This window comes from Chelon labrosus (genome assembly GCF_963514085.1).
Source record: "Chelon labrosus genome assembly, chromosome: 18".
NCBI lineage: Eukaryota > Metazoa > Chordata > Actinopteri > Mugiliformes > Mugilidae > Chelon > Chelon labrosus.
The window spans coordinates 11,451,616-11,523,704 of NC_140351.1; the positions used below are offsets into that span (position 1 = coordinate 11,451,616).

At 42.8% G+C, this 72,089-nt stretch overlaps 1 protein-coding gene across 1 annotated transcript; it reads right to left on the bottom strand.

Moving 5' to 3' along the window:
* Positions 1-22,218: 22,218 nt before the first annotated feature.
* On the bottom strand, positions 22,219-50,667 carry LOC311503337 (cadherin-20-like). Its single transcript, XM_084565993.1, has 12 exons — positions 50,579-50,667; positions 44,359-44,663; positions 40,439-40,733; positions 40,138-40,257; positions 36,916-37,083; positions 35,322-35,509; positions 34,645-34,898; positions 30,544-30,680; positions 28,351-28,472; positions 27,096-27,213; positions 26,530-26,781; positions 22,219-25,025 (listed from the first exon to the last, which is right to left on the bottom strand). The coding sequence occupies exons 2-12, from the start codon at positions 44,566-44,568 to the stop codon at positions 24,505-24,507; spliced, it is 2,385 nt and encodes a 794-aa protein (XP_084422119.1). The 5' UTR covers positions 44,569-44,663; positions 50,579-50,667; the 3' UTR covers positions 22,219-24,504.
* Between the last annotated feature and the right edge of the window lie 21,422 nt (positions 50,668-72,089).

Consider the following 72,089-nt stretch of genomic DNA (forward strand, 5'->3'; position numbering starts at 1 on the left):
TTTGCATTTTGACAGCATGCACATTGCAGGGGACCCTTAACAATCAGTCCCTGCTCATGAAATCCATCTTTCTCGCTTGTTGAAGGCTTGATTGAGGACTCTTAATGCGGCAGTTTAAATTTCTGAACGCTTACCTCTGAATGTCTTTGAATTTAATCATTTTTATTTTAAAAGAAAGCTTTGGAGAGGCAGACCCCGAGGTCAATTCATTTTGCTGATTTTAACTCTCACCATCAGACTAGGGTTTAGTTATAGAAGAAATTATGTGAAAGTATCCTTCCAAATTGAATTCAAAAAACGACACCCACTCTCAGGGACATGATTGAACGCCAACCCAAAATGTTTTACTTTGATGCCAGCAAACTAGTGAGTCAGCTTAGGAATTTTGCTTGAATAATTTCCTCCGTGATTTTAATGTTTTATGTTCTAACCCGTGACACTGAGACTTTTTAAAATTCACGCTGGCTCTGAAGCTCACTGCGTTTTGAAACAAATTACTTAAATTCCTGATTATTCCTTGTGAACCATGTGACACTGAATGATGAGTTCTGTTGAGAGGAGCTCAAAGAAACATTTCAGTTTTTTTGCTTTTAGCACAAAACAATACCATCACCATCATCAGGGTTTTTATTCTTTCAGAGAGACAACACATTAGGTCTGCGTCAACGTTTTCCAGGCCAAGGACCCTGAAACTGATGGAGAGATGGAGCAGGGACCTCCTACTTATGTATATCTGTGTTTAATGACATTTAAATTTGTGGAAAAAAATGTGGGGGAATATAAAAAAAAAAGTCTAATCAACCAAAACTTTTGCAACCCCCCTACAGTACCTCTGCATTAGGTTGTTGAATGAGAATTTGTCTGCACCTTTACATGTCTCCACTCTCTGTTGGGATTAAGTGAACCATCCCGTTTGTCCACATATTTTTGGTGTCCTGGGTAGTCCAGTCACAAGTGGACAAACTAACGTGCAGGTGTGAACACACTCAAGATGTTTTGAGGATGCATTTGAAATCCAATTGCCATATTTGAACATGGTCTGAGCCTCTTGTGACCACATTTTTTCAGCAGCTTAAACACACAATGTGTCCTGGCCACATTGACTGACCACCTACTCAACTGATATACATTGTCTAAGACCTGGCTGATCCGATCACGTGTGGCCAGCCTTATGTACAGGTGTAGACACACCCAACAGATATTGAAGACACATTTTAGATCCAGTCGCCACACTTCCACGTGATCTGAGCCTCTTATGACCACATCTCTTCAGTCGTAGGAACACATGTGTCCCGGCCACATTGACTGACCACCTATTCAACTGATATTCTCTGCGTAAGTGCCTAATTAATTAAAATACTGAATATAAGGAGGTTATGTGTAGTCTTAAACGCTATAAACGGCGACCGTGTAGCAAAGTAGTTCAATTGCCGTATTAAATTACTGTATTTCCTCCATAGTGGAGCGGATGCTTTTATCTACCTTTATTACCTTAAAATGATATAATGATGTCCCAGTTGATGAGTATTTTATTAGTTAATACCAGGTCTGAACAGGGCTGTGGTGTCCCAATGCTGATAAAGTACAAAATACATAGACTATAATACTTTGTGACAGTCAAAACCCAAATTATTTGCACTTAATTACACAGTGCACGATAGTCAAAACAACCTTGGTAATTATCCGGCTTAATTCAGCTTCCTGCACAGGAATCATTTTCCCTGACGGCTCGTCCATCGTTGCACGACAAGCTGCAGTCAACAGAGGACCTTTTGCTCAGACATACTCTCCCAGTGACCTTTGCCACAATCTGGGCAGATGGCCAAACAGATCCTGAACCATTTCCAATTTACCCCTCCGAGAGAGACGGGCTACTCTCGACATCTCTGCACATCTGGCGTGAAAAACAAGTTGAGATGTTGTTTGCGGCTCCTGGTAACTTCACCGCAGAATTCACAAGTATGCGGGGAAGTTTGAGAGGTAACCAAGAGCTCATTGGGGGATGATAAGAGAAGAAAAATAGGGCTTTTAATTTGAATGGATATACCGGCTCCTGTGTGTTTGTCTCACTTTCTTCACAGAGGATGCCCACGAGGTAACGGTGGGGTATAAACAACAGATGGTATGCTTTATCAGCGCCAAGCACTCGGCTTTTCCACTCAGCCCTTGTGCTATTCTTTGTATTGTTCACTTCAAGTGGCGCTCAAACTGGTTTCCTTCCTCCCCGAGCTCCATTCCCTTCCCATCCTGCTCCTGGAAATCCCTCTCTGATGCTGAAAATACCCAGACTCCCTCGTGCAATTACACTTCAAGGACTTAATAACACTGGTTGACACTCACTTTGCTGCAGGATTCTCCTTGATTTTACCTCTTCAATTGACTTCCCAGGCTCTGACTTAATTACTGATTTAATAGACATGGTTTTTCATTTTCCCTCCTCCTCCTCTGTCTCTCTGTACACATCAGTGTCTTCTTATCATTGAGGAGGGGTGTTGAGGATCTCAGGGATGCCCGTTAAGAGAAAGCTTAATTAGGAGTTTAGACAGCTGAGAGCGTAGCTTGTCTAAGAAGTGACGCTTTTGTTGGAGAGTTCTGTCAGTCATGGTAGGATGAAAAAGAGGAAGGAACAAGATGAGTTTGTTTGAGTTTTAAGTCTTCCATTAACCATTTTTCACTACTGGGCCTGCCTACGTCTCACTCAACACCCCCATATTACGACGAGACATATGGGATCAGAAGTAAAGTTGCGCAGAAAATTATGCAACAGCACTTTTAATAATCAAATTAATCTTTTTGAACTGCTAACTGAATGAAAAATGTTTGGCATCTTCTGATGTGAGGATTTGCAAATTTTCTGTATCTAGTATCTTCAAAGTCGTTTCGGGGTCTTTGAAGACAGGGGAAATGACAGACGACACAAATTAATTCAAAAATCTCTTCAGATCAATTGATATTGATTTGTGCTGCAGTAAGACAACGCCATAACAAGACGAGGAGTCATTCTGCATTACCGTGAGGCTGACGGAGCGGTTTTCTGAGTTAAATGCTAATGTTAGCAACATTTGCTACTTGCCATGAAAGAGCTTAGATCAGTGGGAATATTAAACAAACAGGAAGCTGTGTATATTTCCATGGTGGACTCTTGTTTCTCTGACGTGACTTTCCAAATAAGGCTGATAATGTTTAATTATCGTGCAAAATATTAGAGTCCTATTCATGGAAATTTCTGGAAGATTGAATGCACACTGTTATTCCTGAGGAGTTTTCTTCTGTGAACTCTTTTGCTTCTTGCTCAGCCAAGTTAAACTGAATATGAACATTCATATTTATAATTTTGTTACCAGACTCAACTTTAAATTCAGCCGGTGTTTCAGCCGGCACAGAGAAAAATAGGAAAGTCTTCCAACCGATCAGAGCAATGTGATGTTAAACACTGTTAATTGTTTGTCTTTTAAAGTTATATCGCTGTCGATATATTTTCCAACAGACGTAATAGCGGACTCTAAACATCTCATTTTGCCATATTGTTGTAAACAAATTCAACTCCACAGCGTAGCACAAAAATCTGATTACTCCGGCAGATATTTGGATCCTGGCCATCCTCAGCACCTACCTTTTGGGGGTTTACCAGGAATGGCCAGCTGGGAGGAGACCCTGAGGTAGAACCAGAATTCACTGGAGGGACTTTATATCCCATCTGGTCTCCGAACACTTTTGGATCCCCAGGAAGAGCCTGAATGTGTTGCTGGGGGAGATAGACGTCTGCAATTCTTTCCTTAAAGTGCTGCCACCACCACCCAAACTCAGATAAGCAGAAGAAAAGACAAGGATGGATCAGATCATCATTAAATGTAAATTTAACGATGGAAAACCTCCAGCATTGTCGTTTAAACACCTTTTCTTGGCTCGACCTCTTGACAAGCTTGTTTTTTGGCTGAATATATGGAGCCGCTGCCGGAGCGCCTTTATTTCTCCCCCTGACTGTTTTCCCTCCTCCTCATCTCATCAAATAGCAGGTAACCTCCCCTGACACCCGGCATCCCAGCCAGCTTTTTGTCCACTTCGAACGGCAAACTCATTTCCCACAGCGCCTTTAATGGCTCGAATTGCTGCTCTTCCACTCTGACCTGAAAGGACCTCAGACACTCTACTTGTCTTCTTCAGTCTCTTCAACCAGACTCTGCGGTGAACTTTAGCCACCTGCCTAAAGTCTATGCTGGTCATCTGGCACCAGAAAAACACAACACTCAGGCATTCAGGCATTCATGAAGACGGTATTGATCTTCAGCTGTCCCATGTGGGTGATTTTCTGTCTACCTGTGATACAACTCATCCACAATTAAATTATTTCTTAATTAGATCTGTGGCGCAGATTATTTACAGACACTGGGAACGAGCTGTGAATCGAGCCGGCAGGATCGATTCAGCCGAGAGGCAAACTTTGCTGCAGGTGGTGGAAATGCACATTAGCATAGTTTACCATCAGGAATGTGGTTCTGGATTTAGTTTGCGCTTTTCTCTCCCACCCACCCACACAGCTCTTAAAAGCCTCGCGTGTTTAGACAGTTCAAAGAGGCGTAAACTGAAATTAATTCTGCCGGTGCCAGCGGAGGAGCAAAGCTCTTTCTCTTCTCTCCGTTTCACTGACATTTTTGCCATTTGGCGATGTCTTTCCTCGACTGTCCCGCCGCCGGTTTAATTTATTTATGCGCTTATTGATTCAGATAGTTCCCAGCGATGCATGGCCCTGTGCAAATTATTGGACTACACTGGAGTATTGACTGTAGAAACCTTTATTGTGCCATCATCACATAGGCCTGCAAGCTAACTTCTGCAAGCGGTGCATTTTTTATGCTCACAATCATAAAAGCAGACAAGCAAAATTATACAAACACACACACACAGATACACACACACATGCGCGTTCTCAGGCAAACAACACCTGCATCTCTCCGCCCTCACATCAAATACACACCACACTTGTTTCTTTCATTCCCAGTTGAAATGAAGCATGGAGGGAACCTTGCTCAGTGAGAGACGGGACGCCTTTTCCCTTCACAGGCCTGCTCTGGCTTGTCTAATCCATCAGTTGTGAAGAAAACGCTGGGCCAGCCATTTTTACTAAATCCCCCTCGCTGTCAAAGTCATCAACCTGCCCCGGCTGTCCTTCTGCCTGCCTCCACCTCAGGTCTCTGGAAAGATTTTTAACACCACTCTGGACTTGTTATTGTCACTCGTGAGGGCATTGTTTTGACTTGTTCCAGACTTTCAAGGGTTAGTTCACCCAATTACCTCTAAATCACTCACCCCCAGCGGCATGTAACCCAGACAGCTGCTATGTGTAAGATTTCTTTGGCCTTCCACATCTGTCTACACCTGCTGATTTTGTGCAGAGCTGCAGGAGGCCTCAACTGGCATAGGGTCTGTGAGCATCACCAGGTCATGAGTTTGGACTAGAGCTGTCCCAATCATTTTTTTTTTTTGTCCCTTGAACCAAGATGTTTATTGCTAAGATACACTGATCAGCCACAGCATTATGACCACTGACAGGAGAAGTAAATAACATTGACCATCTTGTGACAATACAATGATCTGCTGGGAAACTTTTGGACCTGGCATTGATGTGGATGTTACATAGACATGTAGCACCCACCTAGACCAGACCAGGCACCCCCACCCCATAGCAATGATACTCCTTGATGGCAGCAGCCATCCCAAGCAGGATGCAGCCTGACACAGACACACACACAAAAATGCTTTAGGAACAACTAAAAAAACATGAAAAACAGCACAAGGTGTTGACCTGGCCTCCAGATTCACTAGATCCCAACTGATCAAGTATCTGTGGCATGATCCTCAGAGGCCCCTCCCCTCAACACGCATAGGACCCCCACTGACAACATAATGTTGCCAGACACCACAGGACACCCTCAGAAGGCCCATGTCCATTCTCTGAATTGACTACTGTTACGTGCCAGACAGAGGCATTGTATTTCTCTCTCTCTCTCTCTCTCTCTCTACCTCCCCTGTTTGTTTTGTAAGTCTTGATTGCCCGATAGGTTTCCCTCTGTGAAGTCTGGTAGTGCATCTAATAGGATGATTCAACCCCAGACTGAACAATCATTGCCCAGGGCCCCCATGAAAAGGGTTCCAGCCAGAGGATCCACACTGTGCTGACTAGACCTCATGATGTTTGGATTAGTGTGCTCTGTTAAGCTTGTTACATACTCTGCAATAACTGAGAAATTTCTTTTTGTTCTGGCCAAAGTTCGCTTTGGCCAGGTAATTTATACTTTACGGGAAACTCAAGTGCCGAACTCTGGGGAAGTTCTCATAGAGCCCACCCACTGCAGCATACATCGCACGCGCAAGAGCACTGTGGGAGATGTGGGAGATAAACGACAAGAGATACTTTTATTATTGTTTTCGGATATTGGCCAGTCGTTTTGACGGCCGTGACACCGGATCACGCCGTTCATTCAGCATGCACCCACAGACAGTATGCCGATCTCTACCCAGGAGAGATTAGCGCATTAACCACATCCAATTTCAGACCAATCACAGAATAGTTGCCGGACACCACACGAGAAAATGTTCTGCCTGGTCGAAACAAGCTGCGAGAACTCCCAAATGAGGAGCGAGAACATATTTTCCGCCTCTCGTAGAGTATGTAACAGCCTTTAGTGTTAATAGACTATAGGTGAGCTTGGGCTACCCTCTACTCCTTTCACACACAGGTAACTTTTGTTAGATTCTCTAGGATTATTGGTTTGAGCCTAGTTATGACAGTCAGGCTTTTTGTTTTTAACTTAAGGAAGTTCATTAGTCAGGCCTTGTTTCGTCATATTGCTTTCATTTATTTGGCACAACCAAATGGTCCAATCCTTCCCTACAGCGTATGTGCAAAGCATTTTCATTAAATCTGTTTTCCTTCTACCCTGACTCTCCGCTTCCTTGGTTGTCGTGTGTTTATCCCTAACTTACCCTCGTGCCACAAAGGGACATAACCACTACTCAAAGAATAATGGATAAATTAATTGAAAAAAATAATCGACTGCAATCTTTTTCACAGCAATTGTAAAACAACGGTTTTTGAATTCAGGTCTATTTCTACTATGATTCAGCTGCCCAACAGGAACCGCCATTGATGTCCTAGTTGACAAGATTTGTGACATGCGTTCACTCCCTTCTCCTCATATATCCTGCCTCCCTTGAAGGACTGTCAAATAACAGAATAACACCTATAAAACGCCGCTAAGGTAAATCTCGTGGGGACCAGAAGGCAAGTCCCCACAGTGTTACAGTGTCCTCACACGTTCATCCATTTTTATGAGAAACACGGTGATATACCCATATATTTTTAAAGACACACACCTGCTCCCACAGTCAGTCAGGCCTGTCAGCTCTGATCTAATCAGGCTCGACTGCCTGACAATGGGCCGCTGTGACATTTGCACCACCTGACCACGATGGTACCAACTGTCAGTCTCGGTGTGTGATGAAATCCAGGAAGAGCATGTCTTTAAATTTTGCCATTTGGTGAAAGCTTTATTTTTTTTTTAAAAAAAAAGCTTCCTGTCAAATGTGCATGTATTTTCATCATAAGTAGGTGCAGTGGGAATCGAATACATTGACTCCGACATCCTTAAACCAGAGAGTGAAAATAGCTTCCTACCTTCACTTGTGTTTCATATATGGAGTCACATACTCCTTTAAATTCATTAGCATTATAAAGGCAGTATTAATTAACCTGTTTCTGCAGCATCTACAGGTGTATGAACAGCTATTAAGTATTTGTATGCATGTTGTTAAAGAACATGTACAATTATATTGCAGCAAGAATGGCCTATTAAGGAGGTACAGAGGGGTTTTAAGTCTGGGTTTTGGTCTCCCTCTTGACTAGGAGGGACAAAATACGAGCCGTTGTTTCCACTGGAATGCAGGAAATGTGCATTTACGAGCTTCCTCCCTTTAAAAAACACGAATACTACTTTGAGACTGCCAAACAAGCCTGCAATTATCCTTTGATCTGATGGCACAGCAGGAGAAAACACACATCTAATAGTCTGTGTGCATTCCTTTATAGATAAAGGCAGAGAATTATCCCTGCAAATAACTAGCTCAACAAATGAAAGCTTTAGTTCTGGTTTTCTGCCACCCAAACACAATTGATGTACATATAGAAATGACTGTTATTTTATATCATATACTGTATATATGAAAGTTTTTTTTTTCTCGTTTAATATTCCCTCTTCTTCTAACTCTGGCTGGGAAACATACGTGTTACTTTCTTGAGCAACCTCTAGATTTATTTGGCTTTATGCTGAGGCTTAACAGTGTTGTCCAGATGTCGATCAGAAAACACTGGTCTAGAGGAAGCTTGTGGATCAGGCAGGAGTGTTTTATGTTAAGGTTTTCTGTTTAGCGTTCCTATTTTTCATATGCCTCTGATATGCCCAAATCACCTGCTGACATGCCATATTAGCATGCTAACATTTGCCTTTAACATAGAGATAGGACATGACCAGAAAGAAAGTTCCCTTTCAGAGGGAATCTCAGGAAGAAGCTAGGATCTCATCAGAAACAAACTAGGACATGACCTGAGAGAAAGAAGATATGACCTGACCAGAAAGAAACTAGGACCTGACTAGAAAGAAGCTCAGACAGAAGCTTGCACTTCAACAGAAAGAAGCTAGGACGCAACAAGACAAAAGTTCTGGCCCGACGGAAAAAAAGCTAGCACCCAACTAGAAAAAGGCCTGAGCAGAAAGAAGCCTGCCCAGACAGAAGCTAGGACCTGACCAGAAAGAAGCTAGCACCTGGCCAGAAGAAAGCTAGGACTCGAACCAGAAAGAAGCTAGCACCTGGCCAGAAGAAAGCTAGCACCCAACCAGAAAGAAGCTAGCACCTGACATGAAAAAAGAAAGGTCCGGACCAGAAAGGGGCTCAGATTGGAGCTAGCACCTCAACAGAAAGAAACTAGGACCCAACTAGAAAAAGCATCTGACCCGACTGAAATAAGCTAGCACCCGACCAGACACCAGATAGATGCCTTGTCGGAAATAAGACCTGACCAGAAAGATGGACATACCATTGCAAAATTCTTGTGATTATTTCACTTACAAAAAGTTATGGGAGACAGGATGGGCAGAATTTGAGTAGGAATGGCTGAAGTGTCCTAATGTTAAGACTATTATAGATATTTTACAATTGCAACAGACACTTCATATGATAGTCCTCCCATCTTGTTGCTGTATGTCTTTTACTTAATAATATGCTCAAATTTAATTATTCATGTTAATTATTCCTATTTGTGCTACAGCTAATTTACTGTAATTCATTTCCAGTATTTCTGACATCTGGCTCATTCTTGTGGTTTTAGTGTCTTTACGTGTAAGTAACGGCTGCATTTGACCCTGTTTGAAGCTCGGTTTCCACCTGTTCTGAAGCCATCGATCTGTTTACGCCTCTCAGCCTTAATGAATGCACCAGGGAGGCTGGAGAGATGGGATGACGGATTAAAGGAGGTCATCCTCAACTCAAAACAAATGTGTGTAATCCTGGGAATATGCATCATGCAGGTCTGTGTACGCAGCGCCCTGACAAGATGCTTCCTCACGTTGCAGATTTCTGTCCGCCCAAATCCACCTTCATCCTGACATCCGCCTGACAGGTACCGGATAGAGACATGCTTCGGACTGGACTTTCAAGGTTATCAAAGCGTGTAAACTGCTGCGGTGCCCTTGAGCAAGATCCTTATTGGCTAAAGAGTCTGCGTTGTGATATTGTGATTTTTTCAAAAATAGAGACACTTAACTAGTATTTGCAGAGGAGTCTATACCGACTCCTCCGTGTTCCCATTTGTCTCTGGAGCCTCAACATGGCAGCTCCCTCGCCGCTTCTGCTGGTCGGATAGATGTGGAGTCAGAGGTGAAGAGAGATGCTTCGCTTCACTTCTCTCACTGGGAGAAAGGAGTCAAGGAAGGTCAATATGATGTCGAGAGTCTGCCTCTAGGACTGTAGATACACTGTGAGACAGAAAAGAAAGACAGCAAACCTGGCAAACCTTACAAACAGGAAACGGGAGATGTAAGAAAAAGAATATTTGACAACTTGGGCTGCATTTGTAGGTCTGTGAAGATAAATAATGATGATGTCGGCAAACATCAAATGGGCTGACTGGTTGGACAACCACTCTGTTTAAGCCTGATGGGCAACTTTGTCTTCTCCTAGAAAGGTAATTTCTTCCTATAAAAATACACTTCCAATTTATTTTGGGCACATCCAAAGGCCAAAAATTAGCTTTCTAAACTGCCTACAGAATAGTTTTATTGTGATTATTAAATTTGCTTTTCTCTCCTGAATCTTTCACTTTCATGTAACGCAAATATTTTCTGTTTTCATTGAGTTTATAACGATCATAATCCCTGACCCACCTCTAAGCAAACCACACAATCCTAAAAAGGTCTATTACAGTGCAGTAACACTTCAACACAGCACTGATGCCTCACAGGAAGAAGGTTCTGGGTTTGAATCCATTGGTCGGCTGAGGCCATTCTATGTGGAGTATACATGTTCTCCCTGTGTCTGCGTGGGTTCTCTCCGGGTACTCCGGCTTCCTCCCACTTCTGCCAATTCTAAATTGGTCGTAAGTGTGAGTGGTTGTCTGTCTCTCTATATTAGCCCTGTGATAGACTGGGGACCTGTCCAGGGCGTACCCCGAATCTCGCCTGATGACAGCTGGGATAGGCTCCAGCCCCCTTGTGACCCTTCACAGGACAGCGGTTACAGAAGATGAATGAATAAATGAATGAATGGACACTTCAACGCTGAAAATGAAACTAGTCTGGTTGTTTTAATCTTCCTGTTGGATCAGTTTTGACCCAGGAGGACCACAGTTGCATGGTCGAGTTAAAAGACAGGCTAGCTATTCTTGATTCCCATGGCATATGTAATGTTTCCTGTAAGCCCGTGCGTTGCAGCACCTTTTGCTATGTACAGTTCATCTTGAAACAAATTAATTATACTCAGACTTTTCTGTTCATGCCACCATGCCAGGAAAACGAGGCTGCGACCTCTCTGCGGTATCATGCTTACTGGGATGTGCACAAGTCTGTTAATGAATTATTTTTTATTATTATTGCCAGCTGCAATAAGAAGAGAAAATCTGCAATAAAACTATAGTTTTAAAATTAGACTTAGAGCTAATCAGACATCATTCAGTAGATAAACTCGCCGGCAGATGCAGCTGCTCTTCGCTCATATGGCTGCGTCTCCATGAAGTATGTCGGTGAGTGATGTACGCTGGCAGCTCCCGTGACGTATCGAGTAATCCTGGACTGATGATGACAGCCCTCGCTCTCCACCCGTCTCTCAGATGATGTAGCCTGAGGCGCGCTCTTCGCTGCTTGCCCTTCAGCGCTCCACTTCAGGATGTGGATGCCGGGGCTTGTCATGACTGACCTCCAAGTCTCTGCTTCAAGGGGAAATGGTTTCTCCGCTTCTTTTCCTCAAGGCCTCTTGGGTGTCTAGCCTGTGGACTAGTCTCAGAAATAAATAAATAAAATTATGGAGATATATGTGTATGTATGGAAAACAGCTTTTGGACACTTCCTGTTGAGACTCACATTGATTTTTCAAAATATCTAACATACTTAGGAGTCCAAGAGAAATGCTTACCTTGCTATGTGAGTAATTTTCTGCTCCAGGATCCTACACAGCACTAATTGGACAGACAGCAGTGAAGAAATATTAACTTACTTACATATTCTGAGGTGACTAAACATGGAGTAACAGTGTAATTTTTACCTTCTGTGCAGCATTTACATTCGCTCACTTCCACATGCTAAAATACACTCATATGACACTTTGCCTGCCTTGATTCAGTAAAGACGTAGTTTTATTGTGATTGCTGAATATGTACAAATCAGATTGTCATCAATCTCCCAGAGGAAGCTCCTAACTCCAAACAGATGGAGTCAGGAGTGACGATACGGCCCCAAACATGGTCAGTGCATGGCCTTTTCATTTGGGTTAACCTCCACTAAAACAATCATGCTGACCAGTTTGTTTAGGAAGGAATCTTCGTATTTGCTGTTTTCTTTTTTGTAGTAAAGACAATGCATGTTTCTCCATGGACGCCATGTTTGTTTTAGATTATCTAGTCTGTATCCCCTTGTTAATGACTTTGACTGATTGCCTCCATGTTCATATTAAATGGGCGTGCTAAGTAAACCATTTTCAGGGATTAATAACATAATGTTCAAAACGGACTCAATATTTTCATGCAGTTTTGTCCTCTTGTTTATCCCACTTTATAAAAGTACAGACAAGTCCTTTGGGACAAGTCTTTTGCTCATGCGTAAACATGCAAACTCATGTGGACTTGAGGCGTCAGTCAAGTGTAACTGATTAGTGTCAAGCACTACGTGGAATTTAAATTTTCCATGTAGAAGATGTGTGCTGACAGCCAGGCGAGACACTAAAACAAGTCAAAATTAAACCACATTTTTACTTTTCCCAGCTCTGCTGAAACATCCAACTGTTTAAATCAGTTCTGGTTTCAGTCTTTAAGGAATTCAACAGATACAGTATGCTTTGGTGTTTTGTTCTCGTTGCAACCACAAAATGTGCTGAATAAACACATCAGCTCTGGGGAAGTTTTTACGAAGTGAACACTGCTGAAGGATATTGGCTTTGCAATATTAGAGAGATTAGCCAAAACAAACTGAAAGAGAAATGTTTTTTTCTGATGCCAGTGTTGAATATTTAAAAGGTCTGTATGTGCTTTGTCACGATTTAGCAACATTTCTCAAGAACACATCAAAAAAGAATCCGTCTCTTACATGCAAGGCCTGTTCCAAATGCAAACCATATGCTTTTACTGCAGCCTGTGTTGGCACACCATGGTTATTTATGTGTGCATGACCAAAGGCACACAAGTTGCATGTCTTCTACCCATCTACAGCCATCTAATATTCAGCCCGTAGTGCTTGGTGGCTTTAGCCTCTGGGGATGGACAGTCGTGTTTAATTTAAGCCAAAGACTCCACCTGCCGATTTCACTGATTAACCCACCTTTAAGTAGAAACCACCTGCTGTGGAATCACCTGATAAGGGGACTAGCTGGAACGAAGACCTGTAAACTGCTGGCTCACAGCCAGCACAGGTCACGGCTTTCCTTCACAGGTGGTTTGAAGCCGACGGTCTTTTTCCTGCATGTAACAACACCTGAAGAGGAGATCATGACCTTTACATTATTAGGGTTAATTGACAGCTTTAGGGGCAGTGACACACCAAGTCAGTGTCTGGCTTTTATTGAGCGCCTGTGGCCCCAATGTTTGCTGCCCTAATGTCACAAATGACGCCCCTGACAGCAGCTTTTCACCATGTTGAATCAGCGGTGGAGTGCAATTGGCTAATGTGATTTACGTAGGCAAACAGCAAAGTCATAGAAGCCTCTTCTCATTTTACATGTTCATCTAACCTAAACATTTCAATGCACTAATATTTCCACAACATTGTGATAATCTAGAATGAATGAAATGTAGCTAAACTGATCGACATGATTCAGGAGAGGTCAACTCTGTACGTCGGTTTCAGTTTTGCCAGATACAGCAAATGGTTTCCAGCCCAAAAGCTGTTCAAAAATATTACATCAATAATTTGTTTAGTACCCAGACTGCTTACACAGAACAAAATATTGTTGTCGAAACATAGAAATCATTGAGCAACAAACTGCAGCAACTGACCACAACTATTCCCATCTACCTACCACAAAGACATGATTTCATGTAGTTCAATGATTGGCATATGAAGCTTCTCTACTCTTTAGAAAGCAGTACATACAGTGCACACGAACTGTGTATTGGGAAGAATAAATGCACTTTGCCCAAATCTGTGTTTACTCGCAAAATAAAACTTCAAACTACCCAACTGGGTGCAAAACCGTCTGGCAAAACTGGATAGTTTGCAGCCCCAGCCTCCCACTACACAAATGTTTAACAGGCCATGGGTTTTGTCGTTGCTCCTTTGAGTTCTTGTTGCCGAAGCACAAATTGCAAAAATCTGTTGAAAATCAGTTGAAGATTGCAGTAGGAAAAACAATCAACAACAACAAAAAACTCTTTACAAGAGACTTTTGGCGCTCCAAGTCCTGATCTGCACCTTTACAGAAATCATCATGTAGACTTTTGTTCATCCAGATTTCCAACATTTTCTCATTCAACCACTGTGGAGACGCAAACTAGAGTGGTATTTTCCGAAACTGTTAGTAGTATAACTCTAAACTGGACCCATGAAGACAGCCTACAGACAACTGGAGGCAGAGAGATTGAGTTTATTTAACCCTGACAGTATCTATCCCTCCATATACACTAGACAATCTCCACAGTCTGACAAAATGAAGAAGGCTGGTAAACAAAGAGTCCTGCTGGGATTTACTGGACTGACGGTTTAAAATGAACACAATCACAGGAACTACCAGCATCATGTCCCAGTTTGACAAACACTTCATATCAACTTGCTCATATCACTTTCCCTCCAGTTCCCTTATGTTTTCCGACAAAGTGGCATCCATTGAAAGGGTCCCAGATACCTAATACACCGTGTGCCATGTCCAATTTGTCAGATCTGCTTTGTGTTACCATGCTTCACTTCTTTTTTTATTTGTCAAAGCAGCGAGAAGGCTTCTCCTCTTGGGGACGAGGGAAACAAGCAAACAAACTGGTCAGTGAGAGATTGACGAAAAAGGATATAACAGGAAGTAGAGCGCCTTCAAATTATTGCCTTTGAAAACTGCTGTTAACACCTGGGCCTCTTCAACTCCCTCTGCGCCAACTTGATGACAGGTGTCTGTCAGCGCCATTAAAATGTGCAAAGCAGATAGGATCGAATGCTGAGACAAACCACACAGAGTCCCCACCAAAGTGCAGGATGAAAATGACATTTCTGAATATTTTACTGTGTGTAGTGAAAGAAAGAAAGCAGAACATGTACTTTGTGTTCTTCTGTCATGTTTCTGCCAACTCTGCCTGGAGAATACGTTCCAGCCTTGCAGTTCTTCCTGTGTATATCTTGCATGTGTGGATGCCGCATCTCTTATTTTATTCAGGAAGTGGGAGGGATGCTTTGATGCTCAGTTTTATTTTAGGCTTTTTTTTGTATTTTAATCTAAATAAAATGAAAACCTAATGGATCATTGCAAGCATATAAACCCTCTGTGGAAATATGTTTGACATAATTGGATTAGAATAAAAAGAAGAGTTGGCAGCCACAATGAGAAAATTAAGTCATCAACAGAAGATCTAACGACGCGTTAATGAATATTAACACCCGAACACTTCTTTCTATTGCCTGGCTATAATTTGCTGCCTTAAAATGGAACTTGTGAGCTTGTGGTTACGACGTAGGAAGTCGTGTAAACAAAATGCTTGGCGTTCATTATTCGTAACATCAGGCCACTAACACAATCAGTTTACCTAGCTAACGACCAGGTAACTTAAAGGGGAACTACCGTTTTTTTACAATCTGGACCTTATTTCTGGCATAAAATACGATCGTTTACTCACCCATATAACTTTGGTGTCATTTGGAGTCATTCGGAAGATATTTAGATCCGCATATATCCATATAGTGGGAGTGAATGGGGCACCGAAACGCAGCCTCTAAATAACGCATTATCTGCCGCAAAACTCGTTCATTTCACCATCATTATTTTGTTATGATACGCTAGTGCTGGATCTTATTTCTGGCATAAAGACAGAAATAAGGAATGTAATAAACGGTAATTCCCTTTTTCCTCAAATATATTCTGAAAACTTCCACCTATACCATTTCTGAAGACATGCGCCAATCTAAAACACTGAAGAACATGTCACATATTTTTTTTCAAGAATGGTTTCTGTCATTTTAGGTAGTTGATATAACACTTATGTAAGTTCAAGTGTCCATTTTTCATTTTAGTTAGTTATTTGACACTATAAAAACAGGATGTGACATCATGGGGATTTTGTATTGAAAATAGGAACATTTGAAACCTACAAAATTAGTAGTTGTGCCACAAACTGTTCTGATCACAAGGATCTGAGTGAACTTTTCAGTTTTTCAGTAAGTCAGACATGTGTTTTGTGAGATTGCTCCAGCGTAGTTGGAGCTCTGTGGGGTAAAAAGTTGGCAATTAGTTGGTAGTCAGTATTTACAAAGCCTGAATCCATACTAGTGCTTGTTTAAAAAAGAAAAAGCAGGACATTCATGGACGAAAGATGAGAACAAAGAACTGATGGAATGCTACTATACAAGCAACCCTAGTGAGCAGGGTTATATCCAGAGCATGTGGGACCTACGGAAACTTCAAAACCCAAAATCAAAATTCAGTGTTGCAATATCCTCAAATGGCAACTGCGATCACAACTACAGATTGAGGAGGTACAACACAGATGCTACGGCGAAGGGGAGTCAGGAGATATCATCATCCCCAGCCGAGATTGGGTACCAAGCCCCATTAGCAACAATCCCTTCCCAGATTAACTCAAGGGCAGCTGACCTGAGATGAAGGATCATAAGTAAGCTGGACACCTGGAACCTCCAAGGCCGGTTACCAAGACTAAGTGAAGAGCCTTCTGAAAGTTGACGAGAAGATGTGAATGCATGACCTAGATGTGGCCATCACTGAGGCCAACGAGCTGATTTATGCAACAGTGATCCTCCTGATGCTCGGCTATAAGATGAAAACCAGTCACAAGGAGCAGTAACCTTAATGAAAAAGGACAAAAAGGACAAAATCAAGGCAACAGAGAAAACATCAGGGACACTTCGGCTGCTCCCAGATCCTCTTCCTCAACAAGGATCAGTTTGCCAGGAAAAGTCCCAGCTCAAATCTCGTAGATTAGGATAGGTTTTCTGCTGCTGTCTTTCAAACTTGTTACCTTTTAACCCACAGTTGTTGTAGTCCTGTCGGAAATGGCATGCATAAAATTTGGCTAAACGCAAAAAGAACAACCAGAAATTAAGACTTCAAATGTATTTCATTCCTTTTTGAAACGGAGATTGCAATATCATGCAAATTCACGCTGAACTTAACACAAACCTTCGAACGGAGGGAAAGGATCCAACATTGAAAACAGAATCAAAACAGTTTCCTCCAATTACAGGACAAAAATATCGTTATGTGTCGTTAACAGACCCTAGTCATGTGAGTTTCCCACAGATGTTTCAATTTAAACCTCAACTCCCCACTGGTCTTTCAGAAGTGAATACTTGGATGAAACCCAACCCAGATTGCCCTTGTTTCAGCTTGTTTTTGTGGATAGCCCAAGATTGAATGGAAAAAAAACATCCAAAGGAAACAATCAAAAGAAACCAGCAGATTGTTGGCTAGTAGTAACGCTATGCACAAGTATCTGCGTCTGAGTGTGAAGTTACCCTAAACCTGATGATGTGAGCAAAACACCCTGACAGCAAAAGCTCATGTTCTGCAGCAGCTTAAAGAGATAAAGTGGAAATAACCCATCGCTGCACTTGTGAGCTGGGCCAAGGATGGAGAGACAAATATGAAGGAAGAGGGAGGAAAGAAAGGAATAAAAGACGTGGAAGGTGTTTAAATAAGGAAAAAGACCTTAAGAGTGGAACTTCTGGGAGAATAAAGGAGGCTGAGAGACCGAGGAGATCAGAGGGAGGAAGTCTGGCAGTGATTTTGTCTGTATATGTGTTTTGCTCTCTAACTCCACATGTCTTGCTCCTCTCTCCAGGGGCCTGGAGTTTGCCTTGCTTTCCGCCCCTTAATTTCCAGCAGAGCGGAGTGTGTTTTTCAACTTCGCATTAGGGGATGATTCAGTGGGTCTGCTGCGGTTTACCCTCGGCAGGATTAAAGCTGGAAGCCTTCTTATTATCTTCTACAGTTTGAGCTCTGTCGTCTGTTAGAAAGAGCAGTGGAGCTTAAGACAAAATTACCCCCTCAGTGCCTTTCGGATGGCACAGCTCCGGCCTGGAAATGGCTGTAGGAGAGGCTGGCAATGGGGCAAAAATGGGTAGAAGAAGGAGTAAGGCGGCTGCGATGCGGCTTCTGTGCAAGTGTGAGTGGTCGGAGGGTCTGTTAGGGTTTAATTTATGCAGAGCGATGGAGGACAAGTGAAGAGAAGGGCAGTGAGGAGGAAAGACACCGGAGGACATGAGCTCTATAAGCTGAAAAAATGCAGTTGACACAAAATTTATGCTGAGATCCGATGGGAATAAAGTCACAGCAAGAGTGGATCCTTCTTGTCTTTGAAAAGAGTTTGGTAACTGACAGAATGACATTTACAGAATAATAAAACCGATCAGTATCACGTTATGTGAAAAGTTTCTCGTTATAACAATATGTTTTTTTTACATTATAACATGATATTTTTATGTTATAACATAAAAACGTTCACATTATAACATGATAACTTATATTGGTGGATAAGTTGGTCTCAGTTGACTCCCAAGAATGTTAGTTCGATCAGTTTTTAAACATGTTGGCACATTTGAACTTAACCCAATAACAAAATGATGTTAAGATACAGACAACAATTGTTTCCTCACGTGGTTAAGTGGACAATAGTTAGTCTCCGGACCAGAGACAAGTGGGCAGGGACTGTCTAGAAAAGTGAAAAGCCAAAAAAAGCAGCTAGAGAAATATTCAATAACTTCACCACTATTATTTGTAGCATGTAAAGAGGTTGTACAGACTAGTGGGCTAATCGACTTTACAGCTGTGCAGTGACGCTTTAAGCAGAAAGTCGACTAGTCGCTGATCACGTGACAATAACAACATGAACGTGTCCGAGAAGACAGGTGAGGAGCCCAGTGGGTCGTTGCAGCGAACTAGCAGCGGTTCATCAAGTGTGTGGAAATACTTTACTAAAGATGAAGCCCATTCCACCGTGACATGCAAAATATGTAAGTAAGTCCTGAAATACAACAAATCTACTACTGCAGTGCACACTCATCTGAAAAGACATCAGCTAAGCTAACGCTACCAGAGGAACGGTGCAGTTAATTAACAACTTCACCTGCGGTAACAGAGAGAAGGAGGCTGCAAGTCAACAACTTACTGGTAAACTTCATTGTCAAAGTTGTTAGACCTTTAGCTGCTGTAAAATGTGTTCAAGTTTCAATAGCTTTGCTGAAAAACTTCCGTAGCATACTTTGTAATAGATTTAATTATTGCGAAGCATTAGGCCTACTCTCTACTGTGATTGTATTAGTGACGTCTTCTGCGACTAGTCGGCGTTGTTAAGATACGACTTTCGACTTTCACCACATAATAGTCGACATTAAAAAAAATCTGAGCTTATTCAAACCGTACTGGCATGACAGAAATAACCACAGACATCTTGCTGCTTAAACTACAGCACACTGTTTATAAAACATAGCTCTTTCCCCATTTCCATGCGTTCTTATTGTGAATATCACTCAAGACTGATTGGAAAAAGTGGGTTTTAGTTTACCCAACAAATGCAAAAGCAATCAGTAGAAAAAGTAATAGGCCTATAAAAGAGATGAACAAAATATGACCAATCCCAGTGAATAGGACTCTTATCCTGGTATGATCAAACCAAATTAAACGCAAAGTGGTAGACAACAAATAACACAAAGTAAACCCTACAGCACCACAAGTAGGTAACTCGAAGACAAATGAATATTAATACAAGAAGGCAAACTAATGAGTGCACTCCATTTAACATTGCACGGGTAAAAACAAATAAAAGCCTAAATTAAACAAATTGTGTGCACTTAAACGATTTAAGTGTTCAGTGTGTATTTTCTGCAAATTGAACTAATGAGGTGAGTGGACTGCAGGGATGGCTGTGTCCAACACGTGGACTCAGAAAGAATGGATTTATTCCAACCAGAGACAAACCATCAGATCAAGTGTTTACTTCGTTGTTAGGAGCTAATATTTATCTAAGGTTTAAACAACCCCTCTGAATCTGATTAAAATTCTTTCTATATGAGCCACTCTGGTCTGATCGAGGTGGTTAAATGAGGCATTTTTAATACAACTGGACTATTCTGATTATCACAGTGTCCATGTAAACACGGCCACAGACGACCTTCAGAGAGTTTTCTGAAACACTGAATATTAAAGAGTTTTAAAGCCTTTGTGGCGAGTTTGAATGTTAAAACAAAGAGAGACAAATTTGAGCAAAGTCATCAGTGTGTAATTGCAGTGTTCAGTGCTCAGCGTGCAGAGGATATAAATGCGTTTAAGTGAAAATTTAAATTGGGGAAATATTGCAGGCTCCTCTGCTGTGTAATTTCACTGTTGAATGCCACCCAGCAGGTAAGCCAGAGCTGCTGATTTCAGAGAGTTATTTCTTTATTTGTTTTAACAATGGAAATGGAAATTCAAAGTAATGGAAAATATCTTGCGGTGTAGATTATCACTTCTTTATGTTCTTTTTGGTTCCTCCTTTATTTCGCCTTTCCTTTCTTTGGTGTTACTTTGATTGACACAAGCAATTAAGCAGAGCCTCTTGTTTATAATTGATTGACTCCCATTGGCAAGTTTTCCATTCCCTCATGTAAATGTTACAGTCAAAGCAATCAGCCGGAACGATTTTGTGAGGTGCTACCGAGGCTCGGGGCTCAGGTACGGCAGGCGGTGTGTGGGATGAGCTTTTAATCAATGCCGAGCACTATCGCTGCAAAACAAAATAAGTCAAGCAAATTAAATACTTTAAGGGAAACTGTAATGAAAAGTGAATCATCTGCAGTAGCACTTTAGAGGACAATTTAGAACATGATTACAATTTTAAATAAGTAATTTATCTTTGAAAGGACTTGCATTTCCGTCATGCTTTGGGAGGCTGCAAAATGTACTTCACTTTCCTAAGTGGTAGTTTAGATTACAAAGTGTTCAGAAAAGATCTTTTTTCTTTTTTCTATCAGTCATAAGAAACCATTTTTAGAAAGCTGCAAGGTGTTGAACATAGTTATGCTAAAATACTGTGTGTGCATGATGTTTTGTGTTATTTCCCTACATCTCCCACACAGGCTGAAAATCCAAAATCAAGATATAATGAGGTCTCTGTCTCAGTGACACAGACCGCAACAGCTGTAATTGGAAATCCACTTCCTTATCCACGCCTCTCGGGCCTTGTTCGGATCTGCTATTAACATGGATCCCGAGTGATCCAATCACAGGTGGCCGGCTTTAAGTACATGTTGAGGACGCGTGTTAATGCCCGGTGTGACCACATGTACTCAAAGCTGGCCACTTGTGATTAGATTGCCCTGGACCAGTGTTAATGTTAATGCAGCGGAGCCTGAGATAAATCAATCAGACCACATTTTGGACCTGGCATTCATTGGTGTGATTGTTACTTAGACATGTACCACCCACCTAGACCAGACCAGGCACCCCCACCCCATAGCAATGACACTCCTTGATGGCAGCAGCCATCCCCAGCAGGATACAGCCTGACACAGGCACACACACAAAAACGGTTTAGGATCAACTCAAAAAACATGAAAAACAGCACAAGGTGTTGACCTGGCCTCCAAATTCACTAGATCCCACACTGATCAGGTATCTGTGGGATGCACTGGAACAAGCCTGATCCACAGAGGCCCCTCCCCTCAACCCATAGGACCCAAAGGCCCCCACTAACAACATTCTGTTGCCAGACACCACAGGACACCCTCAGAAGGCCCATGTCCATTCTCTGATGAGTCACAACTGTTTTGGAGGCACAAGGGAGACCTACACAATATTAGGAAGGTGGTCATAATGTTATGCCTGATCGGTGCATACTCACATATACTTTAGTGTTTCAGTTTGGCCCAAGTCCCATTCACTTTTTGCAAACTATGTTTTTGTCAATGTCTGTCTTTATTTACCATCATTACCAAAGAGTTTTCTTTCACATCTATTACCAGCACAGCAGTGACATTATTGTGTATACAAGTTATGACTTTTGTGCTAAAATTACCAACAGAGATAAATGAATAATAGCTTAATATATGTGTTTTCATTGAGTGAGAGAGACTTCACAGCTCATCATGTCCCACAACGTATATAATGTTGCTTTGTCGGGGCCCACGCACAACAAGTCACACGTTGTGGTTCTGAAACGGCAGTAGATAGTTGTTTTGAGACAGCAGCTGTTTGCACAACATTTCAAACTGTGCATCCAAATTATGTTTTTATTTGCATATTGATAAATCTTTTCAAACATCACGTTGAACCACTGGTTCTTTTTCTGCCTCTATGTTTTCGGGGAAACTCGTCACCTGGTTACCCCAGGTGGTTCTCAAACAGCAGTAGATAGTTACCCATTGTTTTGAGGCGGCAGCTGTTTGCACAGTATTGCTCTGCGCTGCAAATGATGTCTGTGTTTGTTTGCAACAGAGCGTGATCTAGCGGGATCACTTTTGATGTGATCAGGGCCTCAATTGTCAGACAAGCACCTTCCTCCTGCCTCCTACGCGACAACTACTTGGCGTGTTCTCGCTTTTGTGAATTGCAGAGATTTCTGAGCTGCTCCGTTCCAATTTGTAGTTCTGTTGGTTAGGGATAAACTGAGCTGAGTTTATATCTCTGCAGTACATAGATGCTGTAACCTTACACATGTAGCCCCGTCAGTCTGGCTCGCTCTGTAACAACGCTAGTCGACGCTGCGTCTTTTTTCCCAGTTCATTTTTGTTTCTACTTCCTACTTCACTTTCCACTTCCTGCTTCACTTTCAACAATGGCAACTGAAACTTTCTCCTATCCTTTCTCTGCATTTCCGAACCTCCTCAGGTAACCTTTCGTCGATATGTTCCATCTGTGTTGATCCAAAACAATCAATTCGAAAATTGCGGAGATGGAGAAGCAGCCGGAATTACTGAAGCGGCCCAATCACAACTCTGCGTCGCTGCAGCGCGTAGTTACATTTCTGGGGAGGTGCTCGCCAGCTACGGCGCTAGGGTCTGCGTTGTCGCTGTAGCCTCTGCGCCAACTTAATGCAGATGTATAAACCGCCTATTAGTCAGACTCATAGAGACTCAATAAACACATCAATAGTAAATAAACTGGAATTATCCCTTGAAGACAAAACACAAAACTACATGATTTTGAACTTTTTATTACCAAGAATACAAAAATTATCTACATTCACATACCACTAACTGTAGCATGACTGACCACATAGATTTCAAGTAAACTCCACCCAATTGAATTATCAAAATGTACCTTCACCTCCCTCTGAGGTTTTGCAAAAAGGCTTTTTCATCTTTTGGTGTTTGTGTGTTTTGCTTATCCTTTTTCTTGTTTTCCTCCAAGCTGTCTCCTGTTTTTTTTTTTTGTCCTTTTTACATTTGGCACTTAATGCAGATTATCATTGTCTCTGTAGTCCACGGGATTGGAGGATTAAGCCACATTTGTGTGGTGGCAGAAAAGCAGCACGGTATCTCTGACGGGACAGATCGAGCCTTGCTGCCGTTGGACTCCTGCTGGCACGGTGGTGGATCCAAAATGAAAGGCGACTCGGTCGTGTGCTCGTCCATGTGCAGACCTTTCCTCTGTGCTACACATCCGGGTAAGATTTTTTACTTATTTTTTTTAAATGGCTTCCCTCTTTATCCTCGTGAATGGATAACTGCTTCATGTTTTTTTGGGAAACAAAGTTACAATACAAAAGAGCATAAAAACGATATAAAAACAATAATACAATAAACATATCAACTTGAAAAACCCACACGGGATTACAGCAATGCCATCTCCTCTGTACGTCATGTGACATTTAGAGACGCATGACAAACTCTTCTCACACAGACGGAAAAAACAAGGGCAGTTACATCATGTATGTTACAACATGTACGTGAAAATCTTGAAGATTTCATCGCACAGCGGCAGTTTTAAGTACAGTGTCGAGTGTGGAGGAGGCAAATAAGTTAGCAAAACATATAAATACAGCACGTGAAACAAAGAAATAAATTAAGACCTGCCACAGATGAAACAAAAAAAAACATCTCCAATTGCAGCAGTGATTCCTCACTTTCATTTTTTCCCCACTTCCTTGTACTGTTTGAGTCTCAAACTGTGGATGAGCCTTTCAGAGTTTGTCTCCTGTGTTGCAGCGAGTACGGTAGTCTCTCTCGTTTTCATCTCTGGCATAAATCGCTCAACACTTTGAACCAAAGGGGTTTTGCCTGTGGCTTGGTGAGGCAGGGGAGTTAACATGTGCTTTGAAGCCATTCCTCTGCATGGCCCCCATGAGGTTGCCAAAACCAGCCCTGTCTCTGAAGCCCCGTCTCTGGGGGAGGTTTAAAACCAGCTCACACTGCTGCTGGGGGCATCTCAGGCCTTCGAGGCTGTGAAGAATTTAGGCTTCAGCAGGAATTCGATTTCTAACAGTCATGGGTGTGAGCGTGAGCACATCCCGGCTTTGTTGTGTCTTCCTCTCGCGTGTTCTGTTCGTGTCACTTCTCACATGTGTGTTTTGTCTTTCTTTTTCCTCTTTTTGTTTGTCTAAGATTAAAAAAGGGTTCTGTTGTCCTACCACATTGGGGGACTGTTTGTCTCAAGCACGCCGTACATCTCGGCGAGTTTTTTAAAGCGAGGCCCCCAGTCGTTCAGATAGTCGTACTCGTGGTCGGTGTTCGAGGTCCCAGATTGGAGCGAGCTGAGCGACTCTGCGACCGAGCCTTCCCCCTCGTAGGCGTAGGTCTGCAGGGAGTCGTAAGGCGGAGCGCATGGGTCCATATCGGCCTCCAGGAGCTTTGCCAGGACATATCCGTGAACGTTGCTGTCCCCGCTGCCGCCACCCATGACGCACGCCTGAGGGACGTAACGCGACAGGCTCTCGATCTCCGGAAGCATGTCCTGCCTCATCTTGCCCAGGTGGGAGTGAGCCTCACGAGGGTTCCACATGGCGGCGATGTCGAAGGCCTCGGTGTCCTCCTCGCCACCACCTTCATCGTCATAGCGCACAATGTTCTCATGGACGTTCTCCTCCTCATCGCACAGGTAGGGCTTCTTACGATGAGTCCGCAGAGAAAGCATGAGGAGAATCATCACTGTTGTAAAGAAAAAATAAGAAACGGTCAGTGTTTTGAGTAACTGCTCGATTTGGGCTTCATCAGATTGTCTTTTTGCGTTTAATGAGCTTCATTCTTAAGATCAAGACTCGTGGATCTGACTCGGGAAGAAGTTACGAGCCAATTAGATCAGAGACTCACGTAACACAGCATTTAGAGGGGGAACAATGCGGCATTAAAGACTAGAATTACTACATCTATACACAAGAATGAGTTCACACACTCAAAGGGAGGGGAGATGTTTTAACAAAATTTATTGCTGCCTCCCAGAGGAGCAGAGCAAGTCAACCTGCTGAGCCCTCCTGCCCACAGTTACAGGTCTGCAGGGAGAGATAAAGTGGGTTCATATCAGCCTCCGAGGGAAAAGAAAGCGTAAAGCTACAGGGCAGCTGGTGCTAATGAGTGCCAGACTTTGTGCCAGGGTGAGAAAAGAAACCCAAATTTAATCCAATTCACTGAAGCTGGCAGATGCCTCTTTCTTCCAACTGAGACTTTTTACCTCTGAGGAGACCTTAAAAAGCTTGACAACCTACATATATTGTGGATTTTGCTCCCAAGTTCAGCCTCAAGCTTGATCACTCTAGAGGAGCTATCACAAATATCTAGGGTCAGGGTGTAAGGCAAAGCGATGCAGGGATTTTAATCAAGGCTCGCTGCTGCCCCACGTTTTGCTCTTTGTCAGTACGTTCACATCCTACAACAGAGGTTTAAAATACTGCCTGGCTAAGGAAAATGTATTCCAGCTGCATATTCTAGCTGCTAATGGCAACTGAATGATGTCTTTTTGCATTCATGCACCTTCACGATTGACCTGTCAGTGAGGCATTCGTCTAAAGTGAGAGAAACCATGAATATTTTTGCACTGCTTTCCTGCATGACATTTAGAGCTTGTGCAGTTTGGACGTGATTTTTTTGCTCTTCGGACTTAAGCCCTCATCAGGGAGGACGTTCATAATCAGTTATTTCTGCAGTTACTTCATCAGAAAATTGATAAAGGATAACCCTTGTATTTTTCAAGCTCTAAGACGTCTTCAAATTTTCTGACCAGCTGTTTAAAACCCAGCAACGTTTCATCAGGCTTTGCCGTTCCTTGCTACTGACTCTTCTTTAATCCTGTCACCAATTTGTTTAGTTTATAGTTTTACTCTAAGTTCTTGCTAATCTGGTAAATCAAGTTCTTGATATCAGACTCTTTTCTAGCTGGCCTTTTGATTTTTCCAGCTAAAATTAAACTTGTCGCATGCATATTTAATAGCAAACCTGCTATTTAAGCTAATGCTAGCTCCATGAATAGGAAATGCTGTTTCTGGAATGGAAACGAAGACTTTAGAGCTGCATGGCTTAAGTAACAGCCAGTGGCATGACGCCTAAACCGAGGCTTTAAGAGGTTTTAGCTGACGCTGTATCAGATTATATTCCATTTCATGACAAAAGGCCACTGGCTTCTCTCTGCACACCACTGTGGCAGTAGATCATAACTCACCCAGCAGGACGAAGATACAGGCGAGGATGGCAATGAGGGCTCCTCTGCTGAGGCTGGCAGGGAGGCTGTGGGCCTCGGCGTTGCACGTCAAGACATTGCCCTCCTGGTCGCAGCTGCACACGCGGATGGTCAGCGTGCTCGTGCTGGTCTGGACTGGCTGCTCGCCGTCGGTGATGAAGATGGGCAAGTAGAAGATAGACTGGTCCTGCTGTGACCAGCCTCCACGACGTGTCAGGATCCACGCCGTGTTATCTGCAAACAGTCAAATAGGTGAGGGAAAGGTTAAGGTAGATAATCAGGCTCCCATATTGGGAATCAAACCAAATTTGTGGAAACCAGGAATCTTTTTAGCTACACCACATGACTACCCATTCATACATTATCTTTTACATTGTGGATGCTGCAGCCACCAGATCAAACTGAGCTAAAGTCATAGATGATGGAAGGACTGTGAATAACTAATCTTGATTCTATGTGTAGCTTCTGTGCAGCGCAAATCAAATTAAATATCTTAATGTCTCACTGCAGCAACATGGCATGACAGATAATCTGGACTGGGCGTCTACCTTGGTTGTCCCGTAGGGTAAAGTTGGGATTGTTGGCGGCCTCTGGAGCCAAGCTGTAGTAGAAGTGTTGCCCACCCAGTGGCTCATCCGGATCTACCGCCGTCACTGTCTGGATTAGCTGGAATACAGAGATAAATACGACAGAGATAAATATATATACATATATATATTTTTTTTATCCTTGCTACCAATTCATGAGGCTACGCCCTTTTTCACTTGAGCTAATCATGACACTAAATGCCGAACAGACGAATCATATTGGTGCATTCGCGCAAGCAGTGAGAGAACAACGGGCTACAACACATTTCCTATGGAATCCAGCGATGTGAAGCTACACGTTGGGCAAAAGGGCAAAATGAAAGTTGAACTGGCTTCAGCGTTCACCCGTTCTCGTGTTCTGTGCACAGTCAATGCCTTTCCAACCTCCATATATCAAGGATGTTATGGAGCACTTGAGTGACAGTAGTTGCTTGTAGTTTGAATGCACCAAAAAGTGGTGTGTTCACTCTACGAGCGACAGAAACCGCAACTCACGATTGCCAGTGACATTGTCGCGGAGTCAGTAACGCCACCAACTGTGGGGTTTTGAACGGGCATTGACAACATAGCACAGCAACAGGTGAAGCAAACGTATTTGATTAGTTGACGTTTTAGTGTGAACGCACCAGTTGCTTCTTTGACGTGGTGATGCTTCAGCCAGTTATATGCATTTGCTTCACTTGTTGCTTAGTTATGCTATAGTAGCCAACGGCAATTTCATGCCCCCCTGTTGGTGACGTTACCGAGCAGTTAAGTGGCGCTTCATTGCAACAATGTCACTGGCAACGCTCAGTTGTGTTATATAAACACTTCATGCCCATTTCCTGTCGATTACATCACAGAGAGCCTGGTGATTCTCCAACGGAGACCTGACAACGCTGACTATGAAGCTTGTGAGTATAAAGTAATAAACTTTAGTTCTACTACAAGCGGCAAAAGCTACAACCTACTTAGTCGCTTGGTAACGCCATTGATGGAGTGATGGTGGGTGGAATGGGCATTGACAGTATATATAATGTGGCCACATGATTTGGTTGAGGAGCAATAAAAAAAGCTGAAGCCAGCTCAATTTTAACAGTGTCGGACCCTTCACATTGACGGCTTACATGTTGTAGCTTCTTGTTCTCTCACTGCTAGTGTGAACACACCAGTGTACCTCCCAACGCTAACGAAATACAGATCCGATCCATGATACAGTAAACGTTTGTGTTCGTACCTGCCCTGCTTTGGCGTTTTCACACACATACGCCTCCAGGTAGGGTGTCAGCGACGGAGGATTATCGTTCACATCCAGGACCCTCACGGCCACCAAAACGCTCGCTATCTGTGTGGGGTTATCTGCAGGGAAACACACATGCAAACTGGTCAGACTCCGATGGACTCCAGTAACCGACTCTTTAAAGATCCTGCCGAGCTCCTTTTGCGCCGTCTTTAATCTTTCCCTCATTCACAGCAAGCCGGCAGAACATCAGGACGTCTCAGATTACAATTCTATTACTCTCCATTAGCGATCAGGGATTTGCATACCTTAACCAGCTGTGTAATAGCCTATAGAAACACAATTACTGGGAAGTAAGTACTTCCTCAGGTTTCATCCCACGATCAATCAATCAGTGGTGTGACTTTGGCCTTGGAGGTCAGAACTCCAGTCAAAGAACATTGAAGGTGTTTAAATGAAAATGTCCACTATTTCTAAGTTAAAGACCAGTATGAAGCAGCTAGGTTAAAATGTCAATGCTGACTGAGTTTCCTTAAAAATATAACAGTTTTGTTTCAGAAAAATGAGAATTTAATCATAAAAATATTCTCTAAATGTTTTCAGTTTCCCAATTCTAACTTTATTTTCACAAGGTTATGACTTTTTCATGTTTAAAATACAATATAATGACTTTACGACCATAAAACTTACAATTTAATTCCAATAATATAATAAACTTGTATTATAATAAACCCCAAGTAGAAAAGGTTAACGTCCTGTTAAGTAAAGAGGAAAATCTTTGCTTTATATAACGTTTACTTTGGCAAATCAATCACTTTTACTTTATTCTAGCCAAGTTTTTTTCCTCATGACTTTCCTACCTGCACCTGCTCTGTCTCCGTCACATTTGTAATTAGCCACCAGGCAGGAAGTTATTTAATTAGTCATTAATTCAATTACCATCTCCTTTAAGGTGTGTCAACCAAACAGAGGCACAGACAAACAAAGCAAAGGGAGGAAGGATGAAGGTGACTTTTGGGCGCTGCCAGCTGTGTGCAGATTTGCCAGGGCAACTCCTGATCTGTGTTAGGGAACTTTCTACATGAGCGGTTTTCCAAACTCACTGCTTCTGCATTAGTTGAACTTTATTGTAGCTCCCCACCTGTGTTGTGTTGGGTTCCTGTATAGAAATCACTGCATATATTGATTATATAATAATTAACTGATTAGTTATTAACAGGAAATTAGACTTAAGAAAATAGGAAAGGTTGACAGGTTGTTGTTTTATTGTGCTGTTTTCTGATATCTCTTAGTCGATTAATCAAGAAAAGGTGTAGCTGATTTATCAATGAAGAAAAACAACTGTTGCTTTTATTATTCCATAAATCCACATGTTAGTTACTTGGTGTCATGGCTGAAACTACAGGCAAACATACCAAAGGTGGATGAGTTTTGATGGCCTGGTTGTCATTTGTCACCAGGATGGAACCCATAAACCCAAGGCGGCTAAGGGGTAAACGTTAGCTTCACCACTTAGATTTGTTGCAAATGCAGCATTGAATGTGTTAGAGCTGCCAGCAAATTCACAGGTGTTGAATGAAAATAAACACATAGTGGGAAATGGTAGGCTTGAACCGTTGTGAAATCAAGTTAACAAGCAAAAGCTAGCTTCTGCTTTCTGAGTCAGATTCAGTGATAATTCGGCTTATTTAGAGTATGTCTTTTTCTATAATTGTGGCCAGGTTTTCATTTTATCCTCTTAAAAAATGGGGAGAATGAGCAGGATAACTGTCCTGTTTGTTTACTTAATGCTCTTATGCTAAAAAGGGTGAGGTATACAGTAAGTTCACATGAAATCAATGATTTATACTTCACCAATAAGCCAGAATCTGGCCCACTAGTGACAAAAACAATTGTTTTGGAGTATTTTGGATTGGGTTTTTAAGTTGGTCACTCCCTGGCAAACAAGGACCGACTCATTGTGCACTCGCACTGAATTAGCGCCATTGATGCTAAACAGTCAGAGCAGACTGGGCTTTTTTAAGGAGGGCAGTGTCATGTTTTTAGAGGAAATCACGAGGAATCACATAAGCCTTTTTATTTTTGTGTGTTGAAACTTGATGATTTAAGTGCAGCTTCCTGCTTTTACTGCACTGGAATGAAATCCTAGGGCTCTATGGTAGACTGATATGATCAGTGCATTTGACTCACTTATCTCCATAGCGAGGACGGTGATGTTATGCCAGCCGATCTCCTCTCGGTCCAGTAAACGCACCGTCATCAACGACCCGGTCGCGATTTCGATGTAGAAGTACTTCTCAGGGTCGGTGGACCTCTCGATGGAGTACCTGGTGACACAAGATGACATGTGCTGTATGGATATCGATGCTGAATAAGGTGCATGTCTGTGTGTTTTTGTGGAGCTTGTAATCATGTGCGAGGGTTTAGGCTACATGTATATGGGATCCAGCGTGTGAGGCGGGCGTGTAGCTGTGCGATAAGACGTCAGGCTGGCAGCTCTTGAAGGCACAGTAAGAAGAAGAGGCTCCAGATAAGGCTTAATCAGAGTATCTGCCTCTGCTGCCAAAGAGACGCCGGGGACACGCAGACCTGCAGCATGCCGCCTTGGCTCGTCTCCTGCCACTGCGGGCTGTTTTCCAAAACGCTCTTCTGAGAGCGACATGCAACAACAGCCAGACACACTCACACAGGGAAAAAGAGGAGGAGGAGGAGGAGGTGGAGGATGTACAGCACATGCTCTTCCAGGCTGTGAAGCAGAAACCAGTTTATGTAACTGTGAGGGGTCTGTATTCACATATAGACGGAGGTCACCTGTAGCTCTCACATAGAAGAGGTGTTTAGTACGTCTGAACCAGCTCCTGTAGGACGTATATGTTGTAGAAACCAGTTATCTAATTAGATGATAATAAGCTTTAAGTGAACAACAAACTGTTTTTTCTCATTAAGGTATGGACACCAAACTGGCAACAAAGAGCTAGAGGCAATAATGGGTTGACTTTGACGTCACTTTGTGTTTTCAGCATCTAGACCAAAAAGTTGTGCTTGAACACACCACAAAGTCTGCAGCCAACGAGCAGCTGGTACATACGTTCTTCACCAGAAAGGAAATAACGCTCCCTAGCAGCAGGTGACAGTAGTCTGTGGTCATGATTCAAAAGGGGAAACGGGAAGAGCTACTATCAGCTGTGAGGCTAGGAAACCAGGAAGAGCTACAAACATGTCGCACGTCGCTTCTCCTGAATCATACTGATCAGTTTAGATGGTGTTGTTGTGGAAATTACTGTAGATTTGAAGGGTCAGAGAATGAGAACTGTGGTGGTGCCCTTTGACCTTCGTTGTTTTGCTTACTTTGGGCACATTTCGTTTACTTGCTAAGCCAATCTGAGCGAGTCGGACCCTGAAAAGCTTCTATCAGGGGCCAGACTCGTCCAAAGAGTGTAGGACACACCGCTCACCAACGATGCAAATTTTATGGAACTATTAATGACAAAACAAACAGTGCTGAAATAATGAATAATCTGTAGTGGTGTAATAAATCGCTGTTCAGTGTGCCTCTCCTTATATATTATATCCACTTGCCTGAACATACAAATCTGACAGTTTATTACATTTCTAAATTAAATATTAAATAAACTGATATGGTAGCATTAGAGTGTTTGTGTGTGTATGTTTCTAAGCTTGTTAGCAGTGTGTGTGTGTGTGTGCTCTGGACTTTGTGCCGACAGGGAACAGTCGTGACTGGCACATCCACTGCTGGCAAGGATCTCCCTGAAGGATCTCTATTAATATCACTCGTCCACAGTCATGAGAAGAGGAGGGGGAGCTGCTGTGTGTTTGTGTGTGTGTGTTCAAAATAGCAGGACACACACAAAATAGTGCGTGGGTTCAGATATATCTGCCAGTCATGCTGCAGTCGGTAAAGGACAGAAAGATGTGAAATGGAAATGAAGGGTGCAGACAGACTGAAGGTCACCTGCTGCTTGTTGTTATCTGTCATCTGATGTTGTTGATGCTTGCTGCAGACACCGATTCCTCGACTATCTGATACTCCGTGCTGTAACTCTCATCCAAACTGGCTTTTTTTTTTAAATCTCTCACTGAGGCTCCACCAGCTCAGGGGATTTCAGTGAAGCACGATATTCAGAGATGAACTTTAGACGCATCTGTGGCTCTGATTCCTGCTCGTATTGTCATAGGGGCGTTCGTCAAAGATAGTAAAGCAGCAGCTTTATTTGATACTTTACAATAATGAGGACAGCTGTGGCCTAGTGGTTAGAGGAGTGGGACTGGAGGGAGAACGAATGGATGAGTAGAATGCAGAGGTCGCAGTTTGACACGTATAAAAATATTAGGACAATAAACAATCTGAGAAACTATAAAATACTCGTGAAAAACATGGAAGGTTTATCAGTCTGCATTCTTGTCTTTACTTGTGAAATGTTGCTGTCTAAGTGCTGTTCAAATTAGAAGTATGCATCTAGTACAGTCCAGTTCAGAAATGTGTTCTTGCCCTGCCCGTTTTAATCGAGGACGCATCGGGAGTTAACTTGTGTGGACTTGATGTAGCCAGGTATCCCAGAATGTAGTTAGAATTTAATGATGTACAGGCTAAATAAAAAAAAAGCCAATGGTTGAACCATGTGCACATCGCCTCCTTGTAGTAGGAATCTGAAGTATTTAGTTGCTAGACTCACTTTCAAGAGCTAAAAACCCAATTTGTCACACTTTGGGAACTTGGGTTGTCCAAATGCCCAAATGTAAATTGTTTATCCTAAATCAATCAGACATAGTAATAACCACATTTACACTACATTCTCTAAAGAGAGAGACCAGGGTCATTTATATGGACCTCTCTTGGAGCTATTCCTTACTTTTTTTAGGTATGTTTTTTAGTTTATCCTCCTAACGTCCTAGGGTAAGTCCGTCTGTTATTCCAAATCACTAAAGCTGGCCAGCTTATGCTAATTAACTTGGGCGTGCAGCAAATTCACATGCGGGTGAGCTACCTAAATCGGAAAAATATTCAGTAGCTCTATTTATTAAATTGCTTTCTGTATAAATAACAGTTAGCAGGCTTAGGGATGCTATGTCCCTCACAGAGTAAACATGTCACAGTTTCATTGTCCTGGTTTCTGTTTTCTGCAAGCCAAGCCCAACCCGTCTGCACAGCAACAGTTGGGCTTTGTTGCACAACTTGTTTGTGGGTTGTTTTCATCTCAGCGAAACTAAGCCACTGCAGCTCCGGAAGTGCTCACGAGTCAAAAAAAACTGCGCAGAGTAAAATCGTAACTGTCCACGATTTCAACTGAGAGTTTCAGACGGATGACAGTAGATGCGACACTTTACCTGTCGCTGAAGAGGAAAGAGTGAATGAGGAAGACATTTATGGCGCCACTTTGGAGATAAAGTGCAGACAGGTGGACTGAGCTGCAAACATCATCTACATCCTTAGCGCTACTTGTTGTTGGGGTTGTAAAAGGGGACAAGCTTGTGCCGCCTGAAACGCTCCTTTACCGCCGCCGATCCCCTCAGATGATTAATAGCGTAATTATAAGTTTTTATGTCTAATTAGTTTATGAGAGGTGCAGTCTGGACAGTCGACCCGTCGCGCAACATCTGTTCTGCTGGAGCACCGACCATCAAATAGACGAGAGAAGGATAAAGAAGTGTTCAGCTTTGGGTCACTGAGAGGTTGTTGGATGTTTTACTGATTATGTTTGTCCTCTTTACTTGTTTCTATCAGTGTGAGCTTTGCAAAGTCAAGTTCAGTTATATCAATCTGCTTAAGAGGCTGCAGTTGTGGTCAGCTGTGAGAGAATGTTATAGTGCTGCCCCCTACTGGTAAACAGGTGACATTACACAATTTGATTTACTTAATGTACACAAATTTTATCTGGATATAAATGAACAATATTCTTTAATGATTTTTTCATGTGTTCATGCTCATTAATTGCATTTTTTGAGATTTTCTGAGCTTCTGGCATACTTCATGTCTTTCTACTGCTGTTAAAAAATACATCTTCTGTTATGGTTTATAGAACTAAAGCAAGTTCATTATTTGTCTGTAGTGTCTTGCTCAATGGCAATCTGGCATACAAAAGAAAAGATAAAGAAAGAATGTTTTTGTTTTTGCAGATTCTGGAGCAAGAAGTGAATATAGATCATGTGACTTCTGTGATCATGTGCGTGTATCTGCTAAAAAATACTAAACAAAACTATGCACGTGCCGTAAAGTGTTTCTCTAGATCCACACAGTTGTAGACAGCCTGTGTCTTATGTTGTGCCTCTTACGTCACGGTGTTGTTGGCAGCGTCCGGGTCCCTCGCCGACACCATCTTCACCAGCGTCCCAATCTCGGCGTCCTCTGACAACTCGACGTAGTACGCCGGCGAGTCGAACAGCGGGGGCTCGTCCACGTCCTCCACGCTCACGTGCACGATGGTGACGTCCTTAAAAGGCCCGCGGTGGCGGAAGGCCGGGTCTATTTGAGTGTTGGCTCCCTCCACCTTCAGTGTGTAACTTGGCTTGCTTTCGAAGTTCAGCGGCTGGTGTGGGGAGAGAATAAAGCAAACTGTCAACAGAAGAGACACTTAACCTTAAAGAAATTCTCGTGCAGAACTCTTAATACCAGGGCCCAAATATGTGGACAGGATGACAAAGGCCTGGAGGAAAGGCAAAGAAATCAAGATGAGTATTTCATCAGAAAAGCAAAATATAAAGTATTGATTTTAGTTCAAAAAGACACTGTGATTCAAGAATGAGTTGCAGGCGTCATTTTAAAAGGTATGTGAGGTATGCCACAGTCAAGGAAAAAATAAATTGTCACATTTTTGAAGGGAGTTTTGTGTCATTCTCCCCGGATGACAAAGGAACCTTTCATGGTTCACAGAGGGCTTTTCAAAGGAAAAAATAAACAAAAGACGTTATTTTCCAATAGTGCTACCTTTATGTAATGTTTGCTTATGTACCTTTTTCACGGTGATGATGCCAAAGAGGTTGGTGGGGTCGGTGCTGATATCAAAGGTGTCCCTTCCGTCTCCATCTATGATGCTGTACTTCATCTCAGCATTGACCCCGATGTCCCTGTCCTTAGCCCAGATGCGACCCACCACTGAACCCACGGGAGCCGATTCGGGGACGCTCATCTGGTACAACCCTGAGGAGATAAATGAATAAAGCTGTTTCTGTCGTCTGTCCTCTAGATGGAGCCAAACCTCTTCCGTCACCCACACAGCTTCTCTCAAAATCACATCTTGAGCTGGGTAAAATAAATTCCCCCATAAACGCCTCACAATTGGGTTATATACTGTCTCGTGGGTCGTCTTGAATTTCATCTACCGTTTAACCTCAAAGAAGAGGTGACAGCTGCCCAATTTGTGGCCCTCCCCAAAGGCCAGAGTGAAATGCCTGCACATTGTGCCTGACAGAGGGGAATCCCTGAAGCTCTTCACAACCGATCAAAGTTCCATCGGAGTGATGGCGCTAATTGGTGGGGGACTAGTGATGGAGGTGGAAGTGGGCAGTGGGTGTTGTCTTTGTCTCAGAGTGAAGCCACCAGTCGGCCAAGCTGAGATGACCACAGACAGCGAGGCAACCCCTGACCTCAGGGGGACGGTAATGAGAGGAGCAGAAGTGGGGATAATCAAAGGGACAGCATGGGGCGTCTGGTGGCTGCGAGGAGGAGGGAGGAAGGAGGCCAGCAGGGTAAACGGCTGGGGACTGGTGGCCAGAAGTGGCCAGAGGGGCTAACGACTTGAATTAGCCAGAGAAAGGAGCTGGATAAATGAGGAGATGAGCAGTTGGTGAGACTTTGATTAGATCCATGTTACAAAAACAAGGTATTTACACCACTTACTGATACCGTAGTCCCATTTTATGCAAGACACACTACTTCTAAGCATGCAGGTATTAGCGGCTAAAGCACACGAGCACATGGAAACCCACAAGTGTCAACCCTGAACCAAAACTGAACTTCAGGATCATATGAGGGCTCAGCCTTGGGGTTTGTGATGCATTTCAGCCATAAATTACTCCACCTACGGCCGGAGATTTAACAAAGCAGTAAGCTCAAGGTTTGCTACGGTACACAGTATAGAGTTCAGTGTAAAATCATGAGCATTTTAAGGGTTTACTCCTACTGTTATTTTAGTTTAACTGAATAGAAAGCTAATGTGTTTACAATCAGAAATGAATCTGCATAAGAGTGAGCTGAAATACGCCAATGGACAAGAAGATCTTTCTAAAGAGCAACAACAAAACTTTTTCCTTTTATTTTATTTTATAAGAAATTGGCCATCAACCTTTGGACAAACATAGCTCAGAGTTGCACAGTGTGACTTTTGTCTGTTGCTGTCATTAGCACTACAACCTTTTCCTATAGTACCTCCTTGGCTGCTCTCTTTCTCTGCTGCTGAAAGAAATTCAATGTTGCTCATTTTTCAGCTCTAAAGAGCTTCAGGAGGGATTAGAAAAGGTTGACAAGGGTTAAGTTAGAAAGGGGAGTAAAAAGAATCAAGAAAAATGGACACACACACAGACAAGTAGGTGTAGAGTGTTTCTTACTCTGGTCAAACATGGGCGGGTTGTCGTTGATGTCGCTGAGCGTGATGTTGATGGTGGTGGTGCCAGCGAGCCCCCCCAGCTGTCCGCCCATGTCCTTGGCCTGGATGACCACGGTGTAGTTTTCTCTGGTTTCGCGGTCCATGTCTGCCAGGGACACCCGGACCACGCCTGAGGAGAGGAACCAAGAGGAAGAGAGAGTTAGGGAGTGCAGGTGAAGACAAAAGTGACCGAGGACAGCTGACACAGATTAGGATTGAGCGACAGTGTCCTGGTCTGTCATTGCTCTAAATGGACGGACAATCTACTTTTAATGAAAGGTTTTCAAGGCCCCAAATCAGCACCAAATCAGCATCAGCAACGACTGATAGTGACGTTGCCATCAGTGTCTGGACCAAAAAGTTGCACTGCAAAGAGCCAACAGCCAGCTAGCAGGTAGGAATTAACTCTTCAACCTGGAAGGTGGCAGTATTCTTAGTATTCCTTCAACGTGCTGAATCAACCAAAGCTGAGCTTCAGGGTACAAGAAGTGGCAACGGTTCAGGACAGACTGCCAACCACAGGGACACTGGTGCTTCTCGACTGTCCAACGTAACAATTGGCTGGCCGTTAGGTTGGTTTATTAGGGCCGAAAGAAACCTGAGAGACATCACTGAGCACTTTATTAGGAACACTACCAATACTGTGTAGTGTCTTCCTTGGCTCTCAACCAGCTTCACTTTGTGGTTTCAATTAGATCCTCCTCCGAGACACTGCAGATTTATCAGCGGCACATTCATGCTGCCAGTCTCCTACTTGACTTAGACTGACCCTATAGGATTGTAGTTTCTAGAAGACTAAATGTGTTTGTTTCAATCGCTGGACATATTTGTGTTCTTAAAAGTAAAGAAAGCTTGAGAGAAACTTGCTTACTGGCCGGTTTTACAGTAACAATGAATTTAATAGGCCTTAACTCAACCAGATATCAGTTATCCAACAGCTCATACTTCCTTTTGTCTGTACACTTTGTACAATGTATTGCTACCACAGAAACAGATACATAAACAGAGAGCGTATGCAGCAGAATTCAGTCAAGGTCAAGCGATGTTTTGTGCTGCAGGGTGCATGTAATGGCTCCGAGGCACTGAGCTGTACGTACTGAAGTTTTACATTGTGTCGGCACCAATAAAAGCCTCGGAGCTGTGCTTACAGTCGAATCGGGGGAGGCTGATTGATGGCTGCAGAGTCAACCTACAGCAGCAGCAGCAGTCTGACTGGCTGCTGATGGGCAGCGCAGCCGGGGAAGTTTGGCAACAGATTTCTGTGCTGACAATCAAGGAAATGAGGCAGCTGTGTTAAACAATGGCCAGTGAAACTAATGGATTTTTGGATGTCTAACTGAGTTATGAACGTTGCAAGCACATGCTGCAAAGTCCTGTGTACTCTATTCTTTATAAGCAGTCTGGAATACATGCTTATACATGCAATTTTTTACTTTATTGGCTTATGCAGCCAAAAGTATACAAACACCAACAGCTTCCACTGCTCTGGACTCAGGCTTTCTGCAGGGATTTGCTCTCATTCATCCACAAGATCAATACTAAGGTCCATGACTCATGTGGGGTGATAATTCAGTTCATCCCAAAGGTGTTGGATAAGGCGGGGGGCAGACGAGTCTAGTCCTACTACAGCTGGGAAGCCCATTACTTTATGGAGGAAAGTGACAAACACAGACAGGGGCAACAAATTTTGAAGCACACTGTCCAAAATATCGTTACACGTTATAGCGTCGGGTTTTTAAGGTGGACCTGACAGCTTAAGGCATTGCAGCTTGAGAAGACAGATGCATATATATATATATATATATATATATACAAACCAAGACAACAAAACAAATTTCACCAATAGAAATGGAAATGGTTCCACATTTGTTGTAGTAGGTTGTGACTCACTAAGTGAAACAAATAACTGAAACCCCTAAGAAACATTACCCATCTGTGCGTACTGTTCTTGTCGACAGGTTATCTCAAGAATTTCGTCAAATTTAGCACGAACTTCACTTGGACGTTTCTCATCCAAAAGTTAAAGGTCATCTTCATATTGTTCTACAAAGACACCTTTTGTTAAACTCCTTGAAAGTCTTCACTCCAAGCACTATTTCATGAGTCTCGGCAGACATGGCATACAACCATGAGAAGGTCATTCAAAATACTGCCTCTGTCTTGTGCATTACATTGTGTTGACCTCTGAAGGCCACCGTAGGGTTTCTTTCACTGGAACAACAGGGATTAGCTGAGTGCACTTTTGTTTTACCACTAAAATAAATCATAACTTCAATTTATTACATATATAAATGTCTTGAAATAATAGTTTAAATAGTCTTTCGAAGGAAGATCGTTTAGCTTTTCATAAAGTAGGAGAAAACAGCAAACTTTGGACAGAGACATTCTACCTGTTCCCCGTTTTCTGTCTCGATGCTAAGCTAAGCTAACTGCCTCCTAACTCAAGCAAATATCCCAAATTGTTCCAACTGTTCCTTCAGTAACAATGTCACTTAAAAATAAACAAATGCAGCTTTTCAACACAAATCAGCGAATCGAAGTCAGTGACGTCCTGTATAGTCAGAAGATACAACAATCTAAAAACACAACAGCATGGTTTGATGAACTTAAGTGTAAATTAAATTTGCTCCAAGTGCTTGCTCAACAGACTACGAGGCGCTGCCTGTCTCTTCCAGCCTCATTATCAACAGAGGACTCATACTTTGAGTTCAGCAGATCTTTTTTTGTCAAGTGCCAGGACTTAGAGATATTGCAAGTTTCAACAAAAGACCTCAGGAAAATGTTGGGTAGTCTCATAGCAACAACGGGAGCCATGCTGAGCTTCCCACATTCAGAGCTGGCCGGTTTACACAAGGGCAAAAAGTGTGGACTGCTCATATCAAATCTGTGGTGCAATTACAGAAACAAAGAAAGAAAGTGACAAAGAAAGAAAGAGACAAAGAAAGAAAGGTGTGGAATTAGCAGCTGCTGTCAGCAAACTGTTGGCAAATCCTAAGTTAAGTTTGTCGGCTTTATCGGATTGTCTAACATCATTCATACTTATCAGAGATTTATATGGAGCTCATAAAATGGTTACAAGTGCCTCGTGAAGTTTGAAATCTCCAGCCTCTAAGTGTAATGGATAAACCCACTGGTTGCCGTGGTAACAGATTGAATGTTTCAGAAGGAAACCGTGCAACCGTACCGGTCTTGGCGTCCACAGAAAAGTATGGCTGGCCCTCCAGGATGCTGTAGACCACACGTGCGCTGTTGCCATACGTGGGGTCGTCGGCATCTGTGGCAGTCAGCTGGATCACAGATGTTCCTGGATAGATGCAGAGATGAGAAGGAGATGACACTGGTTATCGTCATACAAACCAAAGGCCTTATTAAGTATGATTATATACTTCAAACACAGGTTATGAATAGTGAATGAGGGACATGAGAGGAGTCTGTCAAGCGAGAGCAGCAGCAGTCAGTCTGCCTTTCTATTTCCTCCTCCTTACCTATTTTGGACATTTCTGGGACAGACGCCCGGTAGGGGCCATCCAGAAATTTCGGCTCGTTGTCGTTGATGTCCTGGATCTTGACGATGAACTCTGACTCGGGCTCCAAAGGCCGGTCCGTCAGGCGGTTGCGGGCCTGGGCACGAAGGATGTACTGGGCCTTCACCTCCCGGTCCAGCCTCTGTATGGCATGGATGTCCCCGGTGTTATCGTCAATGGTGAAGGTGGTGCCCGCGCCCTCGCCAGTCAGGATGTACTTGATGGAGCCATCGCCTTTGTCCATGTCAGAGTGGAGCTGTGATGTTCACAGAGGTGTCAGTCGGGTTTAAATCAGACTCAAATGTTCTTGCAACAAACACAAAAACGGAAAATAGTAAAACCTCTAAGGGGATGTTATTCAAACTGCACCAACAACAAGTGTAAACCTAACTAAACAGATTAGACAGTGACATGTTTCTTGTGGATGATTAATTAGGTTGCATCTCCTAAATTTAGAACAATGCAGTAGCACAGCGAGATCCTAAACATCCAGACCAGACAATCAAATGACTTTTTGAGGCCAAACAGTGGAAAGTCCAAACCAGCCACATGATCTCGGTCCAACTAAACATCTGTTTCTCTTGCTGAAGAGCAGACTGAAGGCAAAAAAGCCATACAGAGGATTTAGTGCCGACCTGCCAGAGCAGAGGATTCAGTGTGGTGTGGGTTCAACGGGAATTTGAGCAGAAGTTATTTCCCCAATTATTTGGAGGAAGTTTGTCGGTGTACTGTTTTAGATTATTTTAACATGAATACTAGGAGAGTGATGATGCAATTAAGTTCATTTTAAATAAATATATACCAAATGGTGCACTGCCATTCCACTGCTCTACTTAGGAGGTCGTCCGAGACTCTTGTTGCCAAATCCTGACATTCATTCATTCATTCATCTTCTGTAACCGCTTGTTCCTGTGAAGGGTCACGGGGTCTGCTGGAGCCTATCCCAGCCGTCATCGGGCGAGATGACAGCTGTCATCGGGCGAGAGGCGGGGAACACTCTGGACAGGCCGCCAGTCTATCGCGGGGCTAACACATGGAGTCAGGCAACCATTCACACTCACATTCACGCCTATGGAGCATGTCTTTGGACGGTGGGAGGAAGCTGGAGCACCCGGCGAAAACCCATGCAGACACCGGGAGAACATGCAAACTCCACACAGAAGATGCCCGGATTCAAACCTTCTTGCTGTGAGGCATCAGTGCTAACCACCGCCCTACTGTGCCGCCCCAAATCCTGACATTTGATATATTAATCTATCTTCCTTCTAGCTTCCTCTTGTACTATCTATCTATCTATCTATCTATCTATACAGCTAGTGTAGCTCTTTCAGATTGGCATTTGGTTTATGTGACATTGTCAACATATCCCCACCTAATCTGACCACTACATAAATTAACGGTAGACGTCCAGGGGCGGTTAGAGGTTCTATGCGTACCTTAATACTGTATCTGTAAGTAGACGTGTAATCAGAGAGTAGAGAGTGTTTGTTGCTATGGACCCTGCGGTGCAATCAGAAGCCCTTTGTGGCCTTTAAGTGCAAATGACGTCCTGTTGATGTGCAATCAGCCTTTACTTTGTACTTAGAGGGTCTCTGTGTATGATGAATGCTTACTGCCATCACACTGGCAGAGCTAGAATTAAATGCCCCCATTGACATCTGTCTCGTATATAATCAACAGGTGTGTGCAGCGAGGGCACAACACGCCGCTGCACCGGAAAACACACTCCTGATACGTCAAGACATGCACCTCTGCCTTTTTTCTTTTTTTTTTTTTATCGTCTGGCGCCTCTGCGTGTAATGACGGAGCCGAGGTTGTCGAACTGCTGAAAGTTTTCTGCTACAGAATTGGTTGTTGTAATGCCGGTGATAGTTGAGCAGCGGTTTTCACAATACCTATCATTCCTGAGCAACAGACAATGCAGTCTTTCCACCTGCACTCTCTCCTGCGTAGCCCAGCTTGGCCTAGAATAGATTTTTTAATCAACACTCCATTGTGGGCTTTAGCCCCGCATCCTGTGGTGATATATCTCAGGCTGGGGTCTTTCCTCCGCCTCATCTGCCTCATCCGCCTTCTCCTGCGCTGATCCCCTCCTTCCCTCTGAAGCCCATGAAAGGACGGCGTTTGACACTCGGGCTATCAATTACCTGCTCCGCCTCAGCCCAAACCTCCGACAACCCAGCGGCTCTGAATACTAAGTTCCTCAGCAGAGGAGAGTTGATGTGGCTTGAGCAGATGGGAAAGAAACTAAAGAGGGAGGCTACAGTACATCTCTCTCCTGCCTTGTCATATCTTACAATGCCTTTCTGCCTTGAGTGGCTCTCTGGGTAGCAGCCCAGCTTGTCACAATCACTTATTCCATTCAGCTTGGAAAAATTAGGCAGAAAAGAGTCCGTAAAGAAACCCTAAATGGGGAAAGAAGACGAGCTAAGACGGAAGTGAATAGGCTACAGCGACTGTAAGGAATTGTTTCATACTATATATGAAGAATTAACATTTTCCCCTCTACACCTCTCTAAGGACTCTTCTGTCTGGTCTTAGGTTTTTCATAATCCAACATTTTCCTCAATTTTCCCAAGTGGTGGCGGCAGAGTTATTTCACAACACTAATTAAGCAGGTTTGGCTCGTTCCCAAAGGAATTAGGGTATTTTTAGGAATTTCGAGGAAAGATGGTTGGGCTTTGAGAGATTTTATTATTAAGGTTCAAGGTTTACCCCATTTTCTTTTTCTAATCTAGTGATATCCACTATTTACATGTAGAAAATTAGTTGTATAGCTTTTCTAGGTGTACTTCATTAAAAGGTGACAATCTGCCATATTGCAAATAATGTTGGGTGCTTCAAAAATAAAATGAACCAAGAACTGATGGTTAACATATTATTTTAGACATTTTAACGTTACATTGATTGTTAAAAAAAAAAAAAAAAAGGACTATACTTAGTTTAGTCAGAAAACCAGTTTACTGTAGCTCATTCCTCATGTTAATGGCGACAAACTGCCAGTAAGCCACGTCGAGTGACTCCAAATGCTCCGTAAATCCTGATTAAGTTCATTTAAATGCTGATTATCGTTATCTTATCTCTAGCCGAGCTAGAACGTTCTAGTGTCTCTCTAACTTCTTTCTTTTGCTGAGCTTGAGCTTCTTAGTCAAGAAGAGTTGTCCCTTCTCGTCACTGACCGTGCTTTTAAAATAATATTTTGGAGGACAACAGTTTTGAGGTGACAAAATGAAAAATATAATACTTCTTTTAGTGACATAACAGCAATTTTTGTTTCACTTTGCAGTGTTGTTCTGTTGTTCCCCGCCGAATGATGACTGGCCTCACAGCTATTGATCAAATGTTCAGTTCACTTTAGCAACCGAGTGATCAAAGCGCCCCTTTGTGAGCGCATCAGTTGTGATGCAGATATGCCGTCCACTTCTGTGGAACGGAGGCTAAGTGAAGCTTCGGTTCGAGTCAGTTAACTCAATCACTGCTGTCTGGCTCTGGTTCAAAGTGGGCAGACAAGAGGCAGATGTCTCAGTATGGACAGGGTGCATCCAGGGATTAAATTGGGATTTTTTTTTTTTGAAGCTTGCATCTGCACACCGTGATCTTCCCTTTCGCATGCTCTCAGCTCTGGCTGAGCTGCATATTGACCTCCAGGCTGCTGAGCTCCCCTATAGATCTTTGAATTTGCGCTGTTTGAAAGTTGGGAGTTAAAATCATGTAGAGCACCTACACTAAGGCTGCTTTCACTTCGGCTACACCAAGTGAAAAGGTCATGCAGCAAACCAGCTCCCCTACCAGGCTAGAAACTCATACTCTTCCCATTTCTTCAGGTTTATACCTTCTTGTGTGCTCGTGTTCCTACAGTACAGCATGTAGTCAACACTGACCTTTCCAATATAAAGTGGTTCCAGTCCGGTGTACTCCTCCAGGACAAAGAACTGATTCCACACCCAGCCTCGCTTCACCCTCTGCAGGAGCACTGAGTTTTCCTCCTCTGCTGGCTTACCCACAAGCGTGTGGGGCAGAAGGGTCAAAATGCAGAGTGCCACGGGGAGCAAGTTGCTGGACACTCCTGGAAGATGCAATCGGTCTCCCATTGTGCAGGACAGAGTAGTATTTGAAAAGAGTTTTCCTCTTTCCTCACGGGTGCAGTTATTTCCTGGTCCCCGTCTTTTTGGCAGATGCTGGCGTCCTGGAAGATTAAAAGAGAGAGAGATGAGTCTAAGATTTATGTCCTTTTGGAGGCCTACATCTTTTTCGCAGTGTACTGTGGCACTGCTGGAGACCTGGGGATGACACACCCTCGCAATCTTTTTTCTTGCCACCAGATTACCCCTCCGCTACTGAGTTTTTGTTGAGTTATAATGAGCTGTGTGTCTGTGCTAGGCTTATCACGTACTGTACAAGAGGCTTCCTCTTGTACCGCCAAGGAGGTCACGTGGAGGAGGAGAGGACGCAGTATGAGAAGAGACAATGGGGACAGTAGGTACATTTTCAACCACCTGCTGTTACAGCAAACAAATGGGTGGAAAATGCAGCAGTTGGAAAAAGATCCATATGAAGTCTCATCGGTTAAAGACCATGTAAAAAGTGAGTTTGTCCTCTGCTTTAGGAAGAAATTGTGCTGCCACTTTACTAACAGAGAAGTCAAAAATAAATGACCAACGCTTGGTGATCAGTCAGTGATGTGCATTACTCTAACATCTGACGTCATTAGCTTAGCTTAGCTTAGCATAAAGCCAACAATTTGTGGTTTTAGAACAGGCTTATCTTGTCCAACCTCAGACGTCAAACATTTTATCCAGCAGTACAGGTGTCAAGTAGATTTTTTTAGAGAGAGCCAGGTTACCTGTTTGCCCCACTTTCAGTCTTTATGCTAAGCTAGGCTAATCACCTATCTACCTATTCTTGTATATAATGTACCAGTGCTGGTTAAAAGACGTTGCACCCCTCAGAATTTCTTATACATTTCTGCATAAAAATGACTCAAAACATCAGCGGAAGTCCTGGAAATAGACAAAGAGTACACAAACAGAAATATTATACTTGTGCATTGTTTTATTGATAAAACAAATGAACCAATATTACATATCTGTCAGTTGCAAACATGAATGCGAACCCTTGCTTTCGTTATCTGGTTTGACCCCCTGTGCACACAATAATGCTCGTTAAAACTTTGAAACGTTTCGGAGCCCCACAGCGAAGCAGAAATGATGAAGCAGCATCAGCTTCAACTCTGGGACAATCAGGCAGTTTCACATCAGCAAAAAAAAAAATAATAATAAAAAAAAAATAGAAAGTGTAACCACACTCTCTTTCCCTTCCTTCTCCCTCTTCCTGTCATGAGGAGAGGTGAGCTCCTTCACACCTTCTGTAAACGGCCCGAGGGTGTGATGTTCTGAGATTGTAGTGTTTCTGTTAACACCACAGCTCAGCTTTACTCACACCATGTTCTACAAGCTCCCTTCAGTGCTGCACACCGTTCATTACAAGTGTACTGCGTGCGAGTGTGTGTGTGTTTTTCTTCCATATCACAGGTTTGGAAGGCCCCTGTGGCATCGCCTGGATGTTGGTTTCATTCCTCTAAATACCCTCTTCCTCTGCAGCACTCCTTTCGAAACAAACATCATAAGAATCTTTAAGAGCAGCGAGGTCAATTCTGTGGTTATTTGAAGGAGATGCTTTTTAACGTATCGACCCTCTAAGTTAATCAATACCTTTTCACATGCAGCGCATGGCACCTACGCTGCCGCTTTCCATCTGCATGTTTTTTTATATATATATATATATATATTAGGAGGACGGCTGCATCTGCCCGCTTCTTCCTGCATTAATGAGCTTTGAGGAAAATAGGCGGATTTATGGTCAGAAGGCAGAATGAAGGGGGAAAGCAAAAAGAAAAGCACAGAGGCTGTTAGCAGGGGGAGATGGAAAGTAAGAAAAAAAAACATTGGAAGAAAGAGAGACTGTTTGACTCGTGGTTTGACTCTATTATGTTTTGTAAGAGAGAGAGCATTGTGCTGCTGCAGACTCTCTGAATGGCCAAACTCAGTTAATCATTGTTGAAGAGGCACAAAAGGTAGGGGAGGTTGGGAGGCGTGGCTGCATTGTCAGCGGGAGGCTGGACTGAGTGTGTGCGTGCACGTACGTGTGTGTGTGTGTGTTAAGACAACCCTCCGAGGGCCGCTTGCCAGGATGGCTGACACTTGACCTCGCTGCTCCCCTCTTTTCTGTCTATTCAAGCCGCCTGGTTGCCATTATGAAGTCAAATTAGCTGCCTGTTTTCCTCTCAAAAAGCCCTCTGCCTCCACTCGCGGCTCCTCCCCTCAAAGGTCACGGCTCGCACCCGAGCATTTTGCTCCATTTTGTTGTGCCTAATGAGGTGACATGCGACGTAATTGTGCTGGCAAAACATATCGCACATCTTTCTTCAGCTAATCTTATGGCATTTCACTTGTTTAAACGGACGGCAGCTGGCCACACAGACTGAGTGAACAGTGGACAGAGGGGATGGGAAGATGAAGGGATGAGGCGCGAGGCGGAGGGTGGAGGAGCAGTCATATGAAAAAGCTTTGCCAGACTTAAGGCAAAGAGGTATTTTCCCACCCGGCTGAAACATTCCTCCCCGTTGAAGAATCTGCCTTTTGTATTTGAAAGAAAAATAACACAATTTAGAGTTGTTATCGAAGAAAAGCTACGAGCGGACATGAAATCAAAATGGCAAAAAAAAAAAGGGAGGTGTAGAAACATCCAATTTGGGAGTTGTTTGTTTGGAAATGAAAGAAACCCCTGAAAGGAAAGGTGGAGAGGGAGGAAGAAATTGAGTGACAGAGGAAGGAGACGGTGATTGTCAGGGGGAGCAGCTGGTGTGAGAAAATGATGGGCCATATTGTTGTATCATCGTATTCCAAGTCCACCTGCTGCTCCATTAACTGCGATCTGACAACAACAGACTATATCAAACTGTTTCCTACATGAGGGAGAGAGGTGAGTGTTTCCTTCCAATGGAGGAAAACAAACAGGAAGCAAACAGTTTGACTGACAGACAGAATCTGTTCAACTCCACCTGTTCAGATTAATGAGGAGTCGATACTGAAAAATTTATTTGGAATTTGTGTTTATAGGAACGGGCATCAAAGCTCAGTGGTACGACGGAGCTGATTGGGGTGCTTTCTAATTAAATCATGGAGCCATTTTGCTCTTTTTGTACTTGACGTTAGCTACTTGTGGCCGGTTTGTGGTCTGAACTCAACCATGCATCAACGCTGTACTTATTTAGTCTGCATGCACATTGCTCCAATTAAGTACACAGTTACTAGCAAATCAAGTATGCACATGTACAATGATGTGGTTTTCTGCATTTAACTAGGGATGCACCAAAAAAACGAAAATTGCTGCGGTTGTTGCTTATATTATCACAACATCTTGTTTCGGCCGCGTTGTTTCGGCTGCGTTGTTTCAGCGATAATTTTTGGCCGAAAATGACCCAAAAGTGCATTTTCGTTTTTTTCGGCCGAAAATTTTCAGACTTTTATCGCTGAAACAACACATGCGAGCAACAACCGCAGCAAATTTTGGTAAATTCACATTTTCGGTTTTCGTGCATCCCTACATTTAACCCATCCTTTTGTACAAATACAGAGTTGCTAAAGCAGTAATGCTTCCGGGATTCGAACCCACTGTTTTCACCCCTATATTATGTCATATTTCTTCCCCTCCTTCATGATCCTTTTAGCCAGAAACTCTTTTCTTTGAACTGGATATATTTAGGGTTTCAAAGATATTTCAAAAGTTGTGACGATAATTTTTCATCAATATTTTATTTCACAGACCAAATGATTTATAGATTAACCGAGTGTTACTTTTAGTCACAAAGCTATAAATGACTCGCCACAGACATTTTCGTCCACCAAACTCCCATTCTCTGATTGAGGTTACCAGGGGCCAGCTCAGTGTGTGGCACGTTAGAATGGGATGACCCAGTTTTAGTGCTATGTGGAGCATTATTAAGTGTTAATTTCACAGTGGTCATGTCTGTGCACCGCTCACCTCCGCTTTAAAAGGAGGCCTCCCAGACTGTGGAAAAGGTCCTTAAAAACAGGGTGGACCCATGGAGAAAGGGTTCCGCCCACCCCGGCAGGGGCGAAACGTCACGGCCAATTTGTTAACCACAATTGATTTTGCACGGTCGGTGGAAAGCGGCGGCAACGCGGAGGCTCTGTGTATCTCCGACCCGGGCGAGGGTGCTTGCGTCGATGCGCATTTTTGAGATGCAGAAGCACCGGCATGAGAAAGTGCCTTTCAATAAGCCGGGCACAATAAGCCGAGCGGTGCTGTTTGCGAAATGTAGAAGGCTTTTCTGAATCTAATTTCGCTCCCAGGGCCGAGCACAGAGCGTGACGAGCCACATTCCTCACAGTTTTTTAATGTTTATTTACGTATTTACACATAATTAAATTGAGACTCTGCTGCTGCACTGACTTTTTTTTTTTTTTAATAAGCAGGTCTTTCTCGCAGCATGGCCCCTGGTATGTTTTGTATGTGTGTGGATAACCTGACCAGGTCTTATGTATACTAAAGCAGAGGGTCTGTACCACCTGCAGCAAGAAGCCGGCTTCCTCAGCTGGCTCACAGGGCGAGATGGCAGCCTTCAAAGTCAGATTCGGGCTCAGGGAGGTGTGTATTCTGGCCAGACTCTCTCAAGATCACACAGTTGTTTGTGTGTGTGTGTGTATGAATATGAGTTCACAGCATGCCTCTGTGTGTGTGTGTGTCAGGCTGCTACCCTCTATTCGTCCTCATTCCTCCAACCCTGGCCCCCCTCAGGACAGAAAAGCTGGCATGGGGCAGGCTTTGAACCTGTCTCTCTAATTGTAGGGAGCTCCCCCCGGTCTCGGCCTCTGCAGCTGTGCACACCGCCACCGCTGCGCCGCGACGGACGCCTCCCTCCCTGCGGCTCATTTACTGTAAGGTGTTTTTAATTACTCGTCCCGCCCTCCGCTCTCTATTTGCCTTTGTGTGCCTTCAGAAGTTTGCGCCGCTCCTCCTGCTCCTGTATTTTATCCTCTTTTCATCCTTCTGCGGTGCCTTTCTTAACATCTGTGTTACCGTATCACTTATTTCCAGCTTTCTCTCCGATTGCTCGGGCTCATTTCGGCCTCCGCTCTCCTCCTCAATGCACATTTAGTTCACTCATTGCTCGGTGGAGGCCATAAAAGGAGCCTTGTCATTTATGGAGAAATTAAATCACACAAACTGGCATTCATCCCAGCCACTGGTGCATGGAAATGATGTCACCGTGCATAAGCGTCATCTGGAAAAGTTTGCAATCAGTGTCGCAAATTAAAGAGCGCCGTCTTGGGGGACGGAGCCTTTCAAATTAATATCCGACCCATAATCTCTTTTTGAATTTTCGTCTGGGAGGTAGAATTAACTGCAGCTGGAGAGCCCCGGCTGTTTCCTGGGCTGGAAATGTCATTCGAGATATCTCAACCGCGAGCGCCGTCACAGAAACTGTTAAGGTGTTGTTAATATGGAGGCCTACGCACGATGCTCATCTCTCAGAGACTCCTTCACTGCCTCTTGCTGATAATGGCAACAAAAGTCTGCCTGCTACGGCGTCGACGCATATTCCAATCTGGCACCTTATTTGTCGGCTTACAAGACAGGCGATCGCTAAATGGGTTTGATAGTATTAAAAAAAAAAAAAAAAAAGAGCCCTCATCTCGAGAACCTTGGCTCAGGCAGTGGACTGACGGTCTGAATGCCAATCAGAGGTCCGTAAAAGGCAGACAGGCATTCCTCTCCTTCAGCATGACTTGTTTGAAGTAGCGACAGTGCAGACGTGCTGAGAATTGGAGCCACGCTTCAGGCCACAGAAAGTTTTTTAATGTGCCATGAACCCTTGAATAGTTACCTACTTCTGACTTGTTTGTTTCTTTGCATATCAATTAAACTCTAAAGGTAGGGTATAAGTGACGACACAGTGCTCCAGCCTTTATCCTGTCACCTTTAACTCATCCCTGCCTGCTTTACAGTCTTACTGCCGTTTCTTTTCCGAATGTCACTGCTGAAAGTCAAATAAATAAATAAAAATCTATGCCTTACCTTTTTTTTCCTTTTCAACTTTATTCCTCCTTCTCAGCTCTTCTTCTGTGAAGCCCCTTCTTCTTCTTCTCTTATTTCTTTGCGCTTCTTTTCCCTGCACGCTAGCTAAATTTCCATTGTAAAAGTTGTGAAAGCTGCTGCCTGCAGTGCATCAGTTTCCGTAAAGTCACCTTGAGTCCACGCGTTCTCTCTCTGGCCTCTTTGTAAAGTTTCCCCTCTCTCTCTCACTCTCTCTCTCTCTCTCTCTCTCTCTCTCTCTCTCTCTCTCTCTCTGTCTCTCTCTCTCTCTCTCTTTTTCCGTCTACATATAAATAAATATGTATCTTCTCGTGCTACTTCTGTTCTGTCGCTGCTGCTCTGTGCCTCTCCTGGCTGTCTGCACACTCTCATCCCGGGTGTTGCCTTTCTGGGGACCCAATCAGACTAAAGGACCAATTGTCCCTCTCTTTACAATCAGTGGGACGACCTCCCCCAGGCTCCAGCGTAATCCAGCAATCTGCAACCTCCGGCATGGGAAGAAGCAGTGGACGGAGAAGAGGAAGGAACTGGGAGGGAGGGTGGGCGGTGGAGTTTGACAGCAGGAGACGGGTGAAATTGCAGCGAGAGGGGGTGCAAAATCAGGCAAGCAAGGGATGAAGGAATGAGAAGAGAGGTGGTAGATAGTAAGCAGTGGAGTGAAGTGCTCCTGCGTGCACCACAAAGGCAACTCATTTCATCCCAGTGTATTTGCAAGTGAATAAAAGTGACCGGGGTGGGGGAGAAGCTCATGAGCGTGTGACGGCTGAGAGTGTGCAGATTGCCAGCGGTGCAGGATCACAGGCCAGCGATGTAGGAAAAAGGATGAGAGGAGGGAGAAAAAAAAAAAAAATCACCTTTCACAAACCTTGCCTAATACATTTTAATGAGCCGGTGTTGTACACGGACGGTTCTGTACAGGGATTTATAGGCATAAAAAGATGAAGCTTTAAACTGCATTATATTCCGCCGCTTGCCCGGTCAGAGTCAGAGCAATTAGTTTTCCAAATTGGCAAAAAGAAATAGGCGCGCGCCAACACACGCACAATAAGTGCAGCCGCAGATTAGTCATGGTCACGGAGATCTGATCCCTGTTTAGCGCCGAGCGAGAAAATAGCAGTGTTTCATTTAAGCAATCATGGAATTAATGCAGCAAAAAGAGGATTTCGGAGTCAAGTCTCTTGCAGATTTCCCTCCAGGAGGAGGAGGGCTCGGGAAAGTGAAATCATATTGGAGACGTACTCAACCATGTTTAACCAGAAATGAGAATATATTACACAGAGAGTGTTTGTATTTTTTTTTCATAACTCAGTCTGAGCTGTTTCCATATTATATTTAGAAACAAAATAAAGCGACGGCGCACCAGACTGAAGCCAGCAAAAGTTTCTCCGCTGCCGTAGCCCATTGAGACGACTTTGCTCTTTTCTTTTTTTTTTCCACTCGACAGCCCTTTGACTCTCCTTAATCTTCCTGACAGAGTAATTTGGTGTGTGGTACAGCTCTAAAAATACAGATGAAGGCTGTTGTCACCCACTGAGCCAGATGGTCAAAAGGTTGTACTTCTCCATCGGTTCAATATGTTTTCTTCTTTCTCCCACTCTGTCCCTTTCAATATGTCTTCTTTCTCATTTGGCAGGTCATTCTTCTTTGCCACTGCCACCCGAGCCTCCCTCCTCCCTGTCGCCCTCCCCGTCGTCATTGTCTCTTTGAAGACCTGACTGGTTAGCGCCCCCAGCCAATCTGTTAGCGAATGCTTGACCGGACCCCCAGAAAAAAAAAAAAAAAAGAAAGAAAAGCAGGGGCTCCCTCTTTGTCGGGGCGGGCCACGGAGACGGTGGCATTCAGGCCCATTGAGCAACACCTTCCGTCACTGTGGCACAGAAGAGGATGATAATTGGCAGAACGAATTGAAGCTATAGGACTTATGGAAGGGCCTCTGTCTGTTTTTAAAGTCTGTTATGGTGGTGGACGTCTGGAAAACAAGTCCCCTCGGGCCTCCTCACAAAGGGCCAGATCCGCCGTAGAAATAGATTGGATACAGTTGTGTTCTGCATGTTGCTGGACTTTGGTTTCGTGGTAATATGTGGGATGTTATTGGGACACGGTGCTTTTTACGCATCGGATCAAGTACGCCTCCTCTTAAGGTTGAAGGCTGTAGGTTTATAAAAGCCGTGACATGTCAGCTCAGAGGACTTTTTACACCTCTTACAAACAAACCTTTGAATTCTGAAATCAGATTTCATGGGTGTTACATCCTGTTGGCTGTTTTAATCCACAAGTAGTTGTTTGTGACTTTAGTATGCGCCTGCTCTGAGGTCAGCGTCACTTGACACAGTCAGCAGCAACAACAAATAGGCAATTTTGTGGTTAATAATGAAAATAGCTCACAATAGGACAACACACAGTCCAATTTTCCACGATGCAAACTACAAGGCAACGTGCCGCGAATGTATTCACATCAAAACATTGGTGCCAATATGGTGAAATATACCTTTATCTTTAAAGTAACGATGAGTATTATGTTTATGAAATGAAATTTGACTTTTTGAGACTTTTTAATCCTTTGTTTTATTTTTTTCTGACCACCATTGGGACCATCTTTCAAATGAAAATCCATTTGAGTCCCTAGTTCTGAACTGTACAAATATTTCGGGATGGTTTCAGGAGCAGAGCACTTCTTACTGTCTACATGTGCGCTACATCTCAAATACCCCGATCTCTCTGTACCTGCACAGTTTGACTCCATGAAAATTAGTACCACAAAAAAAAAAAAAAAAAACTGACTTGTCTTGGGCACAGTCGTCTGCATCAGACTTGATGAAAAATACAGAGCGGGAAGGTAATACCCTGCTTCTTCACCCTTGCTTATCATGTAACAGCCTTCAAATGGAATAACCTAAACAAAATTCAGCCAGTCTCATTCAGCGTATCACTTTGCCACCACAGCCACCACTAGGGGAAAGCATGAAAGGGGGTTAGGTTTCAGAAGAACAAGATGAGAGAGCTCCAGAGAGAGGGAGCAAAGCCTCCATGTCATCTAAGATAAGAGGAGCTGCTCTCTTCCCTTCTGCCCGAGATTAGAAATGGCATGGAGCAGAACAAGCCTGAGTACAAAGAGCTCTTCTGTGTCTTTGGGGTGCGCAGTCAAGCCTTTTCATGTCTGATTTTGGCTACAGGTCGAAACAAAGGGAAATTAGACGGGGAAGTCATTGTGTCTTTGTTGAGGGAAACACACACGTGAGCGGGTGATTTGTGTACACAAGCCAAACTGCAGTAACCTTTACAGTAATTGGTGGAAAAGACAAAACTAAGATGTTTGGCCTTAATTGTGAGACATCAGAATCGGCACAGGGTCGAAAGAATGAACCGTGACATTAAGTGCCTGCCTGGCTCCATCTGGCTTCCTGCTTCTCGTGCTCTTGTCTCAGACAAGCTGTGTCTTTCAAGATCCTATTTTCCCGGTGACCTTTTCACCATTTCCCCCTCTTGTGTCTGAGCTACGGCACCTCAGCAGGGTATTGACTTTCACTCTGCCGTGTTAAACTTTGCCATCCGTGTGCGGCTTGTTGCCGAGCCTCCGCTGTGACAAGAGGCGGCATTCTGTTTGGGATAAAAGGCTCCCCGGGCTGTTTGATGCGGTTTTCCAGCGGGGATAGGCAGGGACTTGGCCTTGATGAGCTGACAGGAGCCGAGGAGACACGGGGCCTCGAAGCAGCAGGACCACAAACCTCAGGAACAGCGTGTCTTGCTCTGATATTTACCCCTCCTTGTCCTGTCATTCCCCATAACCCCTACTCCGCACTGTCCCTTTGACCCTATCTGTGCCACTGAATATAAAATGAAAGACCAGAACGACTCTTGAAGTAAAAATTAAGGACAAGCACATACGTTGCAGAAGAAACAAATGCACACAGAACATAAAAACGCCTGAATTATGAATGTCTTCTGTCTGCAATGTTATTCTTGTTCAATTATTTACATGCAGCCAGCAAAATGAATTTGGGAAAAAGAAAGGAAAACATGTTTCTCCAAATGAAAAATAGCATACACGTTCCTGAGTATTTTTAACGAGCGCTGTGGCAGCATTTGGGGAAAAAGGATTTTTTTTCTGCACTTATTTAACTGAATATAAACATCTCTCCTGTCCAAAACGCTAGGCAGCAAGTGCACACGTCTCATATCAACAGGTTTGACAAAGTTGCTACACTCACTTCCCAGAGTCAATAGAATAATAATTTGGAGGGGTTAACGCTCCATTACATGCTTGGTATGCAGGGGGTGTATACACAGGCAGCCACAGCTAACCAGAAACAAACACGCACAGGATAAATGTCTCCTTTGTTGGTCTCTGTGTGTTTGTAGTTCCACACTGATCAGAGGAAGAAATAGTTCAGCAGGGGTTTAAACAACGCCGTCCGCCACTCTCCTCTCCTCCCACCTCGAAACAAACCTGGCTTATCTCGGTGGAAAAAGCTGTGGCTCCTTTCAAAGTGCGTGGCAAGTTTTCTTTTCCAGCTTAATAAACACGATAAAAACAAAGAGAGGAGAAGAACAGGAGTTACAGCAGGTGGCGCTTTATTTGTTCCATTATCGCCTCCTCAAATGTCCAACTCGCGCTGCACCATAGATGAAGCTGTCGCCCAGTCTTGGCCGATTCCTCCTCAACTAGCAGTGCATAAAAAAATCAATTAGGATAGTTATGAAGTCCTTCCTCCAACTGGAGTCTGTCACCGCATGCTTTTTTTTTTTTTCCTGTCACTTGGCAACTAAAAGCTTCAAAGGACCCGTTCATCTCAGAAGGTCTTGGATCCACAAAACCTGTGCTATGCCGCTGCTTTATTCTTACAAACACACTATCAGAAGGTCAGAGATTCTTGGGCTGTGGCAGTGAACCCTTTTACCAAAGAACATGACTTTTTCATCGGTGCATTAACGATTTCGCTGACGACTCCCATGTTGGTGACTTTACAAGGTGCTGCTGGATGAGAGGTACACGTGTTTATTTTATGTGTGTATGCAGCTCTGTAAGCGCCAACCATCCTCTGTCCACCCTCATACGAGGCTACGCCAAGAGAAGCACAGAGCTGTACACGATTCAAAGACAAGCAATTTCATTTTGCGCGCATAAAATAAAACAGTTATGCGTTGGTTTAGCTCAAAAGGCAATGTGGAAAAATATAATTTTTAGCTATGCTAAGCTAAGGAGTCACAGCTAAGAGTCACAGCTAGCATCTTTAAGCTAAACGCTAACATTAGCCTGCTAAAAGTTCAGTGAGACGTCCATTTCGTTGATAGATTTTTAGCAGCATGCTAACTTTGGCTAATTATTAAAAAAAATAACTATTGTGGCTAATTTCTTCAGTTTTGTGGGTTTTGGTGTATAAATCCAAGCCTCTGTGTTGGATTATTTAAATTTTGACTGGTTGGTAGCGCTGGATGGATACATTTATCTTCATCCAAAGAACGTGAGCATCTGTACCAGATTATACGGTAATCAGTTCAAAAGTTGTTGAGATATTTCACTTCTAGTCGTAAAGGTCAACTTAATGGTAATGCTTAAAGAAAAGTCAGGGAATAACTAAAGTCCTTAGGATATGTATTCTCAGTCTGTACCAGCTTTTATGACAGTCCATTTAAAGGCTGGAGAGACATTTCACTCTCAAAATCGTTACGATTCAGCCTAATTAACCTCTTCAGTTTGTAAATGTCATCCTCCATGGGGTGCGCGAAAACAGGCAAAGTATAATTAAAGTCATTAGGTTTTATCCTCTGGGGAACATGAATGTCTGTATCAGATTTCACAGTAAACAAAAAGTTATTGAGACATTTCACTTGAGGTCATAACTTATGGTTGAGCTGAAGGTAAAATTGACCAAAGTCATCAGGTTTCATTTTCTGGGGAACATGAACGGCTGTACCAGATTTGATTGGAATTCATTTAAAAGTTGTTCTCTTTTGAATTTTTGCATGTAAAACTTTTGGTGAAGTTGAAGATAAAAAATAACCATTAGGTTGTTAGGTTTCATTTTTTTTTTTTTTTTTCGTGGCATATAAACGTCTGCACAAGAGCTTCAAGCAATCTGTTTGAAAGTGTAATTTTTCCGTTCTGTTTCCTTGAACTGCTAATGGGGCAAAAAAAAATCAAGTTTTAAAGGGCACTGTCTCCTAGACCTTTTTCATTCTTCACTTTAATTTTAGGTTGATAGACCTGCTCATACAAAAGCTTCTTTATTCTTCCTGTTTCAGTGATTCTGCTTTTTTCAGCTTCAAATTTAAATTATGCCTAAGGATGCATAAAAAGGAATTTTATGTGTCTTACACTTATTGTGGAAAGAGTTGTATCAACAGAAAAGGGGGAAAAACATAAGAAAGTGGGAGAGAAGGATGGAACAAAGGTTTAAGTGGCTGCTTGATTCCCGGTAAAATCTAGCTGATTTAATAATGTACCCATTAGCGCTGCACTGGGGCGGCAACCCAGGGGTTGGTGACAGACTGATCTGAAATCATCTGTCTCAGACTGCTCTAATGACTCTACTGCTGTGTGCAGCTCCACGGTGAAGCAGGATCTGCTGGATCCGGAGGTGCTGAAAGCGTCACCATCAGTTATTCCTAAAGGAGAGTCATTTTTTTTTTTTGTGCCGGATAGACAACCACAGAGAGCAAAGGAGAATTTTAATACCTCATTTACTGAGCTGACAAAAACTATCCCAAGAACGTGGAAACATTCGGTATTGACGAATGTAGAAGAGAACAGGCCGGAGCTCCTGAAGTCGGAATTAATTGCCATCACTTCTGCTGCTGCTGCTGTGAATGAGTTTTTGAAGATGTGACACTCCTGGGACTGATCTGTGCATTATCTGCTGGAGAATTCATCCAGAATTCATCCTCTATGTGCAAAATAGGATAATATGACACCTCCACTTTCACAGAATTGACGTCTGCAAATTTAGTTGAGATGATGTACCCAGAAAGTCAGTGTGCCGTGCAGCGGTATTAGGAGCAGAGTACCAGTTAGTGTTCGAGTAGTTTTAAGTTTATAGATGGAAGACGTGACACAGTTACAGTAGTGACGCTATAGTAATCTTCCTTTAAAGGCCTTGATGACATCTTGAAATCTTGTTTTTGCTGAACTCTATAACCCCGGGTGTGATCGGTACACTATAGACTCATTGCAACGTTGGCCTGAACTTTCCAGCTTTAGCGATCATTTTTAACAACAGCATTGTGCTCCCTGAAGCAATTACTGCGATGTAGAAACACATTTCTACGACAAGAAATACTAAGTAGAGGTGGAACTATTTGACAGGCTGTAAAGAAACAACAGTTTTAGCCTCAGGAATGTCTGGGTACATTGGAATTGGTTGTTCTAACTGAAGTAGCAATCGATATTTGCTTATAATTTTATTGTACGCATTTGTTTAGCTGGTCTGGGATTTCGTTTAAGGGGGCATTCTCTTCGTACCATGCTTGTGTTCAGTGAGGGTGCTATCACACCTTGGTTGTTGTTCCAAAACTAGGAGTGTTTATCCCCCAGGTTTGTTCATTTGGGCTGGTGTGAACACAACAATCACGCCCCGTTGAGGAACAGATTAACTGAGCTGAGACCGATTAGATAGGGTGATCTTAACCTGATTGCAATCACTCCCCACAGTGGTTCGTACTTGTATCCTAGATGCTTGATCAGACTTAACATGTTGTTCATATACAGAACTCTGGTACATGAACCACAGAACAGCAATAAATGCCAGTGCCAACACTCGCTGTTGATTTACTGACTATCTGAAATCCAAATTTTCCTGAAAAATGATGACCAATCACAAAACTGTTTGCAAGAACGTAGTGTTGAGGGCGCATCAGAACTTTGATTGTCCTGTGAACACAAACTGAACTAAGGTGGTCCATATGGAATGGGTGGAGTCTAGTCCAGATCATCATACTTTGGTTTGAATATTGTGTGAATGCTAGCTGTACCAAAAGGACACCGCATCAACATTACTCTGGTCTGGCACTGAAACTGACTATTAACTAGGTATTTGTTTAGATGGTCACATCCAAAATCAGTGAGACACAAGAACTCTCCAGAGCATCCTCCTTTCCTGTGCATCCAAAACCTAAGCAGTAGAAATGTGAAGTGATAGCCCTGAATCCATTCTTGTCATATGGCTATGTCTGCATTTCAGCAGTGTCCCCAGGTTAATACATCTTAGCGTTTAACTTTAGGACATCATAATAAAGGGATCCATGATGAGGTTTTATGATGAGGTTTTATTATGAGGTGCCTTTCGGCCGACAGAGAGAAAAATACCTCTCTATTGGATAGTCCTACAACAAATCAGAGCCATTTTGATTTGAACAAATTAAACTCCACAGCACTCAGAAGATCTGTACGTTTCTGTCACTGTTATTGTCCATCACCACTTAAAGCCCACCCAAACGATTTGATTGGCCCGGTAGCTCTTTGAAAACTGGAGCAATCATTTCCCAAAGGAGAGACTCCAGGCTTACTCTACGCCACAAAATATGTGTGGACAGGGAAGTTGTTCTGGCTTTTAGGCTACAACAAGTGTATATATATGTCAGTACATTGTTACGTCACCTTTAGATGTGCTTAAAGGTGCAAAAGTCCTAAAAAATTTGCAATACAGTTAATATGATATGGACTGGCAATATAGAAGAAGCATTTGCAATGTATAAAAACATATCCAGTGTTATTTAACATGTGCTATGTGAAAAATGATAAGAGTTAAGTGATGTGCAGTCAATATAACGTACAATCTGGTGAATCCCAAATGCACACCTTAGATAATGACAGCAAGAGATGAGATGAAGGACCTGTTTAAGCCAAGTAGTTTGCTGCCAGCTGGAAAAAAAAAAATGCAAGTTATTCCTTTTGACCAGAGCCCTTTGTGAGTTATCTCAACACGCTCTGAAACACAGAAGTTCTTTGACTCTGCCCACTGAGCTTTAACTTAATCAATGAGATTATTTCTGCCTTCAGAGTGGGTCCGTCTTCGAGAAATGTTTGCAGCAAAAGAACTCACATCAGCTCACAGGTTCAATTCCCTCTACAGCCAGCGTACGTCCATCAACAGCCATGTGCGCTGTCAAAGTGTCCTTGAGCGAGACGCCAAATCCCAGCTTGCTCACTCATGCAATATAAATCACTATGAGCTCTGAAGGATTTCATTATCTTCATCCCTGATATTATGAAGCTTAAAACAAAAGAACAACACCGGCACTGAAGTGCTGCTTTCTCTTTCAGCAGGGGAAGAGGTGGTTTTATTTTATTTTTTTTCGTCTAGTGGATGTGAGGACAGCTGAACCTTAGCTAGGAGCACACCAGACTAGGCTTTGGGCCGTAATGCAAGGCGACGCGCCGGTGGAGATGAGAGGAGAAAACAATTGACAGAGCTTTTGCTACATCTTTAATTACAAGCCTTGTGTTTGTCTTGTTCAAATGAGGGTAGCTGGGGAGAGACAGCTCTCTCAGTCTGATCTGCTCGTGTTTCTGTGAAATGAATGGCCTAACCTCACATCTTTGGGGGAATGATGCTTCTCCAACAAAACACTGCTTAGAATATACGCACAATGACAAGAGTGTGCACGCACCAGCTTCTGTGTATCTTCCACGTAACAAGCCTACTGTGCTTCACATGAAGAGATTGGGGGTGTCTGCACGGAGAATCCGCGAGGCGTGAAGCGTACCTGGGAAGTGAGGGAGGGAAAAGGCACTCCGCTCACTACCCTCTCTCTGCAGCCAGCACAGATATGCCTGGCAGGTACAGGTATGGGCTCTGCACTGCTGCCGCCAGTGAGATCAGCGGCTGTGTCAAAGGAAATGATCCACAGCTAATATGCAGCTGTCTGACCCTATTACCTTTAGTGGCAGGGCCAGGCTGCTGCATCCCAGGAGAGCTCCTCCAGTCCTTCACAAGAAATTTACTCAGGCCTCTAACATGCTCTGGATCTCTATGCTCCGCACGTGTATGTACGTACATGTGGAATTGACAGCTAGAAATTGAGAAAATGAATTTGATCTCTGAGTTGAGTCAGGTTACATATAATAAGGTGATGTGTGTGCGTTGCCTCTTGGCCTGTCAAGCTCCTCAAGAAGAAGGCTTCTTCTTTTTGAGGTCAGTTACATTCATTAGCTGTGTTCGCATGAATGTGATTAGATGAAAATGTCCCAACAATTTAATGATTCAGTGCACTTATTTTGGACCAAATTGTGAGCTGCATTATCTATTCTTTGCAGCGTCTATCAAATGCTAGTCCATCATACGCCCTTGCTTTATCTCTATCACTGTATATATCTTCTGAAGGAATATATGACTCTATATGTGCAATTGCTTCACTTTCTCCTCCAGCTAGGTGCTAATTTTGTTGGACAAGTAGTCTGTAACTAACTAACTATTCCTTTCATACTATACTAGGTCATGAGACTACATTATTTACTTAACATTACTGATTGAGTGACTTGCATATTACCGAAACCAATATTTCTTTTGGGAAAGTAGTTCTAAATCATCTCTATAGTGCTTAGAGCAGCAAGCCATTGATCTCAAGTCAAGTAAAATGTATTTATACATCCCAATATCACAATGCCTCAATGGTCTTTACAACCTTCCTTTCCTTGAATTTCACAATAAAATCCAAAAATGTCACTTAATGCAACTTATTTCTACAATCTCTACAACAGTAGCGGGGATCGTAGCCCATGGAGCCACATTAATTGCACGACAGATTAAAATAAATGAAATAAACCAGAATCAACTGCTTTTAAGCATACAGTTTAAAACCCCCACTATGACTGGTTCAAGCTTGCAAAATGCACTTGAACTGAATCAAGTCTGGAAGGCATCTCCTAGCTTCAATAGCTTTGTTAGCTCTCAAATGTTTGCGTCAAAATGTCCAAACAAAGCATGCAAATGTGTAAATGAGTAGACGCAGAGGAGGTTCACGGATATTCTTGGAGATGATTTGTTTTTCTTGGCACAGCGATCCATCTCATCCCTCTCTCTTTTTCCACTGGGTCACCATTTCCCCCCCGTGTACTTTCCTGGCGGCTGAGACCTTGTTACCTCGTCCTTTCACCAAGCTGCATTGAAAACCAGCTACGTACAATGAAGCATTGTTGCATGGCCTACCCTCCTACCCAGACAAGGTGTCTGTGTGGAGATCTTGTTACAGGAGTTATGACCCATTCATAACAGCCTGCTCCTCTGATGTGCTTCTCGGGTAGATTTTCTGCTGGTGAGGACAGATAAGTGCGCTTCTGCCTTTGAGCGCAAGTAACCACATAGTGAGCCTCGAGTCAAAGAAGTGACAAAAGTGGCTGCCAAAAAAAATAAAAAAAAGAAGGTTAAAGGTAGATTTTGGCGTTCATGTTACAATACAGGAGAAGGTTGGTTTACAAGTAATTTACTGCTTATGGAATAAATGTTGGTCCTGTGCATGGATCACCCCCTCTCGCCCGGTTCACTACACCTTACATATTGTCTACTGTAACTGGTCAGATTTTATGTGTATGGTATTAAAAATAAAAATCTATTTTCTGTCACATACTGTGTACATCACTGTACTGGACAAGATATTGGATTTATGAAGGTTTCTGCGTGCCATACATGCTGCTTTCAAGGTGCTTTCTCTTGGTTGGACAATACAGCGCAAAACCACATAGAACACATTCACAAATGATTAAAGCACTAAACCGGATTATGTCAAACACGAAGCCGTCAGAGAAGAGAATATTTGAATTTAAGTAAATAAACCAGTCTAAGTTCCTGTTGTTGTGCCAATAGTCTGCCTGCAATGCAAACTTAATCATCGTAGTAGTAAAAGCGCTTATAATGTACAGGCAGCAGCTTAAGCAGTGCAACTAGTGCATTTCCACTGGCTTTTCATTCCTAATTGAAACAAACAAAGACCTTGTAATTTCCCTGTCATAACTAAAAAAGACTTGGGTATCGTGTGAAGTGCAGTGGCACCAGTGGCCACTAGACTTAGAAGTTACTCTATGGGCAGGATGCAGGGGTGTCAAACAGATGGCCCGCCAGAGGGTCTAATCCATAGACTGTATATTATTATTATTATTATTATTATTATTATTATGAATAGTTTTACAGTCTATGGTCTAATCTGGCCCGAAGCATGAATTTGCAAAGTGCGAAAATTACATAGAAGACAACTAGTATTCGTGAAGGTTCATGAAAGATCTGGAATGTCTTATGTTCAACATGGTTCCTGAACGCACCATCGTCTTCTGTTGTTATGCTATGGACAGGTGTCAATCTGTTTGATTAGCCAATTAGTGATGTTCAAGTCACCGGTAAAACTTAATAGTTTTTTAAGTCACTGTGATTTAGTTACGTGCCGGGCCGCACGGTTTAGTGTATTTGTTTGCTGAAAAAAAACTGTACACTCGGTGTTATCCTGTTTCCATCGGGAATTTTACTTAATTGACGCTAAACCTTTACCACCGTGCCGACCGCTGCTAGGTAGCTCCCTCATGTTAGCAGTATGAGAGACAGAGGGAAACACCAAACTGCTGAGAAACCTGCTGGATACTTCTGAACGTGGTCGCAGCCTGAGGACATGTTTCTTAACCACGCCGACGAGACACCGGCGAAGGAGGGTTTGCCAAATTACCTTCAAGCGGCATTCTGCATCCCGGGAACGGTGAGTACACACTAAACACTGTAAACCAGATTCCACACCTGGTCACAAATGAATGTTATGTGTGCTTCTAAAAGTACCTTTGTGATTATGTATTTTCTGTTAAAGACTAGGGAACTGGGGGGGCTACAGTGTTGTTGTTTTGTTTGTTTTTTTGTTTGTTTTTTTAATACATGGGAGATTGAGCTCTCATGTGCAGCATAACTGTATACTAAGCTAACCAGGTATCTAGAAAGAGTAGGCTAATACATTCTGACTGCTGGTATGCACACATCCCACATTAAATACCTACCCCCCTGTAATTTAAGAGCATCGGCTACAAAAGTAACCGCTATTTCTAATTTGTCAACTGTCAACAAAATAGTCCTGGCCATGAGCTGTAGATCTAGACTTCTTCGCAGGTATTTTCATTGCCATACCAGTCTTTATATAATCTGTGAGTTTTTCATGGCATCTCCACCATCTGCTGCTGTTTAAAAGAAATGCAGTGTCACACCTGCTGTCTCATGTACTCCCCTTCCACTCTGTTATACTTTCCAAAACTTGCTGTTCAAGTCACAAAGCAAAACAAGAGCTCAACCAATGCCCGCCTTGCAAACCCCTTACAACAATCCCTGGAGAGTGTACCAAAAAACCCGTTATTAAAATCTTGAGACGAGGTTAAAACAGATGTTTGGTTGGAATATGACGTGTCACACAAATCCATTTTCAACTGAGCAAGACGAGACTTTAGTGAGAATTAATTGGTATGATGACATCTTGGGCTGTTTAATACCCGATAATCTTTGAAAAATCTGTTGGCTTCTGGTGAAAACCTGTCATGGTAACATGTTTGACAAACCTACTAAATACTGAACAGATGCTGAAGTGCAGGAGAACGCTCCCTATTCGAGTCCAGCTAAGTTCTCTGATAATCAAAGGTCTACTAGAGCAAGACCTCTTCATCCTTTCTCATGTAGCTGCTCAGCAGGAGAGGATGATGTTTGCAGTGGTTATAAAAAAATAATTGTGTTTCAAAGAATACACGTGCATGTTTTATTCAAGTTTAACAGTGCTGCTAAATGTATCTAGAAGGTTATAGTAGCAAACAGAACATATTAAGCGGAGTAACAGGGTCTGGCGCATTGTTAGGGTTTGATCAACAGCGTTCCACACACACTGACGAGGATTTATTGGACAAATAAAAACAAGCGACAACAATAACACCAGCAGGTTTTGAATTTTAGCTAAAGGTGATTGGATATTTTCTAATTCGTTGGCTTTTGTATAATCTAATGTGGGCTCTGAGAGTAATAAGCAATTACCATGTGTTTATCCCCACAACTCAGAGAGAACTAATCTGCACTCAACAGCCAGGGCCAAAAATAATGAAATTAATTACGAGCATTAAGGCTATGCAACTGCCTGAGAAAGGTAGAAATGTAATTATCCATGTTAAGGCAGAAACCTTTCTGTTTCCCTTCCACTCTGTGTCTCATTGTGTGAATCTTTAAAGCATTATGCTCCCTTCTCGCAGGTCTTTTCTTGATGATCATCCACTGGTGCAACAAATGGAAGCAAAAGCTGTATTTTTATTTTGGAAAGCATCCATATCATAATTTGAACTGTTCCTAAAACCAATTTAAAGTGATTTTTATTTATTTATTTATTTATTTTTGTGGTTTGCCCTCCCTCAAGCCAGTTTATTACAATTCACAACAAGCATTGAGTACCTAATACGATTGGACTGTAGCTATTCATTATGTGATATCAGCACTGGCAGATATTTTTAACCTGGTTACAGAGGGAAAATATAAGGCTGAATACAAACTTAATGACTTGCTCGTAATGGCATTATTATGTGCGGTACTGTATGTGAGATGCGCTACACTGCACTATGATGCGGTGATCTATCATCAGATGAAGAGTAAAAGCCAATGAAAATAAGTTTACTTATTTTATTCGAGATGTTCTAAGAAGTATCCATTCGAGTGGGTTCAGAATGATTTATGAGTCTGCTGATATTCATTTGTGACACAAAATCAATCCGTATAAGAGGCAGTTAAATTTTAATTACATTTTTCTTTTTCATCTAACTGCTCAGTAATGTTTTGTTTGCTAATAAGTTCTCTTATCAAAGCAATATATTCCAGTGGTCTCTCAAACTGTACCAGCAGACTGAGTCATGAGCTTTAATGAACAGCAAAGGGTAAACAGAATGTTTCTGAAAATTGCCACTTGTCTTCAGAAGTGACAAATGACCATATCCTCAGGAAAACTATGGGTGACGCCACGTCCATCTTTATACACTGCCTGGCCAAAAAAAAGTCTCCTCCAAAAAAAAAGGTCATATTTCATTGGACCCCCTTTAGCACGCATTCGCTGTGGCATTGTTTCGATAATCTCCTGCAATGTCACAAGATTTATTTCCATCCAGTGTTGCATTAATTTTTCACCAAGATCTTGTATTGATGATGGGAGAGTCTGACCACTGCACAAAGCCTTCTCCAGCACATCCCAAAGATTCTCAATGGGGTTAAGGTCTGGACTCTGTGGTGGCCAATCCATGTGTGAAAATGATGTCTCATGCTCCCTGAACCACTCTTTCACAATTTTGGCCCGATGAATCCTGGCATTGTCATCTTGGAATATGCCCGTGAACATCAGGGAAGAAAAAAAATCCATTGATGGAATAACCTGGTCATTCAGTATATTCAGGTAGTCAGCTGACCTCATTCTTTGGGCACAGCATGTTGCTGAACCTAGACCTGACCAACTGCAGCAACTTTGCTCTTATCTTGCTAAACTGTTAGCCTCAAAAGCTTCTAGACAGCAAGAGTTGTCAAGCATACTATGGCTGATGTTACCTCTTGAATGCCAAGGATTTTGTTTACACAGCCTCCCTTGCTTTAAGCTGCCACTCATATTTTTAAAAATATTTTTTTTTGATAAGAGCAAGGAAACGCGCACCCCTGAAATACTGTGTTCTCTCATAGTTTAGGCTAGTCTGTTCTCAGTTCATGGTCTTCCCCAATGAGCCTCTTGATCTGCGAAATGTTTCACATTTGACTATAGGCTAACATTAGTTGCTAACTCTTACTAATACATGTGACCCCTTTCACAATGCTTTGTCGATATAAAAAACAGTGATTAGTGCAGTTCTTAAGTTATATTTTTCTTTTAGGACAGTAGGTGGCTGAAAAAGTCAACTGTGAGCTAAATGTTGCTAAGTTCGTTTTGGGTAACATTTTAGCTAACATGTTAGCAAAGCTTTGTCGAAATTGACTATACATGGACCTGGATTATCGATCAGTTGGAGCTGAGTCTTACCTGAGGAGTTTACCTTTAGTATTTGCCTTTCAGCTTCTAGCTCTTTTACCTCTTTAGATATTAATTATTTACAGGTGACTCCTTTCTTCAGATGATTTTTGGGCCATATGAAATTGTCTATTTATCCATATTTTTTTGCAAGTATTGACCAAATTTCAACCTCTTGTCGTTGATAGATACATCCAGCCAACAAGCAGCAACATTAACATTCATGTGGAGTTTTGTTTGTGTCCAGCTGATGCTCGCATGTCCAGTTTTTACTCTCTATTTGGCTCCGTCTCATTTTCTACTAACTTCTGAAAAAAATATCTGACTTTGTAGCTGTTCCCTTTTTTTCCCTCTAACCAGCAAGTCTTTAGTCTGTCATTTGGCACAGAGCAGGTAGTACACAGTGGGTTTATCAAAGCCTTTTATAAACTGTTTCATCCTGCTGCTTTAAACAGACTTTCTGAAAGTGACAGGAGTGAGACTGAACACACAGTAAATGTTAGCTGAATTAGCGAGTCCAAAAGGCTTTGCAGAGGTTCAGAGTTGGTAATGGACTAATTATCTGTGGGCTCATCCGCTGCAAGAAGTTCCTTTTTATTCTATGTGCGGTGGTTTATTGTTAATGAGATATAGTTGTTGATTAATATTAGTTCCTGGAGCTTTAAAAATAGATAAAAAAAAAAAAAAGAGATATTTTTGTCCTTACTGACCGAAATCTGACCAACTGAGGAAAAAGTTAGTCATTGATTTAGTTTCACATGCTGCAGGTTTTTGTCTAGGTAACAGGAGCTGCATGTTTTTCTTTGCCATCACATTGGACATTGGAGAGAACAAAATTTCTTCTGTGTTACCAACCAGTCCCTGGAGCGTAGGGCTTGGTTGTCAGGGGAGACGGGATGTAGCAGGCCTTGTATTACGGCAGGTAGCAATTGTGCTGAAACATGACTCTGCCTTCAGTAGCTATTTTTTTCATTCCTCACACCTTGCTATAGCGGAAGACGAGTGCCTCGGGGAAGTGGATTGTACTTCTCAGCGCTGCACCAGTTCTCAGGGATATACACTTCCTCAAATGAACATCTAGGCTCCCACTCAGGTTCACTCGTACACTTTACCTGCACACTTCCTCATTTTTGGCTCGCAACTCCACTCATGCTCACAAATCACACCCTCCTCTGATCTCTCCACATCTGCCTTCAGGCCGTCATGATCTTCACAGACAAACAACTAATTTTCCCGGCACATATTTCACACCAGCCTGACGAGAAGAAATCGGATGCTGGTTCATTTTCAGCCTACACCGCCCCCACCGACTCTTCACTCCCTCCTTGGCTGTTTCTCCATCTGTCTTTCAAGGAGTTGTTGTGCGTGACAGGGTGCAGTATCCACTGCCTGCTTCACCCTGGCGTATTAAGTTTGGGCTTGTTGGGCTGTTAATGGTCTCTCAGACGGTGTGAGGGCAGTACACACAGATGTACGTGCACTTTTTCACACTGCAGTCCTTTATCAGTCACCTGGTGGTCATTTATCATTCTCCAGTGTTTCAACATGCACTGTATGAATAAATCCCCTTCTTTTTATCTGTGGACACAGGTAATGGTGGGTGTGTGAGCGAGTGTGAGTTTAATGGCATGGGCTGTATTGTGAAACCGCTCAGAATTAGATGCAAGCACCGGATATAATGGGGAGAAAGGGCTTTGAAAGAAACTGAGTGCAGCTTCCCATTAACTTGCCAGTGTGAATGCATCCCTACAGGAGGAAAGGAGGGAGTGGGACTGAGAGCGTGATTGAATTAATTATGTTTTATCACCTTTTAGCTGATTGAAGTCTACCTTACTCCCTTTAGAGAGCTGTTGTTTGTATCTTCGCCCGCCGCGCCAAATGGATCGGGCCTGTCACCCAATGCAGACACCGCCATCTCCGTTGTCACAGGCTCGGACTTTGAGATCTGAGCGCTGAGGCTGCGTTGTCAGTCGGTGTCTCTGCAGCTTTTGTGTTGTTGCCTTGTTGGCCTTCCATTCTTTTCTTTTCTTTTCTTTCTTTCTCGGTAATTCATCTCCATCAAAAAAAATGAGTCCTGGGCCTGCTGTTCATTACCCACACAATGATTTGCGGGAACAATTTCAGGTTTTCTATACGCCCATATGTCTGTCAGAAGAGGTGAGCTGCATCTGGTATTCTGCAACAAGTTTCTGTCATTACCAGAATACAATGAACTGTCCTTGACATAAATGTTCATTGTCATTGCCAATTATTTTCACTCCATTAAATGTTCATTCTTTGTGTATGGTAGAGATGTTGGTAGGGATACCACTGAATTACCTAGATTTTCAATATGAAATAAATACATTTTTTGACTGGTAACCAGGGTAACCTGATGCAGACACAAACACTTAAAGGAATCATGGTGGGCATTTATTTGGACTGTTGAATTGTACATTGAACTAAACATTGGGACATTTTTTCCTCAGTTCATTCCACAGTTTTTTTTGTCTGTTTTTCAGGGAGGTGATGCAAGAGTGCTCACCTGTGTCTGCGCGCACGTGTGTGTGTGTGCGTGCATGTATGTATGTCCGCATCAGGGCGGAATTCCACCATGTGCGATGCAGAGAGTAGAGAACTGTAAACGCGTGATCATGTAGAGACAGAAATGACATGCCATTGAGTTAAATAAATTACACGAGGCTATTTAGTTTGTTTTATAAAAGCACAAGGTTGTTCTATAGAAAAGGTAACCTTAAATGTTTTCTGTTGCGATGTGGTGCTACGTAGAAAATAAACTTAAATAAAAGTAGGGGAAACACTGGAGGATAATCGGTATGCTCTATGGGTGCAAAATTGTGGAACCAAGCAGAATATCTGGGTACCTCATTGATGACATCTCTGCATACACAGTTTAGTGTTTTCTTGGCGCATTTTATCATTGTTCAGTATCTCCAGTAAGTATGGCTTTTACTGTGATGCCACAGAAAAACAAGTGTTTTTACTGATAATTTCTCATAACATTCCTAAAAAAACGGTAAAGTGATGTCTTCAAATTCCAAATTTTATCTTACTAAAAGTCCGCAAGCTTAATATTTTCAATTTGCACCGATCTAAAACTGAAAGATATCAACAGAGCAACACAAGTGAGAAGTCAGAACGAACAAAATTTCAGCGTTGTTTGTGTTGCAGAAGAACAAAAGGTAAAGATACTGTATAAAGGCTAAAGACATTTCAGTATGCGTTGTGCACACATTGGAAGAGATATGGATTAATGCAAGAAAGGATGGAAAGAACATAGAGTAACATCAATGGATTTTTGGATTACATACAGTTATAGTCTGGCATAAAAGTCTTGTTTGCCTTTGTTGATCTGGGCTTTTCAATTCCTTTTGAAAAAACTCCACAGACGCTAAAGACCAGGAGAATGTATAAGCCTTAACAAAAGCCAGATAGATAGATTGACAACTTTATTGTCTATGTTTTCATTTAACCTTCCTTTCAACAAGACAACAATAACCATTAAATAGAATCAAACCTACAATATTCCATAGAACGTAAGTCACAATCATGTTGACTTCCACATCCATCAGCATGACAAATAAACATCAGCTTCTCTCTGCATGTGCTTTCCACAGCACTGTGATAAACACGTGTCGGGACGAGCAGACTTCTGCATGTCAATACAATCGATCAGATGATGGATCACGCCCGGAGAAGAATGGCTCACAATGGCTGACAATTAGCTAAACAGGCAGGGGATTGATCTACGAGCGGCTAACCTGACAGGCAGTGAGGATCCTCTTTATGGTTTCAGGAAAGCAAGTAAAGAAAAATGTGGTGTGGGCTCGCAGACAGAGAAGAAGGCGAAATTTAGTAGATGCATAGATGTATGTGGTGCAGTGGAGGGCGGTGGGGGAGCAAGACGCCATCCTCTTAGCTGACATATGCTTAACACAAGATGACGCACCCCGGATCTCAAACGACAGAATTCCTCTGCGCACTTGTCAGTTGCTGTGCATGCTAATGTTTGACATATAGGTTTCTGGAAGACACTGTTTACAGAAAGCTGCTGGGAGCTGGTTTCTGCATGCTGCAGAATTCAAACCTAGGATATTTCTCTTTGCATACGGCTTATAAGATTTGCCTGTTTGTCGTGGCACACTGCACTTAAGCAAATAGCAGCTTTTATTTGCCCCAATTCTATAGCACATGCTAATACCAAGCATATTTGAAAGTTACTGGGACTGAGTTATGTCTTGAAAAGGAGCAGCCTCCATCCACTGCAGAAGAGATGCAATTCTAAGTTCTTGAAATGGCTAGAAGATGGGCAATTGATTATAATTTAGCGTTGTCTTCTTGTGGTATTATTGATTTTTTATTGTTTCCTGGAAGGAGAAAACTGGAAGGTTAATGGATCTTTTCCAGGTATCTAAAAGGTTTCTTACTCCTGATGACTAAATAGATAATAAAACTAGGGATGTCCCACATTGGTATCGCGGCCCGATCCAGGCATTTTTAAAATGATCGGATTCAGCCATTTGTAGTGATTTGTTTTAGGTCTGCCATAAACCAAAATTCAAAACGTCTGTTTTAATGGTTGTTGTCAAGCATCAAAGCTGCCAAATTCCCAGAAGAAGAAACAAAATGATGTGACTATGTGCCTGCAGTGTGGAAGTAAATTGTAAATTGTGCAATGTGGGTGTTTGACAAGGTGGTAGTAGGAGATTGTCATTCAATACTGCCAACATAATTCATCACCAGTTTAAAAAAAATGACAAAACTGAATATATGGAGTACACTCATGCAAAGGCTGCACCGAAACGACAACAACAAATACTGAACGGTGTGTTTCAATGAAGAGAAAAGTTTCCTGGAGACGGCGTCAAGGAGAAAAATATTCCAGAGAGGGTTACAGAGATTATGATGTTGGATGACCAGAACATTTCTTTAGTACTGAGCACAGATTTTCTGGAGCCAGGACACGAGCCACCCTCTCAACTCTACATTAACTTTCACAGCCCCATTTATTGGACTTAATACAGCCACGTGGTGCATACGTGGGTTAGGGTCTAGGAGAATACAAATAAGATCAGAAAAGCCTTTATGAATCTCAAGGAGAGGAAATTTTGTTTATTTGAGATTGAACTAAACCTCGGATCAGGTGATATTCAATTGTAAATGATGGGGATTGGATCGGGGGCAAAAAAACTTAATCGGAACATCCCTAAATCAAACATAAAGTGGACAAAAACTGAGCTACAATGCTTTTTTTCTTAGGATGGTGGGTGATTTGTATTCATTAACAGAATCCTAATCCCCCTCAACTACCGTATTCAAATATCTCTAAACCCTAATGGGTGGACACGAATATATCCAACAAAACCAATTGAGGAAAAAACTGTTTCTGTGTCACCACAGAGCAGTTCTTCCACCTGTTTGTACTCGACTGCTCACAGAACTTTTCATACAAGCCTGTCACTGCTATTTAAAAGTCATCCACCCCCCCAGGATGTTCTTCACTCAGATTATTTGGTGCCAGATC

What these genes read in the sequence shown, in the direction of transcription:
- LOC311503337 (XM_084565993.1), bottom strand. Translation starts at nt 44,568, where the DNA reads ATGGGAGACCGATTGCATCTTCCAGGAGTGTCCAGCAACTTGCTCCCC. An exon ending in CCCGCCCATGTTTGACCAGA is followed by an intron (nt 35,510 to 36,915) that starts GTAAGAAACACT and finishes TTATCTCCTCAG; the next exon opens with GGTTGTACCAGATGAGCGTC. An exon ending in CTGTATCTTCGTCCTGCTGG is followed by an intron (nt 25,026 to 26,529) that starts GTGAGTTATGAT and finishes TCTTTACAACAG; the next exon opens with TGATGATTCTCCTCATGCTT.